Source organism: Crocuta crocuta, unplaced genomic scaffold (genome assembly GCF_008692635.1).
Source record: "Crocuta crocuta isolate KB4526 unplaced genomic scaffold, BGI_CrCroc_1.0 scaffold1428, whole genome shotgun sequence".
NCBI lineage: Eukaryota > Metazoa > Chordata > Mammalia > Carnivora > Hyaenidae > Crocuta > Crocuta crocuta.
In genome coordinates this window covers 103,979-167,302 of record NW_027532253.1, presented here as the reverse complement: position 1 = coordinate 167,302, position 63,324 = coordinate 103,979, and the positions used below count along the sequence as shown (strand labels likewise).

At 41.1% G+C, this 63,324-nt stretch overlaps 1 protein-coding gene and 1 pseudogene across 2 annotated transcripts; both read right to left on the bottom strand.

Annotated features, from left to right (window-relative positions):
* Window positions 1-13,040: 13,040 nt before the first annotated feature.
* NXF3 (nuclear RNA export factor 3) lies at window positions 13,041-23,913 on the bottom strand. Of its 2 annotated transcripts, XM_077778389.1 has the most exons (19): window positions 23,729-23,913; window positions 20,737-20,911; window positions 20,370-20,523; window positions 19,654-19,737; window positions 19,455-19,559; window positions 19,250-19,330; window positions 18,582-18,689; window positions 18,306-18,409; window positions 16,500-16,536; window positions 16,082-16,150; window positions 15,941-15,996; window positions 15,731-15,838; window positions 15,551-15,609; window positions 15,325-15,440; window positions 15,190-15,232; window positions 14,624-14,696; window positions 13,887-14,069; window positions 13,429-13,478; window positions 13,041-13,318 (listed from the first exon to the last, which is right to left on the bottom strand). In XM_077778389.1, exons 1-17 carry the CDS (start codon window positions 23,730-23,732, stop codon window positions 13,916-13,918), a joined length of 1,530 nt encoding a protein of 509 aa, XP_077634515.1. In that variant the 5' UTR covers window positions 23,733-23,913; the 3' UTR covers window positions 13,041-13,318; window positions 13,429-13,478; window positions 13,887-13,915. The 2 variants fall into 2 exon arrangements, with proteins under 2 accessions (XP_077634515.1, XP_077634516.1); XM_077778390.1 differs by lacking the exon at window positions 15,731-15,838.
* Window positions 23,914-37,019: 13,106 nt separating this feature from the next.
* On the bottom strand, window positions 37,020-38,706 carry LOC144243371 (NADH dehydrogenase [ubiquinone] 1 beta subcomplex subunit 5, mitochondrial pseudogene; annotated as a pseudogene).
* Between the last annotated feature and the right edge of the window lie 24,618 nt (window positions 38,707-63,324).

Genomic DNA, 63,324 nt, shown 5'->3' with positions numbered 1-63,324 from the left:
CCCAAACCCCCCCCCCCCCCCGGAAGGCCTGCAGGCACTCCCAACACCCTGAATGCTAAACCGACACCTCTCCTCTTGTTGGGGAGGCTCCCAGTGTCCAATCCCAAGTGCAGTGGTAATAGAGAGCTCCAATAAACAGAATGTTTTGGGAAAGCAGACCAGGATATCTCTGGGCAGGTGAGAAAACACAAACTTGAACTATAGTGCCACCTTACGGAAAACAGAAGAGGTTTCCAGTAACCAGCCTGGTAAGTTTTAAGAACCAGAGAAGAAAGAAAAGCTTAAGAATTCCACAACAGTCAGTAATTTCTCTGACATTGGTTGTAGCTACGTATTTCTAGATATGTCCCCTAAGGCAAGGGAAACAAAAGCAAAAGTAAACTATTGGAACTACATCAAAATAAGAAGCTTCTGCACAGCAAAGGAAAACAACAACAACAACAACAAAAACTAAAATTCGAACTATCGTTAGAGGGAAAATACCTCAACATAATAAAGGCCATATATGAAAAGCCCACAGTTAATATCATCCTCAATAAGGAAAAAGTGAGAATTTTTCCTCTATGGTCAGCCACAAGACAGGGATGATCGCTGTCACCATTATTATTTAACTTAGTGCTGAAAGTCCTAGCCACAACAATCAAACAACAACAACAGGCATCCAAAACAAGAAGGAAGAAGCCAAACTTTCTCCATTTGCAGATAACATGATACTGTTTATAGAAAACCCTACAGACTCCACCAAAAACATATTAATTAATAATACTAATAAATGAATTAAGTAAATTCACAGGATACAAAAATCAATGTACAGAAAGCTGTTGAAANCCCCCCGCCCCCATCAGCTCTCAGTTTGTTCTCGGCATTCAAGAGACTCTCATGGTTTGTCAGCTATTTTTTAATTTTTCTTTTCTTTTTATTTATTTACATTGAAGTTAGTTAGCATATAGTACAATAATGATTTGAGGAGTAGAATCCACTGGCTCATCACCTATATATAACATCTAGTGCTCATTACAACAAGTGCCCTCCTCAATACCCCTTGACCATTTAGCCCATCCCCCCAACCAAAACCTCTCGAGCAACCATGTTTGTTCTCTGAATTTAAGAGTCTCTTATGACTCTTGAATGCTGACAAAAACTGAGGACTGATGGATGTGGGGGGAGGGGGGGATGGGCATGGAGGAGGACACTTGTGGGGATGAGCACTGAGTGTTATGTGGAAACTAATTTGACAATAAACTATTAAAAAAAAAAAAGAGTCTCTTATGTTTTGTCCTTCTCCCTGTTTTTATGTTATTTTTGCTTCCCTTCTCTAAATTCCACATATGAGTGAAGCCATATATTTGTCTTTCTCTGATTGACTAATTTTGCTTAGCATAATACACACTAGTTCCATCTATGTTATGGCAAATGGCAAGATTTCATTCTTTTTGATTGCCAAATAATATTTCATCCATACTTTAGTTATTGTCTATAGCATTGTTATAAACTTGTGCCCCTTCGAAACAGCACTCTTGTATCTTTTGGATGAATACCTAGTAGCGCAATAGGTGGGTTGTAGGGTAGTTCTATTTTTAATTTTTTTGAGGAACCTCCATACTGTTTTCCAGGGTGGCTGCACCAGTTTGCATTCTTACCAGCAGCGCACAAGTGATCCTCTTTCTCCACAGCCTCGCCAACATCTGTCAGTGCCTGAATTGTTAATTTTAGCCATTCTGGCTGGTGTGAGGTGGCATTTCATTGTAGGTTTTGGTTTGTATTTCCCTGATGATGAGTGATATTGAACATTTTTTCATGTGTCTGTTAGCCATCTGTATGTTTTCTTTGGAAAAGAGTCTATTCATGTCTTCTGCCATTTCTTCCCTGGATTATTTGGGTGTTTTGGGTATTGACTTTGATAAGGTCTTTATAGATTTTGGATATTTTCACCCTTTAACGTCATTTGCAAATATCTTCTCCCATTCTGTTGGTTGACTTTTAATTTTGCTGATTATTTCCTTCACCGTGCAGAAGTTATCTTGATGAGGTCCCTGTAGTTCATTTTTGCTTTTGTTTCCCTTGCCTCCAGAGAAATGTTGAGTAAGAAGTTGCTGCGGCCAAGGTCAATGAGGTTTTTGCCTGCTTTCTTCTCTAGAATTTTGACAACTTCCTGTTTTATGTTTAGGTCTTTAATCCATTTCGGATTTATTTTTGTTTACGGTGTAAGAAAGTGGTCCAGGTTCATTCTTCTGCATATTGCTGTCCAGTTTTCCCAACACCATTTGCTGAAGAGACTGTCTTTATTCCATGGGATATTCTTTCCTGCTTTGCCAAATATTAGTTGGCCATACATTTTGGGTCTATTTTTGGGTTCTCTATTCTGTTCCAATGATCTAAGTGTCTGTCTTTATGGCAGTACCACAATTTTCTTGAGGTTTACAGCTTTGCAATACATCTTGAAGTCCTGAATTGTGATGCCTCCAGCTTTGGTTTTCTTTTTCAAGATTGCTTTGGCTATTCAGGATCTCTTCTGGCTTCCATACAAGTTTTAGGATTGTTTGTTCTATCTCTGTGAAGAAGGCTGGTGTTATTTTGACAGGGGTGTAGATTTCTTTGGGTAGTATTGACATTCTAACAATATTTGTTCTTCCAATCCATGAGCATGGAATTTTTTTTTTCAATTATTTTGTGTGTGTCTTCTTCAATTCCTTTCATAAGCTTTCTACAGTTGTCAGTGTATAGATTTTTCACCTCTTTGGTTGGGTTTCTTCCTAGATACTTCATGGGGTTTGGCGCAATTGTAAATGGGATCGACTCCTTGATTTCTCTTTCTGCTGCTTCATTATTGGTGTACAGAAATGCAACCAATTTCTGTGCATTGATCTTGTATCCTGTGACTTTGCGGAATTCATAGATCAGTTTTTGGTGTAGCAGTTTTTGGTGGAATCTCTTGGGTTTTCCATATAGAGTATCATGTTGTTTATGAAGAGTGAAAGTTTGACTTTTTCCTTGCTGATTTGGATGCCTTTTATTCCTTTTTGTTGTCTGATTACTGATGCTAGGACTCCCAACACTATGTTGAAGAACAGTGGTGAGAATGGACATCCCCGTCTTGTTCCTGGCCTTAAGGGGAACCTTAGTTTTTCCCCACTGAGGATGATATTAGCGGTGGGTGTTTCATATATGGCTTTTATGGTCTTGAGATATGATCCTTCTATCCCTACTTTCTTGAGGGTTTTTATCAAGAAAAGATGCTGTATTTTGTCAACTGGTTTCTCTGCATCTATTAAGAAAATCATGTGGTTCCTAATCTTTCTTTTATTGATGTGATGTGTCACATTAATTGATTTGCAGATATTGAAGCAGCCCTGCATCCCAGGTATAAATTCCATTTGATCGTGGTGAATAATTCTTCTATTGTACTGTTGGATATGATTGGCTAGTATCTTGTAGTGAGTGTTTGCATTCATGTTCACCAGAGAAATTGGTCTATAGTTCTCCTTTTTAGTGGGGTCTTTGTCTGACTTTGGAATCAAAGTAATGCTGGCATCATAGAAGTTTGAAAGTTTTCCTTCCATTTCTATTTTTTGGAACAGCTTCAAAAGAATAGGTGTTAACTCTTCTTTAAATGTTTCGTAGAATTCCCCTGGAAAGCCATCTGGCCCCGGATTCTTGCTTTTTGGGAGATTTTTGGTTACTAATTCAATTTCTCTACTTGTTATGGATCTGATCAAATTTTCTGTTTCTTCCTGTTTCAGTTTTGGTAGTTTATATGTTTCTAGGAATTTTTCCATTTCTTCCACATTACCCAATTTATTGACATACAATTGTTCATAATATTCTCTTATTATTGTTTATATTTCTGCAGTGCTGGTTGTGATCTCTCCTCTTTCATTCTTGATTTTATTTATTTGCGTCCTTTCCTTCTTCTCGTTGATCAATATTGCTTGTGACTTATCAATTTTGTCTATTCTTTCAAAGAGCCAGGTCCTGGATTCATTGATCTGTTCTATTGTTTGTTTGTTTGTTTCAATATCATTGATTTACGCCCTAATCTTTATTATTCCCAATCTTCTTCTGGTTTTGGGCTTTATTTGTTGTTCTTTTTCCAGCCCTTTAAGGTGTAAGGTTAGATTATGTATCTGAGACCTTTCTTCCTTCTTTAGGAAAGCCCGAATTGCTAAATACTTTCTTATTATGACTGCCTTTGCTGCATCCTTGAGGTTTTGGGCTGTGGTGTTATAATTTTCATTGGCTTCCATGTATTTTTTAATTTCCTCTTTAATTTCTTGGCTACCCCATTCATTATTTAGTAAGATGTTCTTTAGTCTCCAAGTGTTTGTTACCTTTCCAAATTTTTTCTTGTGGTTGATTTCTAGTTTCATAGTGTTGTGGTCTGAAAATATGCACGACATGATCTCAATCATTTTGTAACTGTTGAGGGATGATTTGTGTCCCCGCATGTGATCTACTCTAGATAATATTCCACGTGCACTCAAAAAGAGTGTATATTCTACTGCTTTAGGATGCAATGTTTTGAATATATCTGTTAAGTCCATCCAGTCCAGTGTGTCATTCAAAGCCACTGTTTCCTTGTTGGTTTTCTGCTTAGATGATCTGTCCATTGGTGTAAGTGGGGTGTTGAAGTCTCCTACTATTATGGTATTATTATCAATGAGTTTCCTTATGTTTGTAATTAATTGACTTATATATTTGGGTTATACCACTTTGGGGGCATAAGTGTTTACAATTGTTAGATCTTGGTGCATAGACCCCTTAATTATGATACAATGCCCTTCTTTATGTTTTACAGTCTTCGTTTTAAAAAATATTTTTTTCTGATATAACAATAGCTTCTCCAGCTTTCTTTTGATAACCATTAGCATGATAAAATTTTCTCCATTCCCTTACTTTTTATCTGCAGGTGTCTTTATGTCTAAAATGGGTCTCTTGGAAACAGCATATAGATGGATCTTGTTTTCTTATCCATTCTGATACCCTATGTCTTTTGGTTCAAACGTTTAGTCTATTTATATTTAGAGTACTGAAAGATATTAATTTATTGCCATTGTGTTGCCTGTAGAGTTGGAGTTTCTGGTGATGTTCTCTGGGCCTTTCTAGTCTTTGTTGCTTTAGGTCTTTTTTGTTTTGTTTCATTTCTTCTCTCCTCAGAGAGTCCCCCTTAAAATTTCTTGCAGGGCTTGTTTAGTGTTCACAAACCCCTTTAGTTTTCATTTATCTGGGAAACTTTTTTTTATCTCTCATTCTATTTTGAATGAGCCTTGCTGGATAAAGAATTCTTGGATGCATATTTTCCCAGTTCAACACATTGAACATGTCCTGCCACTCCTTTCTGGCCTGCCAGATTTCTGTGGATAGGTCTGCTGTGTACCTGATCTATCTTCCCTTATAGGTTAAAGACTATTTTCCCTTGCTGCTTTCATAATTATTTCCTTGTCTGTGTATTTTATGAATTTGACTATGATATGCCTTGTTGATGGTTGGCTTTTGTTGAATCTAATGAGAGTTCTCTGTGCTTCTTGGATTTTGATGTCTGTGTCTTTCCCCGGGTTAGAAAAGTTTTCCACTATGATTCGCTCCACCCCCTTTTCTCTCTCTTTATCTTATAAGACTCCATGATTTGGATGTCATTCCTTTTTAATAAGTCACTGAGTTCTCTAATTCTTGTATCGTGCTTTTTTGACTTAGTTTCTCTCTTTTTTTCTGCTTCATTAGTCTCCATAATTTTGTCTTCTATATCACTGATTCGCTGCTCTGATTTGTCCATACTTGCCATGGTGGCATACTTTCAAGATTGCATTTTTACTTTCATTCTGACTAGATTTTACTTCTTTAATTTCTGCACAAAGGGATTCTACGCTTATTTCAACCCCAGCTATTCGTGGTTGTAAATTCTAGTTCAGATATCTTGCTTATATCTGTATTGATTAAACTCCTGCAGTCCTTTCTTCCTGTCATTCCTTTTGAGTTAATTCCTTCATTTTGAAGGAATAAAAAAGTTAATAAAATAAAAAAGAAAAATTAAAAAATTAAGAACAACACAAAAAATCAAATAAAGGAAGCTAGATCCTAGGTGTGTTTTAGTCTGGTTGTTGAAAGAAGCTTGATAGAACAGAGAAAACAGGGAACTAAAAGGAAAAGAATAAGAAAAAAATTTTAAAGTTAAAAAAAGTATACAATAAAATAGAATAAAATGAAGTGAGGAAAGTGAAATAGAATAAAATAATTTATAAAAAATAAAAAACACAGTAAAAAGAATTTAAAAGTTTTATTAAAAGTGAAAATAAAAATAATTTTTCCTCTTTCTGTATCCATGAAAAATAAAAGACGAAAGAAACAATCAATTTAAACAAAAGCAAAAAAATAAAAACTAACAGATGGACCAGAAAACAGAATGAAACCTGAATAAATTTATATCCAGTTTCCCCTGGAACCCAAACTATGAAGTACTTTATATTCTGTACATTAAGTAGGCTGAGAGACTTGTGGTGGTCCTCTAGGGCACGTGTGTGCTAGAAGGATGCAGTTGGGCGGGGCTTGGTGTAGCGGCTCTGTTCTCCACTAGGTGGCGCTGCTTAGCTTACTAGAATGGATCAGTGTGGCCCATGCGCCTGTGTATGGGCATGCTTGAGAGATGTGAAATTGGCTTTACCCAACTTCATAGTCTCTGGCACAGGAAATCTGTGCTATCACTGACCTGCAATTAAGCACCCTTCCTTTGTTTCAGGCCTCTGTCCATTCCCTGCTTCTATAACATCCAATTCAAGCCATCAGCCTGCCTGGCGGCACCTGTCTCTCGGATTTTATTTCAGATGGGGCTGTGTTTCCAAACACCTCATTTCAGAGAACTCTGATGCTTGGACCCACTCTGACCCCCTGGGGGAGGGTCTCGCTGAACAATGGTCAGGTGCAAGCTTGCCCCAAAGAAAGTTCATGGTATCGCACAGTGCCAGAGTTTCAGAGATTATGGCAAATCACAACACACAGCAGGTGCTAGGTTTCACTGCACTCTGGCATCTTTGTTACAATATCAGCAAACGTGGCTGTTTTCTGGGGTCCTTTGGGACCTTTGCCTATGAGAAAGCCACATGGCCTCTACCAAATACCCTCCAAGCAGGAGAACTTCTTCTCCCCGTGTGGTCCAAGGACCCTTCAGTCCTCGCTGCCTGCTCCTGGGAATTTGCTCTTCCTCCCCATCAGAGCACCACCAGGTATTTAGCTCTGGAATTTACGACTCTGTGCCCCCCTGGTTATAGAGCGCTAATGGTATTGAAACCGTCTCCTTTCTCCCCATAAATGGTTTTAGGGAACATATTTCTTGTTCAGTTCCTTGTGAGTGTTTCCACTCTTTCTCTTCCTCTCTAGCTACTTTCAGGGGGAGTGTTTTACCTGCACTCTCCCCCTCCTTTCTCTGTCCTCTATCCACAAAAACAACTCCCTACTTTCTGCAGCTTCTCTCTCCTACAGTTCACCTCTCCACACTGTGTACCTGGAAAGTTCTGTGACTCAAGTTAGGCAGATTGTTGTGTTACTCCTCAGATCAATTTCCTAGGTGTGTAAAATGTTTTGGTGCGATCTAGCTGTATTTCAGGGATGAGAGAAACCAAGAACTTCCATGATGCCTTGCATTCTTGGCCCTTCCCCAAGTTTTCCAACTAAAATCAGATTTTTATTTATGTAAAAAAAAAGCAGCTTGGATTTTAATAAGGATTATGATGAGTCAGCATATATATTTGAATAGTATTGCTAACTTAACAATATTAAGTACTCCAAGAACATAGATGTCTTTCTTTCCTTTTTCCTTAAATGTCTGTTTTTGAGAGAGAGAGAGAGAGAGAGAGAGAGAGAGAGAGATTGGCAGAGAGAGGGAGACAGAGGATCTGAAGCAGGATTTGCCTTGACAGCACAGGGCTCAAACTCATGAACTGTGAGATCATGACCCAAGCCAAAATCAAGAGTAGGATACTAAACTGATTGAGCCACCCAGGTGCCCCACAGATATCTTTCTATTTAAGCAGGTCTTCATTGATTTCTTTCAATTATGCTTTGTAGTTTTCAGAATATAAGTTTTTCATTTTCCCACTAAAATTTATTCATGAGGATTTTATTCTCCTTGATGCTACTGTAATTGAAATTATCTTCCTAATTTCATTTTCAGATTGTTCTGTGATGATGCATAGGAATTCAATATCTTTTGTATTTTGATAATGTATCTTGCAACACTGATAAATTCACTTGTAAACTCTAATAGATTTTTCCTTTGTGAAATAAAGGCAAACTTCTTCAATTTAATAAAGAATATCAATAGAAAACCTACAGGAAAATTATACTTAATGATGCTAGAGTAAATGGTTCCCTACCTAATAATATCTGGAATAAAGGAAAACTATACACTCTCACCACTTAAATTGAATACGGTGTGGATGCTCTGGCTGGGGCAATAAGACAAAAAAAGAAAGAAAAAGAAAATAAATAAAAGTCATACAGATTTGAAAGGAATAAAAAACTCTCCTATTTGCAGATTACATAATTATCTATGTAGAAAATCCCAGGGGAATACAAACACACACACACACACACACACACACACACACACACACACACACATTCTAAAGCTAGTATGAGTTCAACAAGGTAGCAGGATACAAGAGAAATAGAAAAATCAATTGCAAGTCAATTGTATGTCTCTGAATTAGCAATGAATACATGGATATTCTAATTTGATTGGAACAAAAAGCACAATGTCATTTGCAATTACTCAAAAACTATTTAGGTGTAATTTGAAGAAACTTTTATAAGGACTTGTATGCTGGAAACTACAAAATAGTGGTGGAAATCTAAATAATTGATGAGATATACCATGTTCATTGATCGAAATACTCAACATAGTACAGATATCAAGTGGTGGAAAGAAAACTACTTGAATCAGACCAAAAAAATTCTAACATCAAATGTAGTTGGGTGTGGCTGATAACATATACTGTGAACTGAGGAAGCTGGTAGGTATTTAACATTTGTGGGATGGGCTTGTGTATTCCCCCATGGTTTGGATCAGTTGGGTATAATTTTCTTTTTTTAATCTAGTGTTTCTCTTAGATAAACTCAATAGAACTGGAACAAATTTGCATTTTCAAATCAACTGTATTTTCAAAATAATTGGAGCAAGCACCCTCATTGTTAAAATTACTACAGTAATTTCTTTTTTTAAAAACATTTATTTATTATTGAGAGATAGAGGCAGAACATGAGCTGGGGAGGGGCAGAGAGAGGGGGAGACACAGAATCTGAAGCAAGCTTCAGGCTCTGAGCTGTCAGCACAGAGCCCGACGCGGGGCTCGAACTCACAAACGGCAAGATCATGACCTGAGCTGAAGTCGGACGTTTAACCGACTGAGCCACCCAGGCTCCCCACTACGGTAATTTCTATCTTAGTCATTTTAAAATAAGAATGGTTATTAACTTGGTGATAAGATTAGGTATGGAACTACATATGTTTATAATATTTATGCTGTTAATATATACTGGTCACTGTCATTCAAAAGGAAGATGATTTTATCACTACCCCCATTCATAAATCTTCACTCGGTCCCCATTATATATCAAATTGAGCTCTGGCTTAAAGGATACCCAGTAATGACCTAGGAGGGCAACTAGTGTCTCTTAAACTAAGACCTTTCTGTTGATATAGAGAGAATGGATAACAAAATAGTTTTTTTTTAATTTTTTTAAAAATGTTTTATTTATTTCTAGGAGAGAGAGAGAGAGAGAGACAGCGTGAGCAGGGGAGAGTCAGAGAGAGAGGGAGTCACAGACTGAAACAGGCTTCAGGCTCTGAGCTGGCAGTCAGCACAGAGCCCGACGCGGGGCCCGAACCCATGAACCACGAGATCATGACCTAAGCGAAAGTCGGACGCTTAACCGACTAAGCCACCCAGGCGCCCCAACAAAATAGTTTTAAAACTGGGATCACCAAAGAATATAAAAGAAGAAATAGGATTGTGAGCTTGATCTTTAACCCAAAGCTACATTGGATGCATAGAAGATAAACATCTGAGCATGATCTTCATAAGGCAAAAGCCATCAGAGCTAGTGATGGCAGAAACCAGGCTGGGTCCTATAGTTGCCCTCACCTCTCCTATCCTGGGTAATTTCCTGTGGTCTCAGACCTGTCCGATTTTGAGTAAGTATTGCTCTTGTAATCAGGATGGAGAGTAAGGATTATAATAGATATGGAAGAAATTGTGGAAGCATTCCTAGTTCTCAGCCACAGACAGCAGCAACCTAGGGGCCAACCAGGAGGTGAAGGTCAGAAGAGCTGAGTATTTATCTGCTCATGAAGGCACGCAAGGTCTGCCCCTACATGTAAACTCCCTCTTTCCACTATGCTCCAAGGTCTCAAAGAAGGGTCCTCCTGTGAACACCTTCTAGAACTGACTCTGAGTGGCTCTCCTCATATCAATAATTCTCCATCTCAGCCAGACCCCAATAGGTGCCCTATTTACCAAGGAGAGGAACTCTGACCTAAAGGAAGAGATGCCTGCCTCTGAGAGGTTATGTCTCTTCCAAATATTTTTACCTGATATAATGTATTTTTATAATTAATAGGTTTTAAACATACCCCCTACAGTATATCAATACACAAACACACACACATACACACACAAACACAGACACAATGTATTTTCCCTAAAATAAAAGTCTTTAGATTTCCTTTCTCATTTAGTATCTTATCTCAATGTTTGCAATTGTGTTTTTATATTTGTTATGTTTGAATAGATTTCCGTAGATTCTTTGGGCATTACTATTGCTTTTTAAAATTTTTTCTATTTAATCTATTTTTTAGTATACATCCAAGTTAGTTAGCATATAGTGCAATAGTGATTTCAGGGGTAGATTCCTTAATGCCCCTTACCCATTTAGCCCATCCACCCTCACACAACCCCTCCAGTAACCCTCTGTTTGTTCCCTATATTTAAGAGTCTCTTATGTTTTTGTCCCCCTCCATGTTTTTATATTCTTTTTGCTTCCCTTCCCTTATGTTCATCTGTTTTGTGTCTTAAAATCCTCATATGAGTGAAGTCATATGATATTTGTCTTTCTTTGACTGACTAATTTCCCTTAGCATAATACCCTCTAGCTCCATCCACGGAGTTGCAAGTGGCAAGATTTCATTTTTTTGATTGCCCAGTAATGCTCCATTATATGTATATACCACATCTTCTTTATCCATTTATCCACGAATGGACATTTGTGCTCTTTCCATACTTTGACCATTGTTGATAGTGCTGCTATAAACATTGGGGTGCATGTGTCCCTTCAAAACAGCATACCTGTATCCCTTGGATAAATACCTAGTAGTGAAACTGCTGGGTCGTAGGGTAGTTCTTTTTTTTTTTTTTTTTTTAATTTTTTTGAGGAACCTCCAAACTGTTTTCCAGAGTGACTTCACCAGTTTGCATTCCCACAAGCAGTGCAAAAGAGATCCTCTTTCTCCATATACTTGCCAACATCTGTTGTTGCCTGAGTTGTTAATGTTAGCCATTCTGACAGGTGTGAGGTGGTATCTCATTGTGGTTTTGATTTGTATTTCCCTGATGATGAGTGATGTTGAGCATTTTTTCATGTGTCAGTTGGCCATCTGGATGTCTTCTTTGAGGAAGTGTCTATTCATGTATTTTGCCTCTTTCTTCACTGGATTATTTGTTTTTTGGATGTTGAGTTTGATAAGTTCTTTATAGATTTTTGATACTAACCCCTTAGCTGACATGTCTTTTGCAAATTTCTTCTCCCATTCCATTGGTTGCCTTTTAGTTTTGCTGATGTTTCCTTTGCTGGGAAGAAGCTTTTTATTTTGATGAGGTCCCCAGAGTTGATTTTTGCTTTTGTTTACCATGCCTCTGGAGATGTGTTGAGTAATGAAACAGAATAGAGAGCCCAGAAATGGACCCACAAACATATGGACAACTCATCTTTGACAAAGTAAGAAAGAATATCCGGTGGAATAAAGACAGTCTCTTCAGCTACTGGTGCTGGGAAAACTGGACAGTGACATGAAGAAAAATGAACCTGAACCACTTTCTTACACCATACACAAAAACAAACTCAAAATGAATGAAAGACCTAAATGTAAGACAGTAAGCCATCAAAATCCTTGAGGAGAAGGCAGGCAAAGACCTCTTTGACCTTGGTTGCATCAACTTCTTACTATTGCTTTTAATAAGAATTTTAGGTTGATCTTAGATTCTGATCTCTCTACTGATTTTTTTAATATATCAAAGATATTTATATTCTATCAGTTATACGTGAGGATGATTTTTTATTTTAAGCTTTTCATGTGCTTTTTATGCTATTTTTCTTTAAAAAGGTTGATTTTAAATTTCAATAAATTTATATGCTTAGGAAAGTAATACTATGTTCTGTATAAAAATATATGACTAAAACCCTGGGGACAGAGAATACCAGCGTTTAGGTCAGTTTTATTTTCTCATTTAGTCCCTTATCTGAACATCTTCGGTTGTGTTTTTGTAGGTTATTATGGTTGGATGGATCTCATACATACCTTGAGTATTGCTATTAATTCTAATAACAATTTTTGATTGATATGTTTCATCTCTATTGATTTTGTTATATATCAAAGATATTAATACAATATGAGTCATATATGAAGGCAATTTTTGTTTCCCAGATTCTCTTGGGCTCTATAATGCTGTTTTACTCTAAATGGATTGTTTTTAAATTTGAACAGATTTGTATGGCTAAGAGTGAATACTGTTCTCTGTCTAAAAATATTTAACCAATATCCTAGAGGCACAGAATGCTATCCCCAGGTATAACAGAGTAAGAGAACATCTCCCACCTGAGTAGGCACATAGACCTGGGGCGCACACACAGCCTGGACTTTAGAGAGAGGTCTAAGATTTGAAGTCTCTACCCCACTGTTCTCCAGGAGTCACTGACCTTCCCTGACTCTCCCTTTACTTCTCTGTATGCCAGTGATGAAAATAGCTGCTTCAAATGGATTTTGCAGGGATTCAACATAACATGCTATGTCACTATTTATTAAGAAGAGAATCAGGAATCCTGAGTAGGAAACTACACAGCAATTGGTCTTTGGGTGGATTAGTATCAGTTAAACATTGGCTTCCCAGCCCAAAACAGACCTCCAACTCATTCAGGAGTTAACAACTCAGACTAGATAATAAACAATGATGATGAAGAGGAAGATGACCACACCCAGTGGCTTCTTGTAAGGGCTGTATTTTCAGGATCTTGTGTCGGTCTGTATGAGGACCTCCTCTGCGATCTTGTGCTTGACCTGGAGGAAGTGAAGAGAGGCAGTTGGGATATCAACAGAGCCAAGAACCCTGAGTCTCATCACCAGGCCACCCAGTTTCTGCCCATTTGGCCAGAATTCCTGAACTTTACCTTGGTTCAAGGGAGAACCAGCATAACCCCAATAGTAGTCATGTAGTTACCTAGTGTGGAGAAAGCAAAGGTGATATCCATTAAAACTAAAATGGAGACAATATGAATACACGGTACTATTTTCCAATCTATGCAAAACAAAACAAAACAAACAAACAAACAAAAAACAATGTCCCTACGTTTATCACAACATAGGCAACGGAATGAGCCCTATGGCACAGTACATGCTGGGAATACTGCTGAAACCCAAATGTCTGTTAATAAAGGAACAAAGTCAAATAAATTCAAAAAGTAATGCACCTGGTCAAAACAACTGCCTACCTTCTATGGTAAAACACATAAATCCAAGGTGATAATGAATTAAATAAATAAGCAATACAAATTACCTGCAGGTTCCCATTAGTCTCACCTCAGCTCCTCCCATCACCCTCCCATCTGCACGTACCCCTGGCACTCACTTCTGAGACCACTGGAGGTTCATCCTAGACTAGGTGGTGAAAAACTGCACCATTCCTTGCTGCTTCTGGGAGAAGGTGGTAGAGTAGCTGCAGGAAGGTGTGGGAACTTGGATAGAGCATGTGCTCTGGGTCCCCTTAGGTCTGATGTCTCTCACAAGCAGAGTATCATTCAAGATGCATAGACTGGAGGAAAAATGGGACCTTAGACAACTGGACAGATAGACAGCCCCACATCACAACAATGATCTTACTCCCACTCCCACCCAGCTATATGATTATTTCCATACCCCTGCAGTATCTCCTATTCATGTTTCTTGGATGGTGCCTCTACTTCTTCACCCCTCAAAGAGCCAATATTTGGAGAGATAGTTTAAACAATACGAGAACATTTAAACATTGCTCCCGAAATCATGGACAATTTTACACCCATACTTACCAGGCACACCTGACAAAGAGTGGACAGTCTAATCTCAATATTCAGAGGAAGAAAATGTCTCACAAAAACAAGACCATGTGACTTGGCAAAGGTCACAAAGATAGTGAGTGTTGGGAACAGGGATAGAACCCATAATATGATTCCAGACCTCATTCTCTTCACCACTCGGAGAGACAATTCCTTGGAAGTACCGAATGGCTTTTCACAAAATACAGAATACACCAAAGATAGTAACATGTGATTTCCACACACCTGAACTCATACTGAACTGGGTGATCCATGCACAAAAAAAAGCATTCACCTGTAATTGCTGACAGGGTTAGCGATGAAGGTCCTGGTGAAGGCACGAAGAGAATCCTGAGACATTCCTTCCACTTCAACAACAAACAACAAATAACAACACCCCTTAGCATTCCACATACTTTACACACTCACACAGCATTCTCCAGTCAGGGTCTGAGTTGATATTCATTCACGCTGAAGGGGACAATTGTTCTCTGGGAGTCAGGGCGTTCCGAATGGGGAAGGCAATCTGTTCCCAGTGACAGGGACCCTACTATGTGCTGGGACCAATGAATACCCATCAAAACTTACAGGTTCAGAGCCCAAGGTCACAGAGTACGGATCTAGGGCGAGAGCTGTCAAATTCCACAGACTGTGTCCCTAATGCCCAAGCTGTGTGGGGCAGACAGGCATAGACCTGGTTCAGACCAGGATGGTGTGAAGGCAGAGTGGGGACAGGAGAACACACCAGGAAGAGGGAGAGAAGGGAAGCCATCAGGGAAGCTGGGAGAGTTCTGAGAGGGAGCCCAACCAGCAGGGAATGGGCAGTGGGGCATCTGAGGAAGAGGTTCTGCACACACTCACCTTCCTTGAACACTCCGTTGACAGAGAAGCAGAGCATCATCTCCTAAAAGGGAAGATCCCAGGTGTAAGTCACCTAAACTCCCTACGCACCTGTGACATTCTGGGGGCTGCCCTTGGGGGGAAGCAGGCGCTCACCATCTGGAACCATATGTCCACCACGAAGGAGCTAAGGTCATGCTGAGTTTTGGGCAGCACACAGAGGGAGTGCACGACGTCATGTTTTGTATGCTTCAGCAGCTGAACACGCAGGTCTATGGGGGGCGGAGGAGCAAGTGAAGGTCAGGGGTTGCCACACCCTGGGTCCTATGAATGTCCCCTCACATCTCCTTTCCCTGCCCAATCTTCCCCATCACACACGCACAGGGGTCCTTGATCTTCTTCATATTCCTGTTTTCCTTGAGGTACTCGCACAAGCTGCTTCTGGGGAGAGAAAGAGGAACAGGAAGTGGTGGTCTGGCCAGTGTGCGTGTTTCCAGGAGCTGCCCTGTGTCTGCCAGGGAGCCACACAGCCCAGGGGCAGAGTCTGAGCTGTGCTACTCACGGGGCTGGGTCCTCGGGGTTGAAGGGAATGGTCAGGGAGAAGCAGGCCTCATCGTGGTAAGCACCGAGGAGACCCTGACGGTCTCCAGAGTCATAGANTCTCTGGGGTCTGGACCTCAAATGTGATTTCAAGACCCAGTCAGCAGTCCTGAGCTTGGGTGGCCTCACCCATCCTAGCCCTCCCCTTTCCCAGGCTCTCAGGAGTACTTACTGCTGCAGGAATTGCAGGACCAGACTCTTCAGTGCATCAGATCCAAAGAAGCTTCCCTGAAGTCACAACAGTCCTCAGGACCACGGCTGATATCCCTTCCTCACACACCACCCAAAACCCTGCTTGATCTGCCCTCCTCACCTTGCAGGTTGGTAACCTCTTTTGGGCTGCAATACCAACGCTGGTTGGTGAAGGTGATTCCTGGCCATCCTGGGGAAAGGAAGAGGAAGTGAGTGGTGCAACCAGGAGCTGATGCTGGACAATCCAGGAAAGGATGGGCCCGGGAGAGGGTGAGGGTCAGAGGTCAGATGTGAAAGTGACCTAGAGATTACATCGACAAGACTGCATTTGAGATCACTGTCTTGGGGTCCCTGATGCCTGTGGAGAACATGGTTGAAGGAGATCTGGAGCCCTTTTTGGGTTTCCACTTGGATCTGTACCTCCATGAGGTTTAAGAGTCATGAAAATTGTAACTTTGACAAGACCTAAATGGCCTCTGGGCAAGGTTTGAGTGGCATCGGTGCCAGTAGAGGAGTCAATGATCAAGGAATACACCTACCAGGCATAACAACTTGGGAAACAGTTCCAGGATGGAGCTGTAGAAATCCAGATAGAACAGAAAAGTCAGTAAAAGTTTGCAGGTGTCCTTCATCATGGGAGCAAGCACACTTACAGCTGACACACAGCCCAGTATGTCCCACCTACACTGCAGTGTCCCAGGCCTGCAGGGCCCTTGGCATCTCCCTTGTGGACTGACCTAGAGGAAAAGCACAGACTCTCTCTCCCCTTTTCTCTCATTCCATTCCCCTGCCAGACCCTCGCCTCCCTTGCTTCCCCCCTGGGTGGCTCCCACCTAGATTATCCTGATTCCCACCTCCAGTGCCACCAGAAGCAACATTTGGATCCCAGGGTCCAAGGCTTCCTCCCCCTCCCTGCCTCCTTTCTTCCCTCCTAGTCCCCACTGAAGACTCCAGAGAGAAGAGGGAACGGGGTGGGAGCTCAGAACTCTGCTATCTCACTAGGGGCCCAGCATTCTTCAGGACCATGACACCCCCAGGGATGGAGGTGAGTGAGGCAAGACCCAGGAGACAGGGGGGAGAAGGAGGGGGATGAAGACAAGTGGGAGTGAAGGTAGGTGGGGAGCGGTGAGAGAGACAGGGGAGTAGAGACAAAGAGAAGAGAAAGCAACGCAAAGGGAAAAGAATGAAGCTTTACCATGGTGGTGGGGCTAGGGACGAAGAGAAAAGAAGGGGGAAATGGCTTCTGAGCTGCAGTCCTTTCCTTCATCTGCCCTGGCTGGCCCTGGAACCCGAGGTAGGAATGGAAAACATGCAGGTGTTGGGCTGGGGGCCCATTGGATGCTGGTTGAAGCTTTGTCACCTGTGTGAGCTCAGTCTGAACTGGGCATGGGGAATGGGGCAGCCACAGGGGCAGAAGACCTTCCGCAGAAGGAGTAGGGGATCAAGCCCCAGGTCAACATGGGGCTGAGGGTCTGTGGCCCCCCGCTTATGATCACAGCCTTCCCTCCTGATGTCCCCAGTGCACCTGTGCCTGTCTCAGTCGGTTCCTTGCCTGAGGGATTATACCTGTTGTCAGGCTCCCCGGGGCTCCTCTTAAGGACCAGTTAGGATGATGTGACATATGTTGGGGGGGGGGTGGAGAGGGGTCAGTGCCTCTGAGAGGCTTGCCCTTCTGTCTCCTCAAGCCCTTCTGCCCTCTGCCTTCCATTCCTGCCTCAGGAAGCCCTCTGCTCCCTGGCAGTCTCCCACTTCTGGCCCCCTGACTCAGGGAATCCTGGTTTCTCTCAAGGAGGGCCCAGATCCTGGCATTGGGTCAGAGGAATGGATGTCATGATGGCAGCCTCCCAGGACCTCAGCACTCAACATGGTCAAGAAAGCCACCATTGTTGCCTGGGGTTGGCAGAGGGGGGGTACATTTGGTTCAAGGAAAGGAGGGTCCCTCTCAGAACAAGGGAAGGAATCCCTGTCTCAGCAGGGAGGCAGGAATGTCTGTCTCAGCATGAGGCCCTGGGCTGGATGAAGGACCCTTGCCAGTCCAGGTCACAGCATGTGGCTCAAAGTGGCCACTCTGGTCCTAGTGAGGGAGCGGAGCCCTGATTTGTGGATCACACTTGGGGAGGGCATGATAGAGAAGGCTGGGTGCAGTTAGCCAGCAAACAGGCCTCAGACCAAACAGGTGAGCAGTTCAGAGGAAGGAATGGAGACCTCTAAGCACAGGTGAGGGACACAGACAGAAGAGCATAGGGCGTATGTTCCTCCTAAAAGAAAAGGGGTGCTGCCTCCTCCAAGCAGGCACCGTCAGGCATAGTTCAGAATCCCACAGGGTGATGGAGAGTACAACTGACCTGATGTTGGTTGATTTATCGGGAAAGGTGGTGCACAGGGGGTTTCTGTCTGCACCCATCTCTTCTGGCTGCAGCCTTTTGCCCTTGTCCAACTCCCCTGCAGACTTCAGGGGAGTGATTATGGGAAGGAAACACATGGATCAGAGAAAGATGGCCAGGAGGACCCTGCACCTCCAGCCCTTTCCTTTTCCAACAAATCCACTTCCCTGACTCTCGCCACCACCCCATGAGCACTCTCACCTTCTTTTCAAAGAAGGATCCGGTACCACACCTTACCTCACTGTTGGAGAGGTTCAAGTCCTTGATGCTGGAGGCATTCTGCATAGTGTTGGATAGGCCATCCAGTTGGTAGGGTTTCTTGTCCCTCAGGTTTGAGGGCAAAAGCTATGATGAGGAAAGAGTTAGAGTGAGGACCCCAACAGGGGATATCTGAGACCAATCTGCCTCTTCTACCTAATCTCTCACACATTCGCCATCAATCCAAGCACTGGGCTTGAGTCCTCACCTTGAGCATGTTCTTTTCATGAGCTTGCCGGGAGGCAGCCATGCCGTTTCTAGGATTTGGTATCATTTCAATTTCACTGGTGATCAAGTATCCAAGAAGCCGAGGGGAGGGAATCAGAAGGCTGAGAGAAGCCCAGCTGGTACAGCTCCAGCACCAACCCCTCCCCACATTACCATCCCTAAGTCTCCTTTCCAGACAGCCCCCTCTGCTCTTGCCCGCCCTAGAACTACTGCTGTAGATGTACCAGGGGCAAACAGACTCTCTGCATGTTAAGAGATTGCTGGGAGACTACATATCTTTTGCTCATGGTCAGCTGTAGAGTTAGAGATGGGGTCAGTGGCTCTGAGTCTGAGGTGGAGACGGGGGGTGGCGGCAATAGGTGTAGGAAGAAGATGTAGGTCTGGATACGGATGCACAACTGGTCTTGAGTCTGCATTACCTTTATCTGGTCCACCTTTTCTGGCTTCAGCTCCTTCTGCACAGACTGGGGTGCATCAGAGGGGTGGACAAAGACAGATATCTGTAGGGGATCCAAGAGGAGCTGGCTAATCACCAGGAATTCTGAGCCTTGGGATAAAGCAAGACCTTACCCCTGTCCTGCCATCTTGCCTCTAACTAGCCCTGGCCACGCCCTTGACACACACCATTTCATTATTCTCATCCCAGATCGTGCCGTTGACACTCTTCAGTGCGAAGGCAATGTCGGCATTCTCAACAAAGAACTGGGCCTGCATTTTCTCATAGTGAAACTGTAGGGAGAATGGCAGAAGAAACAGAATATGAGACCCAAGCCACTGCTCATCTGCCCTCTTTCTTCTCATCTGTCGCATTGTCTTCTCTTACTTCAACTGGGGTGAAGGAGATACTGCATTGCTTCTGAATCAGATTCAGCAACCACTTCTCATCATATCTGATGCCAAATGGAATCTAAGAGCCAGAAATGGGAGAAGAGATTGACACAATGGAATCCAAGGTTAAGATAAAACTCAAGCATGTCTTCCTTTCACACCTTTTGCGGTGGTGGGGGGGAGTGGTGTCATTGAATTAATTTCTTATGGTAGGACAATATCCATTATTGTGAACTTTTGTACCAGACGTGGATTTCCTAAATAACCTTTCTTTCCATCCAAACACTTTCTTCAAATAATCAACTTAAGATGTTTAACATGTACTTCCTTTTGTAAAATTCCAAGTGACCCTAGCTCAAGGCAGGATGTCTTAGCCTGTCTCTCCAACAGAAACCTCAGAGACTCAACCCCCTCCCACATTCAGCTTGAGCTAAACTGAGACTTCCAGGGTGGAGTTGCTCCTTCTCCTTGGCTGTAGTTTCCTCTGCTCTTAGGCAACCTACCCATTTCTCCCTTTAGTCAGTCTGTTCCCTTTACATTGCTTCTCTGTGTCTGCCCTTACTTGATCTAGGATGCTAATTCCTAGTAATAAAAAGACCGATTACCCACTCCTCTCCGCAGAGAAGTACCTAGCATTTCTATATGAGTCCAACACAATTCCCTCTGTTCACCTCCTCCTGCACTTTGGGTCCATTTTGCCAGGGCACTCACTATGATCTTGAACCAGCTCCTGGAGGTCTCATCCTGCCCCTTCCCCTCCATTCTTCTCTCTGGAGGCTTTTGCTCTCCCTTCATGTTAGCTTGGGCTTGGTCTTGTATCTGAAAATTGCCCCTCTGATGCCGGGATGGAATGGCATAGGGAGTGCTGTGGGGAAGCAGAGAGAAGAAAGTGATCCACAGACGCTCAGAAAGTCTTCTGTTACGCATTTACCCTACTGTACAATAAAGTTTGCCCAACCCTTAACCTGATTCTATCATTCCTCACTCCTCCGGGTTGGAGAAGAGAATGGCATATTCAACTACAGGGCTATGTATTCCACTGGCTTGTACATTTCAGCTATGCTGACCGGTCACTTACTATCTTCCTCGGGTGCTCATGTGAGTGTCATTTGTTGCTGGATCTCCATCTTGCTGTTGGTGGGATGAAGGATCAGTGCCAGAACGGACATGCCCAGGCCAATTGTTATGCCTCCTTCGGTAAATACCCCAGCATCTTGCACTTCTTTGTAAGGAACTACATGCGTTATTACGCCCTGAAATTGAGAACAACGCATCAATGGTTCCAATATCACAAAAGGTTCTGGGGAAACATCATGGCTAATGAAGAAATATCACTGATTTTATAATCTAAAATGAAATGCAGCACAGTGCTAAAAAGGTTGAAAGGCTTCACTGGGGTTCCACTTCCCAAAAGATGAGAGGTGGGGACCATTCACAGCCAACTAGAAAAGCACAGAGGAAAAGGGTTTGGACCTAGGGTTTAACTTGTGATGTTAGCCCTTGCTCTGCCTTTTTCTGGCTAGGTGACCTGGGACAAGTTGCCTATCATCTCTAACTCACAACTCCCTTCTCTGCCCTAGGGGGATAACAAAATCCACCCTGAAAGTTTGGTGTTATGGTTCGCAAGTCAAAGGTGAGTTCCCACCTGAAGAAAGAACTAGAGAAATGAAAGTTACATCTGATGAAAATATCCCGAAAAACTTAGAGAGCCATAACGTGGAGAATACCAAAAGTGGTGGTGGTGGTGGGGGGGGGAGAATTAAAGGAGATGTAGTGAGTACATCTAACACGTGTTTCATGGGAGCTCCGGAATGAAGGAGAGGGAAATGTGGAGAAGTGGCATTTGATGAGATCTTGCTTGAGAAGGTTCCCAAGCAAGGTTAATCAAGTCTGTACAACAATACTAATAGGAGACAAAGTATGCTTTAAGACAAAAAAAAATCCCCAGAGAAAAGATGTACATTTGACAATGATGTTAATGTAGCACAAATTGGGAAAATTTGTGACCAGGGGACTCAAACTAAAAGAAATATTAAAGGTTCTCCTTTAGGCAGAAGAAATACGATCCCAGATGGAGGCCCATAGATGCAGGAAAGAAAGACTAATGGCTTTCGTGAATATGTAGGCAAGTCTAAATGAGTATTGACTATATAGCATATATAGTCAATATATAGTATATTTAAACCCCTATAATTTCTTCTAGGGGGTTAAATATACGTAGAATTAAAATTCATGGCACTACATTGGGAGGGTGTGAGAGGAATCAAAGTGTCCCAAAGTTCCTTCATTGTCTGAAGAGCTTTAAAGAAGTAATTTACATCAGACTGTGAAAAGGCAAAAACAAAACAAAACAAAACAAAAAAACATTATAGTCTCAAGGGTAAACACTATAAGAAAGGCTAAGAGATGTTTAATTGTCTGGCCAAATGAGGTAACAATCTAATACTAAAACAAACAAACAAAAACAAAAACAAAACAAAACAACAACCAAAAAAACCACCCACAGTATTAAATCATTTCAAGGAAAGGAGAGGAAAAGGGCCTTACAACAAGCAAAAATACATGTGCAGTCAATATGGTATACAGAAACCAAGTTATATCTATATTTACATTATAAGTTTCAGACTGGATAGTCCAAACAGAAAGATAGATATTATGAGACTGGAAGGAAAACACGCCATCAAATTCTCCTTAAAAGAAACACTTGCAAAATTTAATGATCTAGAAAATTTGAAAAAAAATACTTGGCAAAATATATACCATTTACACAATGNGTTGGTTTCCACATAACACCCAGTGCTCATCCCCACAAGTGCTCTCCTCCATTCCCATCACTCCCCTTCCCCTCCCCCCCTCACGCCCAGCAGCTCTCAGTTTGTTCTCGGCATTCAAGAGTCTCTCATGGTTTCCCTCCCTCCCTCCCTCTCCCCCACTATTTTTCCCCTTCTTTTCCCCCATGGTCCTCCGCTAAGTTCCTCCTAATCGTTCAATTAAAAAAAATTACTAGAGAAAAGAGGGAGATTTCATTATAATAAAAGGTTCAATACAATAAGAATCCATTAATACAAAATTCTAAATTTGTGTGCACGTCTTAACACAGAGCCAAAACGTGCAGAGGAGACAGCGACAATAAAAGAAGAAATGGATAAATTCACGATTACAACAGGAAATATTAACACACCTCCTTGAGTGACACATAAAATGGCAGACATAAATTCTACTAGGTGGAGGAGATTTTAAAATGAGAATAAAGTAAATTAACAAATGTACTTAATTGACATAGAACAGTGCGCATAACCACTACACGTGGAATATTCCAGAATAAGTCTTATGCTGAGGTATAAAGCAAGCCTCAAGAAACTTCTATGAGAGTAATACAATCTACCCTGAATAGTTGCTATAAGAGTTAAGGGTAATGGTGGGTTCTCTGCCACTCCTTCACCTCTAGTAGGCATCCAAAGAATATTAATTTACACGAACCCTCCCACTCCCTTGCCTCCCATGCGGACACCCTAGGAGACCCTCCCCACTCTCCAAACTGTGGACCTGTGAGGACCACATAAAGTCAGATCTATCCCCACAACCAGTGAAAAAAATCCACCTCGCCATGACCACTTCCATAGGAGGGGAGTATTTCCATGTGGAACCGGGATGGGAATGTCAGGGTCCACCTGGCACATTTCCTCAAGAGAGTAGAGAACAGTCAGCCTGGGCCCTCACCACCCCTTCTCTAATAGGAGATTGGCAGGGCTCCTGGGTGGCTCAGTCAGTTAAGCATCTGACTTCGGCTCAGGTCATGATCTCACGGTTCATGGGTTCGAGCCCCGCATCCCGTTCTGTGCTGAAAGCTAGCTCAAAGCCTGGAGCCTGCTTCTTGATTCTGTGTCTCCCTCTCTCTCTGACCCTCCCCTACGCACGCTGCCCCCCCTCAGAAATAAACAAAACATTAAAAAAAATAAAAATAAAAGGGGATTGGCTGGGTACCCTATGGGGTGGAGTGGGGGAAGGGACCCAGCAACTCTTGTAACCTCCAGGGATCTGAGACCAAGGCCTCATGCTAGCCAACTCACCCATGGTGTGGCCTGAAGGCAGTGACCTGTCACCAATGTCCTCACAGTCGGCTTGTGAAGAGACCCTGTGGGGTCTGGGGCTGGAGGTTTGGAGATCAAAGAAAGCTGATGAGGACGATGAAAGCAGGCCCGAAATGACTTTGTCAGCGCCACACAAACAAGATGAATTCCTTACAGGAAGTCCCTTCCTCAAAGGCATGGAGAAGAGAGCCCCGGGCACCAGAGGAGACTTTATTTCCTGTGATTACTGCCCCCTGGCTTTGCTACCAGCCTATCAGGGAACTGTTTCCAGCTGAACCAGCCCTGCAGAAAAGGCCACATAGAGTCAGGAGGCGTGGGACCCAGGTACTTGCAGCTACAAACACAGGGAACTCTGTATGCCAGGCTCTGTATCCACTTACAATACATCCTGTTCCCTCATTCTGCAAACCCAGAGAACTCTGAGTGCCAGCTCTACGCCAGGCTCTGGACTTGCTACATTGCATCTTCTCTCTCATGTATTCCTCACAAGTGGACCTTGAGATCACAGTCACCAGCTTTGCAAGGTTGCTGAGACTTAATGAGATGTTGAAGCTTGCCTGGAGTCATTCAGATGCTACCTGGAGAAACAGAGACTACAACTGAGCTCCATGGAATGGGGGTGACATGTAAATGCATAGGTAGCCTAATTAAATTATTGCTGCAATATGTGGGATTTGCTTTAGTTGGAACAAGATAACACAATGTTCTGAAACTAATATGAAACTAATCATATGGCTGGCATTATCTCCAGCGCATCCCAGCATCCCAGAGAGATAATAACAAACCAACCAACCACCAACCCCCCATTTCTCCAAAACAAAAACAAAAAACAGCACGCTCGCGCACGCACACACACGCGCGCGCACGCACACACACACACACACACACACACACACACACACACACACACACACCAGACCTGGAAACTACAAAGGGAAAAAAAAGGAGTTTTCGTGGGTCACTGTAATGAGAGTAGAATTAAAGAAATCATGCCTTTTCCTTTACAAAAAAAATATAGTCAGTGTAGGTAGATGCCCCCTTAGTGGTCAGAGTCAGAATCATAGCTCTGGAAGTCCCAGGCCAGAGGGCTTTGCAAGGGGGAAGGAAGGAGGGAGGCACCTGGGTTCCAGTGCATCAGCTAGAACTTTCTGGTATTTTCTACTTCTCTCTGGAATTTTCTACTCTCTGCCCATAATCCCTTCCTGGATCTCCATGCCCTGAGAGAGAAAATTCAGTCCCTGAGAGAGGTGAGGAAAAAATCTGCACATGAGAGTGTGGACATTTGGGTTTAGGGAAGCGTAAGAGAGAAACACACACACACATACACAGATAAACTGGTAAGTCAAAAGATGAAGTTTGTATTTGCTTATTAAACAGTAACATGTGAACATTTTCATAACATGGTAAATATATATATGAACTTTTCTTGTGAATAGGTTATTAGATGTTTTCAAGTGTTTCTCTCAACAAATTTGCCTAATCACAAAATGTTAAACATTAAAATTGTATACTTAGAAAATGGAAATCATTCTGCACCTTCCATCTATATGATCCCCTGACCCCAAATCACAGATATCCAACATAGCCAATGTAAATAGATTGGTGCACATTATTCAGATGTGTTTCTCTGTAGGCAATGTGTATACCTTCCTTAAAATATTTGTGTAGTTATGTGGTTTTAGATACACACTTTTAAAAATTTGCCAACACATAAATAATATTCCACAAATTGATTTTTTTCGCTTACTTGTTACGACATCTTCATATTGCCATTTCTTCAGTTAATGTGGTGTGGCATCTTTCCAGATGTTTACTGGAGAAGCATTTTGCTTTTTCTGTAAATTATTTGTTATCATTTGTCCCTTTTTCCAGTGATAAACAAGTCTTTATTTTCTTGCCCAGTAGCACAAATTCTGCAATATTGTTTGCAAATATTTACCCCATCTTTTCAAACTGTTCTTTCTTTTGATAGTACAGAAATTGCTTTAATTTTCATGGGTTTTCTTCATTTAAAAATAATTCAGCTATGACAGAAAACAAAACAAGAACTACTTAAGGTTGCATCAAATAATAGTCCAGTGGGGATTCTTGATCCAAAGCATTGAAGGCTTCAGGACACAATGGAAAAAAGCTTCAGCCTAATTCTACATCTGTAAATATTGGGAAAAATAACTGAGTACTTGTTAGGTTGTAGGAGATACCATATGAAGTGCCTCTGCCTTAAAATAATTCTCTAAATGATCATTTCCTTCCTTCGATGGAGGTTACTTTTCCTCTGCTTCTGATTGGGCCACACACAATACTCCCAGGACAGTGCTATCCATGTGGCCCCCCTATCTAGGACTCCAGGCCTGAGGAATAGGATTTCATGGGATTTCATCTCCACCATTATCTTCAGGAAAAAGACAATAGGGAGAGGTTTGTTTGAGTGCCCTGTTGGGTACCATGACAAACACCTGGGAAATTTGAAACCAGCTATGTGACCTAAGAAAAGCTTTTCTATTTTTTTTTCAGTTTCCTTTTGTTCTTTTATTTTGTTACATTTTCTTCTTCTTCTTTTCTTTTTTTTTCTTTACAAATAGTTTATTTTCAAGTTGGTTTCCATATAACACCCAGTGCTCATCCCCACAAGTGCCCTCCTCCATGCCCATCTCCCCCCTTTCCCTCCCCCCGCCACATCCATCAGTCCTCAGTTTGTTCTCAGCATTCTAGAGTCTCTCCTGGTTTGCTTCTCTTCCTCTCCCCCACTATTTCCCTGCTTCTTCTCCCCCATGGTCCTCCGTTAAGTTCCTCCTAATCATCCTATACGTGCAAACATAGGGTATTTATCCTTCTCTGCATGACTTATTTCGCTCAGCATAACACCCTCAAGGTCCATCCATGTTGCTACACATGACCAGATTTCATTCTTTCTCATTGCCATGTAATATTCCATCGTATAGACAAACCACATCTTCTTGACCCATTCGTCTGTTGATGGACACTTAGGTTCTTTCCATGTTTTGGCTATTGTGGAGAGTGCTGCTATGAACATTGGGATACATGTGCTCCTATGCATCAGCACTCCTACATCCCCTGGGTAAATTCCCAGCAGTGTNCATCGAACGTTTTTCCATTTCCTTGTCTCTTCTTCAATTTCCTTCATAAGTTTTCTATCGCTTTCATCCTACAGATCTCTTATATCCTTGGTTAGGTTTATTCCTTTATCCTTGGTTAGGTACTTTATGGTTTTTTGTGCAATTGTGAATGGGATCAGTTCCTTGATTTCTCTTTCTGTTGCTTCATTGTTGGTGTATAAGAATGCAACCAATTTTTGTACGTTGATTTTGTACCCTACAACTTTGCTTAATTCTTGGATCAGTTCTAGTCGGCTTCTGGTGGAGTCTGTCGGGTTTCCTATGTAGAGTATCATGTCATCTGCGAAAAGTGAAAGTTTGACTTCGTCGTTGCCAATTCTGATGCCTTTGGTTTCCTTTTGTTGTCCCATGGCTGATGCTAGGACTTCCAGCACTATGTTAAACAACAGTGGTGAGAGTGGACATCCCTGTCGTGTTCCTGATTTCAGGGGGAAAGCTCAGGTTTTCCCCGTTGAGGATGATGTTATCTGAGGGCTTCTCATAGATGGCTTTTATGATGTTTAAGTAAGTTCCTTCTATCCTGACTTTCTTGAGACCCCTTATTAAGAAGGGATGCTGTATTTTGTCAAATGCTTTTTCTGCATCTATCGACAGGATCATATGGTTTTTATCTCTTCTTTTCTTGACGTGATGTATCACATTGATTGATTTGCGAATGTTGAGCCAGCCCTGTAACCCAGGAATGAATCCCACTTGATCCTGGTGGATAATTCTTTTTATGTGCTGTTGGATTCGATTTGCAAGTATCTTGTTGAGGATTTTTGCATGCGTTTTCATCAAGGATATTGGCCTGGAGTTCTCTTTTTTTGCTGGGTCTCTGTTTGCCTTGGGAATCAGAGTGATTCATAAAATCAGTCTGGAAGTTTTCCTTCGACTTCTATTTTTTGTAATAGTTTGAGAAGAATTGGTATTAATTCTGTTTTAAATGTCTGGTAGATATCCTCAGGGAAGCCATCAGGTCTAGGGCTCATACTTGTTGGGAGATTTTTGATAACGGATTTGATTTCTTCACTAGTTACGGGTCTGCACGGCAAAGGAAACAATCCACAAAACTAATAAGCAACCGACGGAATGGGAAAAGATAGTTGAAAATGACATATCAGATAAAGGGTTAATATCCAAAATCTGCAAGGAACTCACCAAATTCCACACCTGAAAAACAAATAATCCAGTGAAGAAATGGGCAGAAGACATGAAGAGACACTTCTCCAAAGAGGACATCCAGATGGCCAACAGACCCATGAAACGATGCTCAGCATCCCTCATCATCAGGGAAATACAAATCAAAACCACACTGAGATACCACCTCACGCCAGCCAGAGTGACTACAATGAGCAAACCATAGGACTCTAGATGCTGACGAGGATGTGGAGAAACGGGCACCCTCCTACACTGTTGGAGGGAATGGAAACTGGTACAGCCCCTCTGGAAAACAGTGTGGAGGTTCCTCAAAAAATTAACACTAGAACTCCCCTATGACCCAGCAATAGCACTGCTAGGAATTTACCCAAGGGATATAGGAGTGCTGATGCATAGGAGGACATGCATCCCAATGTTTATAGCCGCACTCTCCACAATAGCCAAAACATGGAGAGAACCTAAGTGTCCATCAAAGGACGAATGGATCAGTAAGATGTGGTTTATCTATACGATGGAATATTACATGGCAATGAGAAAGAATGAAATCTGGTCATGTGTAGCAACATGGATGGACCTTGAGGGTGTTATGCTGAGCGAAATAAGTCATGCAGAGAAGGATAAATACCCTATGTTTGCACGTATAGGATGATTAGGAGGAACTTAACGGAGGACCATGGGGGAGAAGAAGGGGGGAAATAGTGGGGGAGAGGAAGAGAAGCAAACCAGGAGAGACTCTTGAATGCTGAGAACAAACTGAGGACTGATGGGACTGATGGGTGTTGGGGGGAAGGAAAGGGGGGAATGGGCATGGAGAAGGGCACTTGTGGGGATGAGCACTGGGTGTTATATGGAAACCAACTTGACAATAAACTATTTGTAAAAAAAATAAAAAAACTAAAAGGCTTGAACCTTAAAAACGTATTGAGTTCAATTGCTGTCGTTTGCAATTTGGAGGGAAATTATCTTACTGTATTGAGGAACGGGCTTTTTTGACATCTTGTCTTCTTTCCTGTCCCTAAAGGACATTCCCACTAAAGGCTTTCCTGTGTGTGTGTGTGTGTGTGTGTGTGTGTGTGTGTGTGTAGGTGGGGTGATGGCTAAGAATAGACTTGCTCCCTGTCATTTGATTTCTTTTTAATTTGTAGTTTCAAAAGCAATAGGTATTTATTTTAGGTGAAATAGATAATATAGAAGACAGGGGAAAAAGCATTACTCCAAAACCTACAACCGGAAGACTGCCCCTGAATGTTTTATCTGCATTATATTCTTTAAGAATGCATTATATTCCTGCTTATGCAGGTATTTATATGTTTGTGCACGTATGCATATGGTTGCATATTTATATAGAATAGGTAAGATCTCGTGTTCGTTTCTTAAACTGCATATCACAGTAGTGGATTAATTTATGTCCCGAGAACGATATGTCCAAACCTCAACCTCTGAACTCGTGATGGAACCTTATTTGGAAACAAGGTCTGTGCACATATAGTTAAGGATCTTGAGACCTAGGGTAGTCCCGAAATCCAATGGCTGTTGTCCTTATAAGAGAAACAAAGGGAGACTTCACACACAGGGAAGAAGGCCATGCAAAGATGGGGCAGAGTTTGGAATTATGCTGCCACAAACCACGGAAAACCAGGAACAACCAGACACTGGAAGAGTCAAGAATGAATATTGCCCGGGGCGCCCGGGTGGCTTAGTCGGTTAAGCGTCCGACTTTCCCTCAGGTCATGATCTCGCGGCGTCGGGCTCTGTGCTGACTGCCAGCTCGGAGCCTGAAGCCTGTTTCAGAGTCTGTGACTCCCTCTCTCACTGACCCTCCCCTGCTCACGCTCTCTCTCTCTCTCTCTCTCTCTTTCTTAGAAGTAAATAAAACATTAAAAAAATTTAAAAAAAAAAGAATGAATATTGCTCTAGATCCTTCAGAGGAAGCATAACCCTGCCTGACACCTTGATTTTGGGCTTCTGGCCTTCAGAACTATAAAGGAATACATTTTTAATATTTCAAACGACAGAATTTGTGGAGATTTGTTATGGTGTCCTAGGCAATTAATGCACTCACTACAACCTACCCCATATATCATTGTGAATAATCCTCACACAATATCTGGACCTAGTGAGAATAAATTGGCTTGTGACCTTGGTGAGAACACATTGCAATCATGGGGACAGAAGCAGTGAGATAAAGATGTGGTAGGAAGTGAAGAATGTTACCAGGGAATGTAAAAATCTCTTTCTGGAACTTTGATTTTGAAGGGGAAGAGGGATGGGGGACAGAAAGAGAGACAGAATGAGAGGCTTATGCCTGCATGGGAATTAGTGGTCACAGGAGGAATTTTTTTTTTTTTTTAATATTTGATGCCCTGAAGTTTGAACAAGTTTAAAAGTTAATGCTAAAGAGTTATTTCGCCTCAAATTTAACCGTTGAATTTTCCAGTGTATTCTATTTCCTCCTTACCCTCTTATTTACACCACAAAATTAGTGAAACACTTTCAATGGCCAGTATGTGTTTTAAGCCAATATATGTTTAGTTATTAGTGAGTGGAAGAACAGACAATTGTATGTCAAAGAAATGCTAGTAAATCTTGGTTTTCTGCCTCTCAGGGAGGCAGCAGTCTGCTGAAAGTCTGGAGTGACATGGTTGAATAACGCATGGTCTGAAGGCTCCTGCAATGGTGACACCAGGACTGGTGCAGAATATTCCTGTAAATGTATTAACCTATGGAGCAGTGAAAGAGCAACACTTAGGCAAGTACCACACCTTGCTGCCATGATGTGCTCTATCACTGAGGTCACTGAGGTGACTTAAAAGCAGGCCTGTCCTTTCACTCATATATGGAATTTAAGAAACATAACAGGCGAACATAGGGAAAGGGGAAAAAAAGAGAGAGAGAAGCAAACCATAAGAGACACTTAACTGTAGATAACAAACTGAGGGTTTTTGGAGAGGAGGTAGGCCAGGGATGGACTAAATGGGTGATGGGTATTGAGGAGGTCCCTTGCTGTGTTGAGCACTGGATGTTATATGTAAGTGTGAATCATTAAATTCTACTACTGAAACCAATATTATGCTTTATGTTAACTAACTAGAATTTAAATAAAATTTGGAAAAAGAAAAAAAAACAGGCCTATCTTCTTGCATCATTAATTGTAATAGACAAGATATGGAAGCAACCCAAGTTTCTATCAATAGATAAGCGGATGAAGAAGATGTGATACACGTGCACGCGCGCGGTCACAGATACACACACACACACACACACACACACACACACTCACCACAGTGGAATATTACTCAGCCATAAAAAAGGATGAAATTTTGCCATTCACAATAGCATGGATGCGCTTAGAGGGCATTATGCTAAGTAAAACAAGTCAGACAAACAGGCAAATACCATATGACTTCACTTATATTTGGAATCTGATAAACAAAACAAATGAACAAACAAAATGTAACAGAAACAGGCTCATAAGTACAGAGAAGAAACTGTTGGTTGCCAGAAGGTAGGGGATGGTGGGGGTGGGATGGGTGAAATAGACGGAGGGGATTAAGAGATCCAAAATTGCAGTTACAAGGTAAGTCATGGGGACGAAAAGTACACCACAGAGAATATAGCCAATAACATTATAATAACTTTGTATGGTGACAGACGGTGTTTACACTAATAGTAGTGAGCATTTTGTAATGTATATAATTGTTGAAACACTGCTTTGTACACCTGAAACCAATATGATATTGTATGTCACCTGCCCTTCAGTTAAAAAAGAGCAAACAAAATATAAACAAATAAGTAGCCTTGTCTTCTCAGGGTGGGGAACTGGATTAGGGTCTGCTCAGAAGCATGATGTCGAGCATTGCTTATAAGCTTCTGATTCACCCAAGAAACTAGGGATCCTTCTGTCTTTAAAACTTTAAACTCAAGGTGTATGAGAGAAATATATGCTTCCTTCATAAAGATACCTATATTTTCATTAGGAGAAACAGTGAGAGATACCTTTTCACCATGCCTGCCTTAGCCCTGAAGCTCAGCCATCCCCTACTGCTGTGTCTCACCTTTTAAAGGACCCTTGAAGTCCCACTACATGCCATAGACCCTGAGCAGGTTTTCTCATTTTTCCCTTGGGACAGTTGTGTGACAAAGGTATCCTGAGTCCAATTTCACAGATGGCAAACTCATGCTCACAGAACCAAAATCACCTCTCCAGATAAATGGCAGGATGGGAATGAGGTTCCATCCTTCACCCTCTCTGGAGGACACAGAGCAGGTCTCTGCTTTTAGAAGATGGGTTTCTAAGCCTTGAGAAATGAGAATTTCACACCCCCCTGATATTGTGGCACCATGAGTATTCACCCAAAAGTCTCTTTTAATAATGAAGGTAATAGTGCACATGTATGTTCTTGTACATGTACATTCTTCACTTCATAAGCACTCATTATATTCAATTTTATAGTAGAACCAAGTAGATTTCAAAATTGAATTGACTCTGTGTGGTGGTGGTGGTGGTGGTGATGGTGGTGGTGGTGGTGGTGTGTGTGTGTGTGTTTCCTCTGGCTCAGTCACTCCATCTCAAGTGTAGCTCTATATTCAGATCATACAAGGGTGGATTCTGATCTCAGATTCAGATATCTCAGAAAATGATGGACACCGAGGAATTACTGCCATGGAGTGAAATATTCCCGAAAACTCTGGCTGAAACCATTCAACCAGGAACACGAACTCCATCTTTCCTTCTTCCTTGCTGAGCCTCCTAGTCTGTGCTTCAGACCTGCAATCCTGGCTCTGGCTATCAAGTGTCATCCATCTCCATTTTTCTTTTTCAAATACACCAAGCAAAGACTAAGAAAAGCCTTGGAATCATTTGTTTTCTAAGCTACAGATTCTGTTTGGAAAATTCATATGTATATTAAAGCAGTTCCATTTGCTGTTGGCTCCAAACCTATATCGCATTTAGTGATTTATTTCTTCCCTCTTCAGTGCAGGTTGGTCATGTCCACACTGTAACAAGTCCCTCCCAGAGACAACATTTTCGCCCTCCACCACCCCACCCCCATACAGGCTGCCCAGACTCCACTCCAGCGCCCCAGGCACTCTCAGGCACCTCCAACCTGTCCTGTTCTGCCCTGCCCTAAGCCCACCTGCCTCCTACTGCCACGGTGCACTACTATCACCTGTGTTTCATTTTAAGAATGTCCTGGTGTGTGTGTGGGGTGTGTGTGTCCCATCAGTTCTATCAGACAGAATTTAAATTATTCTATGCAATTGGTTCACAAACTAGCTCTTAAGGGGAGGTGTTCTGGTGTTCTATTTTTTTTTGCTCCTTGAATAAACAAACCTCTTTGTAGAGAAATTGACGGTGGAAGTACGTTCGTGACAGGAGCCTGAACTGCAGCTTGAGCATGGATGAACAGGAAAGTGGGAAGGTGGAGGGGCTGTGGTGAAAACCCACCAGACAGCTTTCAGGACATCTGAGTAGAAAGGGGGCATTTTCAAGGGTACAGAGACACTCCCAAGGGTGCCTGTCTGAGGTGTCCAGACAGAAAATTAAGCATCTTTCCATGCTGAATAAAAGCTCCAGGTGACTGGAACAATAAGATCACTTTAATTTTTATGCTTTGAGACCTCTGGATAAATAGGTATATGCCTATATAAGCAAAAAATGGATCTGTGTCTTTTATGATCATGATAACCTGTTTTAGCACATTTTGTTGCCATCTTTCTATGTAAACACATTTCTATGATAATACGTTCAATTACTTTACAATAAAATTTCATTTATTTTTTTAAATAAAGACCAGTTGTGGCATCACATGAATGGCCCAACATTTATTTCTCCAGTACTAGTGAAGTAAATATAAATATAGTTCTTTTACAACATTTTATATTACAAACAATAGTATGCTAATATTCTCTCTATTCTTAAAGTTTATTTATTTTTAAAGGGAGAGAGAGGGAGAGAGAGAGAGAGAGAGAGAGAGAGAGAGAGAGAGAGAGAACGAGCAGGGGAAGTGGCAGAAAGGGAGGGGGACAGAAGATCCAAAGTGGGCTCTGTGCTGACAGCAGAGAGCCCAATGTGGGGCGGAACTCACGAACTGCAAGATCATGACCTGAGCTGAAGTCAGATCCTTAACCAACTGAGCCACCCAGGAGGTCCTCTCTTTTCTTAATTTTAAATCCAGTACAGTTAACATGCAGTGTTCTATTACTTTCAGGTGTACAATATACTGACTCAACAATTCTATATATTACTTAGCGCCTATCATAATCATAAGTGTTCTCTTAATCCCCTTCACCTTCTTCACCCACTTCCCCTCTGGTAACTATCAGTTTGTTCTCTATAGTTAAAGACTCTGTTTCATAGTATTTCGTGGTCTCTCTCTCTCTCTCTCTGCTCATTTGTTTTGTTTCTCAAATTCCACATAAGAATGAAATCGTATGGTATCTGTCTTTATGACTGACTTATTTCGCTTGGCGTTATACTCTCTAGCTCCATCCATGTTGCTACAAATGGCAAGATTTCATTCTCTCTTTGTGGCTGAGTGATATTCCATTGTGTGTGTGTGTGTGTGTGTGTGTGTGTGTGTGTGTGTGTGTATCCATGAATCGATCGATAGACACTTGGGCTGCCTCCATAATTTGGTTATGGTAAATAATACTGCTTTAAACAAAGGGGTGCATGTACCTTCTCGAATTATTGTTTTTGTATTCTTTGGGTAAATACCCAGCACTGGAATTACTGGATCATAGGGTAGTTCCATTTTTAACGTTTTGAGGAAACTCCATACTGTTTGCCAGAGTGGCTGAGCCAGCTTGCATTCCCATCAACAGTGCAAGAGGGTTCCCTTTTCTGCACATCCTCAGCAACACTTGTTTCTTGTGTTTCTGGTTGTAGTCATTTTGACAGGTGTGAGGTGATATCTCATTGTGGTTTTGATTTGCATTTCCCTGATGATGAGTGATGTTGAGCGTCTTTTCATGTGTTTTTTGGCCATCTGGACGTCTTCTTGGGAGAAATGTCTGTTCATGTCTTCTGCCCATTTTTAATTGAATTATTTGTCTTTTGGGTGCTGATTTGTATACATTCTTTATAAATTTTGGATGCTAAGTCTTTATCGTATATATCATTTGGAAATATCTTCTCTCATTGAGTAGCTTGTCATTTAGATTTGATTGTTTATTTTGCTGTGTAGAAACTTGTTATTTTGATGTAGTCCCAATAGTTTATTTTTGCTTNAAAATGTTTCTATGGCTGGTGTCAGAGAAATTACTGCCTGCGCTCTCTTCTAAGATGTTTTATATTTTTAAGTCCCACATTTAGTTCTTTAATCCAGTTTGAGTTCAGTTTTGTGTGTGGTGTAAGATTGTGGTCCAGTTTCATGCCTTTGCATGTGGCTGTCCAGCTTTCCCAACTCCATTTGTTCAAGAGACTGTCTTTTTCCCCTTGGATATTCTTGCCTCCTTTGTCAAAGATCATTTGACCAAATAGTCGTGGGCTTATTTCTGGGCTCTCTATACTGTGCCATTGATCTGTGTGTCCATTTTTGTACCAATGCTGTACTGTTTTGAGTATACAGCTTCGTGATATAAGTTGAAGTCTGGAATTATGGTACCTCCAGCTTTGTTTTCCTTTTCAAGATTGCTTTGGCTGTTCGGGGTCTTTTGTGATTCCATACAAATTTTAGGATTGTTTGTTCGAGTTCTGTGAAAAATGCTGTTGATATATTTTGATAGCAATTCCATTAAATCTGTAGATTACTTAGGATAGTATGGACATTTTAACAGTGTTTGTTCTTCCTATCCATGAGCATGGGATGTCTTTCCATTTATGCCATCTTCAATTTCTCTGATCAATGTTTTATAGTTTTCAGAGTACAGGTCTTTCATATCCTTCGTTAAATTTATTCCTAGGCATTTTATTATTTTTGATGCAATTGTAAATGGGATTGTTTTCTTAATTTCTCTTTTTTTATTAGTGTATAGACATGCAACAGATTTCTGTACATTGATTTTGTATTATGAGACCTTACTGAATTCATTTATCATTACTAGTAGTTTTTATGGTAGAGTCTTTTGGGTTTTCTATATACAGTGTCATGTTATCTGCAAATAGTGAACGGTTTATTTCTTTCTTACCGATTTGGATGCCTTGTGTTCCTTTTTCTTGTCTGATGGCTGCGCCTGGGACTTCCAGTACTCTGTTGAATAAAAGTGGTGAGAGCGGACATCCTTGTCTTGCTGCTGACCCGAGGGAGAAAGCTCTCAGTTTTTCCATATTGAGTATGATATTCACTGTGGGTTTTCCGTATATGTCTTTTATTATGTTGAGGTATGTTACCTCTAAATCAATTTTTTGAAGGTTTTTTACCATGAATGGATCTTATACTTCGTCAAATGCTTTCTCTGCATCTTTCTAAATGATAACATGGTTCTTTCTCTTTTTTTTTTCCACTGAAAAATTGTTTATTCAGGTGTTAATGGCTTATATAGTTAGTTCAATATTTATGTAATTTGAAATTCTGAATTACCTGTGAATAATCTAGATATCTAGAATACATTTATATAAGCTACTATATTTCCTGATATTTAAAGTAATTGGACTTCTCTAACTTCCAATTATCAGACAAATAAAACATTAAACTTTCAAAGTTACACCTTTAGGAGTTCACAAATTCCTATTTACCAAGTTTCTATATTTACATATATACCTTCTTAAAGGAGGAAGCCAAAACCCACAAATCAAAAGTCTTAATCTGCCCTTCACAATGTGTATCAAATCATCACAGTGTACACTTTAAATATCTTACAATATTGTCAACTACGCCTCAGTAAAGCTGAAAAAAATGAAATCCCACACAAAAGTCTTAATCTGAACCAATATTGAGAAATAGAGCAATTGAAGGTCTTTTATTCATCACATGAGCAAAAGTATACAACATATTTTTAATTAATTTTCCCCTAAAGAGAATATACTTTGTATTTAGACAAATATGAGATTAGATGTTGGGAGTTGCTTTTGGAGAATGATCCATCAGCGCCTTATCAATGGTTGGATACTGATACAAGGGACTATCGCCTCTGGGATGCATTAACTAACCTTTGGACTTCCAGTTCCTTTAACCATAAATCAGACTTTTCAGCTTCAATTTGAAGGATAGCCATTGTCTTTTCATAATTCTTTTCGTGGCCATCGAAGAAAGTTCTGGAAATCCATCTTTATATCGGATGCTTGAAACATCCCCAGTGTTCCAGGTTATGACCTCCTGGAATTTCTGCTAACTCAAGCTTCACCAATGAATATATTCACCAGACTTAAGCCAATTGCTACTGGAATCACATTCAACAAAATGTAGAATTTCATTAAACTCAAAAAACACCTGCCATAGAATCCAGGAGGTTTGATGATAAACAGTCTTTTCTCATTGTTTCCACTGCGTCACACAGGAGCTGCAGTCGTCAGGAAGCCATGGGTGAGGAAGCCCCTGAATCCAAGCTGAATGCTGAGACAGTGGCCAGAAAGTGCGGCCACTGCAGTGACAGAAGCCTACTGCAAAGAACTCATGGCCACCAGGGCTACTGCAAGCAATTCTGATCACGTGGTCCTTATCCTTTCTTTCATTAATGTGGTAAATTACATTGATTGACTTGCAAATATTGAACCACTCTTGTATTCCATGAATAAATCTCCCTTGATTGTGGTGAATTATTTTTTAAGTGTATTGCTGGATTCTGTTTGATCATAATTTCTTGAGGATTTTTGCACCTATGTTCATCATAGAGATTGGCCTGTACATCCCCCTCTCTCTCCCTCCCTCCCTCCTGGAGTGCTTTTATTTTCCCCTTCTATTTTTTTTTCTGGAAGAGTTTGAGAAGATTAGGTATTAACTCTTCTTTAAATGTCTGGTAGAATTCACCTGTGAAGCCATGTGGTCCTGGACTTTTGTTTCTTGGGATGTTTTGTTTTGTTTCATTACCAATTCTGTTTCATTGCTGTTAGTTGTTCTGTTCAAATTTTCTATTTCTTCCTGATTTAGTTTTGGGAGGTTACATGTTTCTAGGTATTTATCCATCTCTTCCAGGCTGTCCAATTTGTTGGGATATGATTTTTCATACTATTCTCTTATAACCCTTTGCATCTCTGTGATGTCGGTTGTTATTTCTCTTCTTTCATTTGTGATTTTGTTTATTTGATTCCTCTCTCTTTTTATGATGAGTCTGGTTAAAGACTGATCACTTTTGTTGATCTTTCCAAAGAACCAACTCCCAAGTTCCTTGATCTGTTCTATTGTTTGGTTTGTTATTGTTGTTGTTGTTTATTGTTATTCGTTTCTGTTTCATTTATTCCTGCTCAACTCTTTATTATTTCCTTCCTTCTACTGCTTTTGGATTTTGCTTGTTCTTTTTTTTTTTTTTTTCTAGTTCCTGGAGGTGTAAGGTTAAATTGCTTATTTTTAGATTTTTCTTGCTTCTTGAGGTAGGACTGTATTGCTGTAAACTTCTACTGAGAACAGCTTTTGCTGCATCCCAAAGATTTTGGATTCTTGTATTTTCTTCTTCTTTTATCTCCACGTATATTTTTAAAATTTCCGCTGTTATTTATTGTTTAACCCAGCCATTTTTTAGTAGCATGTTATTTAACCTCCATGTATTTGTACTAGCTCCAGATTTTCTCTTGTGGTTCATTTCCGGTTTCATAGCATTGTGGTCAGAAAAGACGCATGGTGGTATGACTTCGATCCTTTTGAATTTGTTGAGACTTTTTATAGTAAATCTATTTTATTTATTTATTTTTTTTACAAATAGTTTATTGTCAAGTTGGTTTCCATATAACACCCAGTGTTCATCCTCACAAGTGCCCTCCCCCATGCCCATCACCCCCCTTCCTTTCCCTCCCCACCCCCATCAGCCCTTGGTTTGTTCTAGGCATTCAAGAGTCTCTCATGGTTTGCCTCCCTCCCTCTGTTTTGTGGCCTAATATGTGATACATTCTGGAGAATGTTGCATGTGCACTTGGACATAAATGTGTATTCTGCTGATTTTGGATGGAATGTTTTGAATATATCTGTTACATCCGTCTGGTCCAATGTGTCGTTGAAAGACGTTGTTTCCTTGTTGATTTTCCGTTTGGGAGATCCGTCCATTGATGTCAGTGGGAGGTTAAAGCCCCCTACTATTATTGTATTATTATGAATCGCCTTCTTTTTGTTTGTTTTTAATGGCTTTATACATTTGGGTTTTGTGTCCATGCCAAGTGCATATTTACAATGATTATTATCTTCTTGTTGCATTGTTCCCTTTATGATTATACAGTGTCCTTCTTTGTCCCCTCTTACAGTCCTTGTTTAAAATCTATTTTGTCCAATATAAGTATTGCTACCTTGGCTTTCTTTTCATATCCACTTACATGGATAAATATTTCTTCATCACTTCACCTTCAATCTGCATGTATCTTTAGGTCTGTAGGAGTCTCTTGCAAGCAACACATAAATGGGTCTTACTTTTTCACATTTCTGTCACCCTATGGTTTGATTGGAGTGGTTAGTCCATTTACATTAAAATTAGAGATAGGCAGGTAATTTCTGCCATTCTGTTACCCGTTTTATGGTTGTTTCTGTGGTTCTTCTCTGTTCATCACTTTTATTGCTCTCTTCCTTCACAGCTAGTTGGCTTTTTTATTGGTATGCTTGGGTTCCTTTCTCTTTATTTTTTGCTTATCTGTTATTGTTTTTTCTTTCCTGGTTACCGTTCAGTATGTATATACCACCTTGTGCAAATAGTTGATGGTTGCTTAAGTTTGAACTCATTCTTTACACCTCTCCCCCCATCCCCTCACCCCACATTTTAGGTATATGCTACCATACTTTACATCCGTTTGTTTGCAGAGACCCTTTGACTGTTTGTTTGTTTGTTTGTTTTTTATAGATGTACTTATTTTTACTGCCTTGATCCTTCCTGGATTTCTTACTTCTGCTTATGGTATTTCTTCTCCACTCAAAGAATCCCCTTTAACATTTCTCGGAGGGCCTGCTTAGTGATCATGGTTTCCTTTAGCTTTTGTTTGTCTGGAAAACTCTTTGTCTGTCCTTCTATTCTGAATGACAGCCTTCCTGGTTAGAATAGTCTTGGCTGCATTTTTTTGTTTGTTTGTTTTTGTTTTTGTTTTTTTTTTACATTCACCACTTTGAATATACCATGCCACTCTCTTCTGACCCCCAAAGCTTCTGTGGAAAAATCCACTGATAGCTTTCTGGGGTTTCCCTTGTATGGGATTGTTTTCTTTCCTCTTGCTGCTTTTAAACTTATCTCATTATCACTGCTTTTCGCCATTTTAAGTATTATGTGTTGGTGTAGACCTCTTTACGTTGATTTTGTTGGGGACCATCTGTGCCTCCTGGATCTGGAGTTCTCTTTCCTTCCTCAGATTTGGGGTGCTTTCTTCAGCCATTATTTTTTCCCATTAATCGTCTGCCCCCTTTTCTCTCTCTTTTCCTTATGGGATCCCTATAATGTGAATGTTCTTATGCTTGATGGTGTCACTGAAGTCCCAAAGCCTGTTTTAAGTTTGTGTTTTGTTTTCTCCCAACTGTCCAGCTAGGTTGCTTTCCATTATTGTGTCCCCCAGTTTGCTGATGTGGTCTTCTGCTTCATCTAGTCTACTACTCATTGTATCTGGCGTATTTTTAATTTCACCTATTGAGTTCTTCATCTCTGATGGTTTCTTTTTTATGATTTCTCTTTGTTCAGGGTCTCACTGAGGTCCTCCACTCTTTGCTGATATCCTATGAGTATCTTTATGACTATTACTTTAAATTCTCTGTCAGAAATATTACTCAGTCCCCGTTTCACTTAGGTCCCTTGCTGTGATTTTGTCTTGTTCCTTCATTTTGGACATATTTCTCTGTCTCCTCATTTTGTTCTAACTCTGCGCCTGTTTCTATGTGTTAGGAAAGTCAACTACGTCTCCTGCTCTTAAAAATTGTGGCCTTAATAAGAAGTGGTCCTGTAGTGCCTGCGGTGCAGTGTCCCCTATTTACCAGAATCTGGCACTTCAGGGGTTTCTCCTGTTTGTTGTGTGCACCCTGCTCTTATGGCTGAGCTGCTTTTTCCTTCAGTTCAGCCATCCAGAATGGCTCTCTTTGCCTGCTGTGGGCAGGTTCTGGTCCCTGTGTTGCTGGTAGGCCAGTCTGGGGCCACCTTGGGTGTGATTTGAGTCAGACCAGACATGTTCCAGGGGTACAGTAGCACTGAACTACAGGGTACTGTCCCTGTTTTGTCCCCTGAGAAGCTTTCCTTGATGGGCAAGGCCTGCAGTCAGACCCGCTGTCTGCCCCCAGCCCACTGCTGGGACCACAGTCTGGTTGTTGTGTGTGGTTATCTTTCTCTCTTCCCAGGGCAGAGGTCACTTTGGAGTCGCACTGGCCCCTCTTGGGGATGCTTGCAAACTTCCAGGCTTGTGGCACTGCTCTGCATCCAAGAGGGGATTGGAGGGGGTAGATCCATGGAAGCGTGGGGGGCTGGGAAGGGGAATGGACTTGCGGTGTTAGCAAAGTTTTCATGGGTCTGCTGTGAGAGAAGACCTGGAGCCAAGGCTCAATTGGAAAGGCCATCTCCACAGTGAAACACAAGGGCTGCGTTCCCTGTTAGCAAGTTAAATAGGTAATGTCAGCACCTCGCTGAGTCCTTGTTGGTTCCCACAGGTGGCTGTGTGTTCATGCTGGGGTTGGGGGAAGGGAACGGGCACCCACCAGCTCCTTTCTTCCTGGGAAAGTCCCCCATAGATCCTTGCCCTTTCAACACATGCTCTGAGATCAGTAAATACATCTCCCTCCCGTATCCCCACGTGATTTTCAAATTGCCCCTTCTATGCTGTATCTCCACAGGGGCGTTTGCTGTGCTGTCTCTTTAAGGGTGGGGACTCAGTATCCCCTCACCCTGCTGGCTGTCCCAGAATGAAGCCACTGATTTTGAACGTTCTAGGTTTAAAGTCCCACTGGTGGTGCAAACTCGTGAAATTCGGCCCTTCTGGTTTTTGCAGCCAAATGTTATGGGGATTTGTCTTCCTTGTGTGGGCTACATAGTGTGAGAGTCTATTTCTCTCCCCTCTCCACATTTGGGCAGACCTCTCTCCTGAGGGTATTCTCATGGGTGCATTTAGTACCCCACTGCATCTTCACCCTTCCTACTTTCCTTCATCAGCTTCTTCTCTATATTTAGTTGTGGAGAGTTTCCTCTGCCAGTCTTTGGGTTGTCTTCTGGGTTATTTACACTATGTGAATGTTATCTGGTAGTATCAATGGGCCAAGGTGAACTTCGAGTTTTCCGAATCCACCGTCTTCCCTGAAAGTCTCTTAACATTTTTCTTCATAGGCAAGCAGATGTTTCAGTGAGCATTTATCTTAATAAGTTCCTGAAAGTCTTGTTTCAAAATCATGAAAACTGTGTTTTATATGAACACAACTTTGAAAAAACACCTGTTACTATTTTATATTTCTGACCACGCTGTATGAAAATGCCTGTTTCCCCACACATTACAATGTGAATCATTGCTAATCTGATAGGCAACAACTCATCCCTCCCGGTTATTTTCATTATAACTCATTTTTGCTCCCAGCATAGAATTGTACCCCATCAATGGGACATAATCAATTGTCACAACCCCATGTTATTTGGAATGCAGACTGTTTCTCATATTCCCAGTTATCAACACAGGGAGTGGGGGATGGCATCTGATTGTGCTGAAGAGCACAGCTCATGTGGCTCTGATCACACTGGTGAGCTAAATGTATTCTTTTTGAGCACAGCACACTGTCTTGGGGGAGGTCAAGTTCATGGGAAAAAAAAAACACTAGTAGGGAATTATCAAGATGGAAATCCTTATAACCAAATCCTACTTCTAGCCTTAACTATGCCATTAAGGTAAGCTTCTATCAGGGAAATTGTTGGTGTGGAAGGCGTGTACCTATGTAGACTTTTGAGAAGTCCCACCATACTGACATCCAGAAAGATAGTCCCTGTTTAGTCCTCCAAAGGAGGAGTCACATGAGAAAGGCCACAGAACAGTGAAGAAAGTAGTAATGCTAAGGTCATGTCACACAGGCCAGGCCCTGGACTCTAGCCTGGGAGTCCTCATGCTCTTTTGGAATCTCCTCACCCACCCTCCTCTATCCTCCAGCTGCCTCCCCTGGGACCTCTCCCTATTCCCAGGCAACTACTGAACTTCCATCACCATTAATTTCTATTAAAAAAAACTTTATGTCAATAAAACTGTACAGAATGCACTTTTGTTTTCTGGCTTCTTTCATTCAGCCTAATTATGTGTAGATCCATCCATTTGTTGCATGGTTGTATAGATCTTTTTATTGCTGAATAATATTCCATTATATTTATATATGACAATTCGTTTTAGCCATTCACCTGGTGAAGGACATGTGGATTGTTTTCAGCTTGAAGCTCTTTTCAGTAAAACTGGTATGAACATTTCTGTACAAATCTTTACATGGACAAGATTTCTTCTGTAGGCTAAATACTTAGGATCTCAATGGCTGGATCATAAAGTAGATGTAAGATGCACAATGTAAGAAATTACCAAACTAGGGGCGCCTGGGTGGCTCAGTCGGCTAAGCATCCAGCTTCGGCTCAGGTCATGATCTCACAGTTCGTGGATTCGAGCCCCGCGTCGGACTCTGTGCTGACAGCTAGCTCAGAGCCTGGAGCCTATTTCAGATTCTGTATCTCCCTCTCTCTCTGAGCCTCCCCTGCTCATGCTGTCTCTCTCTCCCTCAGACACAAATTAAAAAAAAAAAAAAGAAAGAAACTACAAAACTAGTTCCAAAGTAGTTGAATCATCTTTCATCCCCACCAGCAGTGTATGAAGGTTCCCCCACAATGCTTAGTATGGTCAGTATTTTTAATGTTGGCCATTTTCACAGGGGTGTCGTGATATTTCACTGTAGTCCTAATTTACATTCCCTTATTAACTAACAATGTTGATCATCTTTTCATGACCCCAATTTCCATTTGCATAATTTCTTAGATGAAGTGTTTGTTCAAATCCTTTGCCCATTTATTTACTGGCGTGTCTATTACTGACTTAACATGGCAGGGATTTTCTATATTTTGGATACAGGTTCTTTTTATTTAATTGTTATTTATTTATTATTATTATTAATTTTTTTTACAANCTCCCCCCACACCCATCAGTCCTCAGTTTGTTCTCAGCATTCAACAATCTCTCATGGTTTGCCTCTTTCCCTCTTGCCCACTATTTTTCCCCCTTCTTCTCACCCATGGTCTTCCATTAAGTTCCTCCTAATCCTCCTATACGTGCAAATATATGGTATTTGTCCTTCTCTGCATGACTTATTTCGCTCAGCATAACACCCTCAGGGTCCGTCCATGTTGCTACACATGGCCAGATTTCATTGTTTCTCATTGCCATGTAGTATTCCATGGTATAGATAAACCACATCTTCTTGATCCATTCGTCCGTGGATGGACGCTTAGACTCTTTCCATGTTTGGGCTATTGTGGAGAGTGCTGCTATGAACATTGGGGTCCATGTGCTTCAGTGTATGAGCACTCCTATTTCCCTTGAGTAAATTCCTAGCAGTGCTATTGCTGGGTCATAGGGGAGTTCTAGTGTTAATTTTTTGAGGAACCTCCACACTGTTTTCCAGAGAGGCTGCACCAGTTTACATTCCCACCAACAGTGTAGGAGGGTGCCCGTTTCTCCACATCCTCGCCAGCATCTAGAGTTCTCTGATTTGCTCATTTTAGCCACTCTGACCGGCATGAGGTGGTATCTCAGTATGGTTTTGATTTGTATTTCCCTGATGAGGAGGGATGCTGAGCATCGTTTCATGTGTCTGTTGGCCATCTGGATGTCCTCTTTGGAGAAGTGTCTGTTCATATCGTCTGCCCATTTCTTCACTGGGTTGTATGTTTTCCGGGTGTGGAGTTTGGTGAGTTCCTTATAGATTTTGGATATTAACCCTTTATTTGATATGTCATTTGTAACTACCTTTTCCCATTCCATCAGTTGCCTTTTAGTTTTATGGATTGTTTCCTTTTCCGTGCAGAAACTTAAAATCTTGATGAGGTCCCAATAGTTTATTTTTGCTCTTGATTCTTTTGATTTTGGGGACGTGTCAAGTAAGAAATTGCAGCAGTGGAGTTCAGGGAGGTTATTTCCTGCTTTCTCCTCTAGGGTTTTGATGGTTTCCTGTGTCACGTTCAGGTCCTTTATCCATTTTTAGTTGATTTTTGTGTGTGGTGTGAGAAAATGATCTAGTTTCATTCTTCTGCATGTTGCTGTTCAATTCTCACAGCACGATCTGTTAAAGAGGCTGTCTTTTTTCCATTAGATACTCTTTCCTGCTTTGTCAAAGATTAGTTGCCTATAAACTTTTGGGTCCAGCTCTGAGTTCTCAATTCTATTCCATTGGTCTATGTGTCTGTTTTTGTGCCAATACCATACTGTCTTGATGATGACAGCTTTGTAGTAGAGGCTAAAGGCTGGGATGGTGATGCTTCTCGTTTTGGTGTTTTCTTCAATATTACTATGGCTATTTGGGGCCTTTTCTGGTTCCAGAAGATTTTAGGATAGTTTGTTCCAGTTTTCAGAAGTATGCTGGTGCAATTTTGATTGGGATTGCGTTGAATGTGTAGATTGTTTTTGCGTACTAATGACATTTTAACTATATTTATTCTTCCAATCCATGAGCATGGAATATTTTTCCATTTCTTTATGTCTTCTTCAATTTCCTTCATAAGTTTTCTATAATTTTCATCATAGAGATCTCTTATATCCTTGGTTAGGTTTATTCCTAAGTATTTTATGGTGTTTTGTGCAATCGTGAATGGGATCAGTTTCTTGATTTCTGTTTCTGTTGCTTCATTGTTGGTGTATAAAAATGCAACCGATTTCTGTACGCTGATTTTTTACCCTACAACTTTGCTGAATTCTTGGATCAGCTCTAATAGGCTTCTGGTGGAGTCTCGGGTTTTCTATGTAGAGTATCATGTCGTCTGCGAAAAGTGAAAGTTTGACTTCCTCTTTGCCAATTCTGATGCCTTTGATTTCCTTTTGTTCTCTGATGGCTGATGCTAGGACTTCCAGCACTATGCTAAACAACAGTGTTGAGAGTGCACATCCCTGTCGTGTTCCTGATCTCAGGGGAAAGTTCTCATTTTTTCTCCGTTGAGGATAATGTTAGCTGAGGGCTTCTCATAGGTGGCTTTTATGATGTTTAAGTAGGTTCCTTCTATCCCGACTTTCTCGAGACCCTTTATTAAGAAGGGATGCTGTAATATGTCAAATGCTTTTTCTGCAACTATCGACAGGATCATATGGCTTTTAGCTTTTCTTTTCTTGATGTGATGTATCACATTGATTGATTTGCGAATGTTGAGCCAGCCCTTTAACCCAGGAATGAATTCCAGTTGATCTTGGTGGATCATTCTTTTTATGTGCTGTTGGATTCGATTTGCAACTATCTTGTTGAGGATTTTTGCATACATATTCATCAAGGATATTGGCCTGTAGTTGCCTTTTTTGCTCGGTCTCTGTCTGGCTTGGGAATGAAAATGATTCTGGCTTCATAAAATGAGTCCGGGAGTTTTCCTTCGATTTCTATTTTGTGGAATAGCTTGAGAAGAATTTGTATTAATTCTGTTTTAAATGTCTGGGAGAATCCCCCAGGGAAGCCATCAGGTCCAGGGCTCCTATTTGTTGGGAGGCTTTTGATAACTGATTCAATTTCTTCACTAGTTGTGGGTCTGTTTAGATTTTCTATCTCTTCCCATGTGAATTTTGGTAGTGAGTGTGTGTTTAGGAATTTGTCCATTTCTTCTAAGTTGTCCAATTTGTTGGCATATAATTTTTCATAGTATTCCCTGATAATTGCTTGTGTTTCTGAGGGGTTGGTTGTAATAAGTCCATTTTCATTCATGTTTTTGTCTGTTTGGATGCTCTCTCTCTCTCTTTTTTTTTTTGAGAAGCCTGGCTAGAGGTTTGTCAATTTTGTTTATTTTTTCCAAAAACCAACTCTTGGTTTCATAGATATGTGCAGTTGTTTCTTTGGTCTCTATGTTGTTTATTTCTGCTCTGATTTTTACTATTTCCCTTCTTCTGCTGGGTTTGGGGTGCTCTTGTTGCTCTGCCTCTAGTTCCTTTAGGTGAGCTGTTAGATTTTGCACTTGCGCTTTTTCTTCTTTCTAGAAATAGGCCTGGAGTGCAATGGACTTTCCTCTTAGGACTGTCTTTGCCGCATCCCATAGAGTTTGGATTGTTGTATTTTCATTTTCATTTGTTTCCATATACTCTTTAATTTCTTCTCTAATTGCCTGATTGGCCCATTCATTCTTGAGTAGGGTGTTCTTTAGGCTCCATGTTTTTGGAGGTTTTCCAGACTTCTTCCTGTGATTGATCTCAAGTTTCAAAGCATTATCATCTGACAGTGTGCATGGTAGGATCTCAATTCTTTTATATTTATTGAGGGCTGCTTGATGTCCCAGGATGTGATCTATCTTGGAGAATGTGCCATGCGCACTTGAGAAGAAAGTGAATTCCCTGACCTCAGGATATAGAGTTCTAAATATATCTGTCAGATCCATCTGGCCTAATGTGTCATTCAAGTCCATTGTTTCTTTAGTGATTTTCTGTCTGGTTGATCATTCCATTGCTGTAAGCGGAGTATTAAAGTCCCCTGCTATTAGCACATTCTTATCTATAAGATTGTTTCTGTTCGTTATTAATTGTTTTAAATATTTAGGTGCTCCCCTATTCGGTGCGTAGACATTTATAATTCTTAGTTTTTCCTGATGGATAGACCCTGTAATTATTACATAATGTCCTTCTTCATCCATTGTTATTGTCTTTAATTTAAAGTGCAGTTTGTCTCATATAAGTAGAGCTACTCCAGCTTTCTTTTGACTTCCCATAGCATGATATATATTTCTCCATCCCCTGACTTTTAATCTGAAGCAATCTTCCAGTCTAAAATGCGTTTCTTGTAGACAGCAAATAGATGGATTTTTTTTTTTTATCCATTCTGCTACCCTATGTCTTTTTATTGGAGCATTCATCCCATTTACATTCAGTGTTTTTATTGAAATATGTGGGTTTAGAGTCATTGTGTCCTTTGTGGGATTCATGCTTGTGATGGTGTCTCTGGTATCTTGCATTCCTTGCAACACTTCCCTCAGAGCGTCCCCCTCAGGATTTCTTGTAGGGCTGTCTTAGTGGTGACAAATTCTTTCAATTTTTGTTTCTTTGGGAAGACTTTTATCTCTCCTTCTATTCTGAATGACAGACTTCCTCGATAGAGGATTCTTGGCTGCCTATTTTTTCTGTTCATCACGTTGACAATCTCCTGCCATTGCTTTCTGGCCTGCCAAGTTTCAGTAGATAGGTCTGTCACCACTCTGATAGGTTTCCCTTTGTATGTTAGTGCACTTTTCTCCCTAGCTGCTTTCAGAATTCTCTCTTTGTCCTTGTATTTTGCCAGTTTCACTATGATATGTTGTGCAGAAGTTCGATTCAAGTTATGTCTGAGGGGAGTTCTCTTTGCCTCTTGAATTTCAACTTCTACTTCCCTCCCCAGGTTGGGGAAATTCTCTGCTATAATTTGTTCCAGGACTCCTTCAGCACCTTTCCCTCTCTCTTCCCCTTTGGAATTCCTATGATATGGATATTGTTGCGTTTGACGGTATCGCTGAGCTCTCGAACTCTTCTTTCATGTTCCTGGATCAGTTTATCTCACTTTTTCCCAGTTTCTTTTTTTTTATATAATAATGTCTTCTAAATCACTTATTCTCCTTTCTGCCTCTTCAGTCCGTGCATTGGACGCCTCCAGTTTATTATGTATCTCATTTATCGCATTTTTTAAATTCACCTTAACTATTTTTAACCTCCATATTGTTTGTAGCCATAGTTTCTTTCATGTCTTCCATGCTTTTTTCAAGCCCGGCGATTAATTTTATGATTCGTGTTCTAAATTCTTGTTCAGTTATGTTGCTTATATCTGTTTTGAGCAGTTCTCTAGCTGTCATTTCATCCTGGAATTTCTTTCGAGGAGAGTTCTCCCGTCTCGTCATTTTGGTTAGCTTTCTATCTCTTGTTAATTTTAAAAGCTTGTTGTACACTCGGCCCCTGCGATTTCTGCTGTATTAAAGAGGGCTCTTTGACTGTTCAGGGACTGTCTGTTCAGGACGTGTTCTTTCGATGGTGTCTCTTGGTTTCTCTTGTTGAGCGGTTGGTTAGTTTTCCTACTGGTAGTGGTATTTGGGACTCTCCACCATGTATATTTTGGCTTGTTTCTTGAGGCAGCCCTGGAAAAAGAAAACAGACAACAACAGAGGGAACACAGGTACACAAACGCACAGACAAAACCAAAAAACACGCAAACCCAGGCTCAGGCAAAAACAACACAACAACAACAACAATAACAAAACCGCTCTCTGGAGGGGATGGGCGTGGTTTGGTGTAGGCAGGTCTTGTCTCCACACTGTCTGCTGGCCTCCTTGGTGGCTGTGGGGAGAAGAATGGCGTCGCCCCATTCCCTTCTCAACCAAACGCTGCAAATCCCTTCTTCGGGTCCGATCTCCCTGTGCTGAGGATGTAGCCAAGGTGGACTGAGTTCTATGCCCCACGCTTTGCCTCGTTTCCAGGTCCCAGTCCGAGGGCTTTGTTATACCGTCCTGAACAGTCCCTCAGGTCGCTGCTTTCCTGTTGCCGGGGATGGGTTCGGGGAACCCAAGTCCGTTTGGGGAACGTAGCAACTTCAGGTCCGCAGAGTCTGCATCGCCGCAGTGCACCGCCGCTGCCACCGCAGCTTTACCGGCGCCGGGACCTCTGCCGCAGGTGTTGCTGCAGCTTCACTGGGCCGCCGCCGCCATGGGTGGTGTCTGGCGCGTGGCAGTTCAGTTTTTCCTGGCACCTTCTGAGACCAGGTCACCTAGTGTAAAGTCAGCACCCCAGCCAGAGCTGAAAAACACTCTTTCCAAGCCAAGGTTTTTGTTTGTTGGTTGGTTGGTTGGTTGTTGTTGTTGTTGTTGTTGTTGTTTTATATTCCCTCTTCTCCAGGGACCGTTCTATGAGCAATCTCAGCTTCTCTTTCCTTTCCCCTTGACTCGCGGTAGCTCACCACCACTTGCCGGTTAATCACTCACCGCAGTTGCACGCAAGCCAGGTTCCCTCCCCTCCCTCTGTATCTCTGGGTCCCGTCCCGCTTTTATCTTCCCCAGTTCGCACTCATGAACATATGAGGTTTCCTTCCCAGTGTACTCTGTCTCTTTCTCTTCCCAAACTCCTGTGGCTCACTGTCCTATGACTTCAGGCCTTGTCTGTTTGAGAGATGGGTGCAAGCGAAATGCACGGAGCTCCCTACTTCTCCGCCATCTTGCCCCCCTCCCTAATTCTGGATACAGGTTCTTTATCAGATAAATGATTTGCAAATATTTTTCTCCCAGTCAGTGGCTTGTCTTTTCATTCTCTCAGCAGTGTCTTTGGAAGATTAAAAAAAAAAAAAGCCATTTTTTTTCCTTTTCTTTTTGAGGCGGTCTAATTTATCAATTCATTCATTTGTGGATTGTGGTTTCGGTGTGGCATCTAATAAATCTTCACCTAAGCTGAGGTCAGAAGGATTTTCTCCCATGTTTTCCTCTCCTGTGTTTTCTAATGTTTTTATAACTTTAGGTTTTATATTGAGATCTATGGTCCATTTTCAATAGACCTGTACATGGTGTTATTACATGGATCACAATTTCTATTTGGTTTTAGAATCCAGGTCTTTTTGCTATCCATACATGAAGGTTAGATTCAGCTGTTGATTAGAAAGAAAGAAAGAAAGAAAGAAAGAAAAAAAGAAAGAAAGAAAGAAAGAAAGGCATAGAAAGAAAGACATAGAAGGAAAGAATAATGATGACAAGAGCCACTAGGATTTAGATTCAGATGGTATTGAATCTATAGAAGAGTGTGGGGATTTCTCATGCTAACAATTTTAGTCTTAACAATACTGAGTTTTTCAACCCAAGGATATGGCAATGTCCCAAAGACAATCTTTAGATCATCTACAGAAAAATAAATCACTAAAAGAAAATTGTTACGGTACTTTCCACGTGATAGGTGTGATTAGAATTGAGTTTGTTGAATTGTGGATTTTTTCTTCATTGCTCTTCTGTAAATCCACTTCAGTGAATTCCTGGAAACATGAATCGTAAGAGAGATAAAAGAGAGAGTGGAACAAAGCATGCATGTATTGGGGTCGTTATGCATGTTTGTAAGTATGTATGTTTGCATGTATGTATGCGTGAATCTGTAAAACTGCTAGGAGTATTTATTTTGAGAAATAGGTGGTGTTAACTGCTGCCCATCATGTCTGTGCTATACAGATCCTAGTGCATATTAGGAACGAAAACAGAGTGGTGCTGACTTGTTGTTTTTCCAGAATTCTTAGACGAGCATGGTCGCCATGGTGACTGTGCCTGCTGTGGGATTTGGCACAGACTGAGCTTCCATTCAGGACTCTTGTCTGAATCACTTGTTACTATGATAGTTGGTCAGATGTTGCTTTTCTAATTCTGTCATTCCTTCTAGATTTATCAGTTGGCATTTGACTGTATGGTAGACCTTCCCTTCTCCTCTAAGGCTTATTTAGTTATGTGTTTATTCAGGTATTTATTTATGTCAGTATGACCCATACATTCTTATTTGTCCCAAAGTGTTAGTATTTGTTACGCTATTTAATATTTTGATGCCCGAATTGTCCCCAAATCGGGCGGTGTTAGCTGAAGAGTGTTAGCCCTTCAAGTTGGCCTCTGTGTCCATTCGCCACCTCCCTAGACTTCTTTGAATATGTACTTTGCTCTCTGAGCCTGACTATCTCTCCATGCGTAGAAAGGAAGTGATGATGCCACCTCAGAGGATTATTTTGAGGATTTGAAGTGACAAAGTCTGAAAATAACAACCCACTACGTGTGGCATCTAGAAAGCCCTCAGCAAATATGATTAGTTGCCCACTCGAGCTTTGGCTCCTTCATTCCGTCAATGTGATGCCTCTGACATGAACATCATAGCATGACTTACTAAGATAAAATTCTTCCTAAGATATGGAGCTGCAAGCAAGGATGAGTCCGCATTTCCATGATGTGAGAACTTCAGTGTCACTATTGTGTGCAGGGAGAAGGCGAGGTGGCACAGTGTCACTGCACAGCTTCCAGTGACCTGAGTGGGAATAGGCAAGCACATCCTCACCCCTTTTCCCTGCCTTTCATGTGCTCTCCCTTCCTCACCCTTTCCTCTCTATTCTATGTGCTGTCTGATACCCTGACTCTCCCTTCTAGTAGAACATCAGGGAAAGTGCGTGGACTCTGAGCCCCGGAAACAGGGGGTGATAGAGAAGAATGAGGTGTGATGTCCAGTGTACTAGACAATTTGCTGGAGCAAGAGTGAAGAGATCAGGGTCCCATTATTGGTGCACTTTAGTTAAGTCACTACCCTTCCATCGGCCTCATCTATACGATGGGAGAACAATACCCAATGCTCCAACCACTCAGGAATATTGTAGGCTTTAAGTGTGATCCCATGTGGAAAATAAATCTTTGGTCATAGGTAGGAGGGAAAAATTGGTGCTCTTTTGAGTAATCATATTAACAGACACCCCCCAGATATCACAGAGGTCTGCATGGTAGCCCTCACATTAATGCTACACAAATGTCAGCTGTTTAGGTCGGGATTTTTCCAACTGTGGTTCTCAGAGCACTTCTTTAGTCATCAGGGAGTGCCTGTTAAATTTCCAAATTCCCGGGGCCACTCTAGGTCTCCTGAATCAAAACCAGAGAGGTGGAATGGGAAGTCTTCACATTTTGAGTTATAGCTACAGCTGTTTCTGGCAAACATCCAAGTTTAAAAAGCACTGATGATTAGTTGGGGAGAGGGAGGGAGGCAAGCCATGAGAGACTCTTGAATGCTGAGAATAAACTGAGGGCTGATGGGGGTGGGGAAGAGGGGAAAGAGGTGATGGGCATGGGGGAGGGCACTTTTTGGGATGAGCACTGGGTGTTATATGGAAACCAACTTGACGATAAACTATTTAAGGAAAAAAAAATAAAAAGCACTGCTGATGCTGGGTCATAGGGTAGTTCTATTGTTAAATTTTTGAGGAACCTCCACACCGTTTTCCAGGGCGGCCGCACCAGATTGCATTCCCACCAACAGTGTAAGAGGGTGCCCGTTTCTCCACATCCCCACCAGCATCTATAGCCTCCTGGTTTGCTCATTTTAACCACTCTGACCGGCGTGAAGTGGAATTCAGTGTGGTTTTTATTTATATTTCCCTGATGATGAGTGACGTTGAGCATCGTTTCATGTGTCTGTTGGTCATCTGATGGCTTCTTCGGAGAAGTGTCTATTCATGTCCTCTGCCCATTTCTTCACTGGTTTATTTGTTTTTCGGGTGTGGAGTGCTAGGAATTTACCCAAGGGATTCAGTTGCTGATGCATAAGGGCACATACACCCCAATGTTCATAGCAGCACTTTCAACAATAGCCAAATCATGGAAAGAGCCTAAATGTCCATCAGCTGGCAAATGGATCAAGAAGGTGTGGCTTATATATACAATGGAATACTACATGGCAATCAGAAGGAATGGAATCTGGCCATTTGTAGCAACATGGATGGAACTCGAAGGTGTTATACTAAGTGAAATAAGTCAGGCAGAGAAGGACAGATACCATATGTTTTCACTCATATGTGGATCAGGAGAAACTTAACAGGAGACCATGGGAGAGGGGGAGGGGAAAATAGTTACAGAGAGGGAGGGAGGCAAACTATAAAAGACTCTTAAATACTGAGAACAAACTGAGGGTTGATGGGGGCTGGGAGAGAGGGGGAAATGGGTGACGGGCATTGAGGAGGGCACTTGTCGGGATGAGCACTGGGTGTTGTATAGGAACCAATTTGACAATAAACTGTATTTTTAAAATAAAAAAATAAAAAGCACTGCTGAGGATTTTCAATAAACACGTATTAAAAATTTGAATTCTTCGATATTTAATTTCCTTGTCCACTTCTTCTGCCATCCAGTTCTAAATATTTGTGTCTTCTCCAGTGTGTCCCATAGGTATCAATTCCTTCTTGTAAGTAATATTTATTCAGTGATTCATATGTGAGGCACTGAACTGGAAACGGAGGAGACATCACAGAGAATAAGATAGAAAGGGTCCCAGGAGCTTTCATTCTACTTTGGGAACACTGGCAATAAGCAGAAAAATCAGTAAGTTGGGGAATTCCATATGCAGATTTGTGCTTTAAGAAACATGAACACAGGGGCGCCTGGGTGGCTCAGTTGGTTAAGCGTCCAACTTCAGCTCAGGTCATGATCTCACAGTTCATGGGTTCGAGCCCCATGTCGGGCTCTGTGCTGACAGCTCAGAGCCTGGAGCCTGCTTCGGATTCTGTGTCTCCCTCTCTCTATGCCCCTCTTATGCTCATGATCTGTCTCTCTGTCAAAAATAAATAAACATTTAATTTAAAAGAAAAAGAACATGAACACATGAATCGAGTAGAAATGACTGCTCAGAGATTACTATAAATGAGGTCGTCAGTGAAGCTCTTTCTCAGAAAGTACATTTGAACTGAATCCTGAACAACAAGGAAAAAAAAAAAACAGGCTTGGGCAGGTCTTTTTTTGTGTATACATGAGCAAAGTGTGTGAGTACCAGTTGCTCCAGGAGCAGACACAAAAAGACACATGAAAAACCTCAATGGGCTGGAGCTTGGCAGACGCAATACAGATGAAGGTAGGAGATGATGTCAAACAGGAGACAGGAGCCAATCCAGTGACTGTAAAGAGAAATGAAATATTCACACTCACAGAATTTATAGGTGGCAGAACTAGGGTTTAGGCCTAATCTACCTTCAGAGCCCACATTCCTAACCAGTACACTTAGCAAGACGAAAAAGACATGTACTGAACTATGTCAACCCGCGTTGGTTGATGTTAGGCCGAGGTCTCTTGGCGCTCTAAAAAATAACCAACAAACAAAACCAACTCTCTGGGGTGGCTCACAGAGTCCGATTGAGTGGAAACTATGCTTTGGAAGCATTTTGCCGTGTGCTAGGTGGTAACTATTTAATAAAAACAGAAAGGTAACAATTATTAAAAATCAGGAAAGTTAATAATCATCGCAGTCACTACACATTAGACAACTTGGCTGTTAAGATAACTCCTTGGACTTCCGTTGCAAACGTTTTTCCCATTTTATTCACTCAAAGTGCCAATTTCCTGATGGGGATCACATTTCTCTATGTCTGAGACCTCCCTGGTTGGCAGGCAGAGCTGGTCTGTTTCCCTTTGGCAAGTGAGGTGAGACGGAGTGTCATCTAGCGTTAGTGGGTTAGATCTGCCACTGTAGCCAGGTAGGTCTCCTGTCATGCACCCAGTTGCCTGTCCATGAGACGTAGCATTGATTTTGTCCTGTGTTTAGTAAGTCACTTTTCAAGGGCTCAAAGGATGCATATATTTGGCTGAGATTGCCCGGCAGGTAATATAAGAAGACAAAGTATTAGTCATCATTCTCCAGAGAACTAGAACCCATAGGATGTGTTGTATGTGTGGGAGATAGAGATAGAGAGATAGATATAGGTATAGACAAATTGGCTCACACAATTATGGACGCTGAAGGCCATCTGCTGCTTACTTCACCCTTGCTTGGGGGAGACGAACCTTTTGTTCTATTCAGGCCTTCGACTGATTGGATGAGGTCTACTTGCATTATGATTTATGAAAAGTCACCAATTTAAATGTTATTCCCACTCAAAAACACGGACAGAAACATCCACAATAATGTTTGACCAAATATCTGGGTACTGTGGCCAAGGCAAGATGACAGATAAAATTAACTGTCATAGATGTTCTAAGTACCTTAAAATAAAAGGAAACAAAGTACTGCTTTTCCTCTCTTCCTCCAACCATCTAGAATCAACAGTTTCCAGCTGTATGACCCAGCTGCTAGCAAAACAACCAGGTAAGAAGCTAGGCTACCTCCACCCATGAAGATCCCTCTTTCGGAAAACCTTAGGACCTCACTTTTCCCTGCCAATGTCCTAATTCCTGCTGTTATGCTTTAAAGTAGTCAATAAAGAGTGAACGCACAAATCCCTAGACACCTCAGTCTTAGACCCTAAGAAAGGCAGATCCCAGGTCCATGCTCGCTTGCTCCCCCATTCCTTCCCCACACACACAACAACTTACTGTGTAGCCCTCATGTGTGCCATGTACCCTCCTGGATCTGTGAGTAATCGATCTCGTTCCTCAAAGTTCCCTGATGGTTTTTTGCTGAAGCACACCCTGCAATAATAATGCAATCATAATGAACCACAAGGAAGAACCACAAGGGCCAGTCCAGCCACATTGGTTTCTGTGAGGGAAATGTCTGGGGGGGGTCTTCCTAGGAGCAATATGGATGTAGATGAGTGCCTCTGGCATTCCTAGCTACTATCAATAGGCTGGCCTTGGTGATATTGATAATGACATTATCACTATCAATATGCTGGGACTGACACAACAGTAGAGTATTGCATTGTGTGAGTATTTCACAACCTACGTACTTGTTATGGGGATTTGGGTATTCTCCATATCTTGACTTATTATCATGACGGGGCTCTGAACATTCTTGTACATGTCTTTTGGGTAGGTACTTCTTTCCTTTCTCTTGGGCAGGTATCAAAGAGTCGCATTTCCAAGTCAGAGAGTGTGTTCACATTGAACTCAGAAGATACTACCAAGCAGTTTTTCAAAATGTTTTAATCTGCATTCTCACCAACAGCGTGTGAGAGTTGCACTGCTCCACGTCCTCGCCAAAACTTGGTATTTTCCATCGTTTTCATTTTTGTTGTTTTGGTGGTATCCCATTGTGGTGTTAATTTTAATTTCTGTCTTAATTTCTCTTGAACTTAACTCTCTCTGAAGTGTTTGGTCTCTTTTAGTCTAAAAAAAAAAAATCTATCCTCTTTTTCTTAACCTCCCAATTTATTTACTTAAGAAACTGGATCTTTGTCCTGTGGAGTTTGCATTCTGGATTTTTGCCAATTATATCCTTGTTGTGTTTATTATGTCCCTATGGCTTTCTTCTTTCCTTTAAATCAGCAATCAGATTTAGAGCCTTGCTTAGATTTGGCCTTCTTGGCAAGAGTACCTCAGATGTGGTGGTGGACACCCCATAGCCTTACACCTAGTAGTGTCTGGTTGTCTCTCCTCCTGCGATGATGAGATTGATCGCTGGGTTCAGCTGTTGGCAGCCAGTATAAAAACTTCCGCCTGCTTTTCGCCTCAAGTTTTTCACTGCCTCTGATGATTGCTGCCTATAACTGCATTTCAGTAAGGTTATAAAAGCACACTGTACTACTTATTTGATTTCTTCTGCGTGTTATTAGCTGAAATTCTTTTATAAAAGAAGCTTCCCCTCAGCTGTTAAGTTATGCTTAAGTATAGTAAACACAGGAGGGTAAGGCGAATGCTTAGTTCTTTTGCAATATTTCCGTCACCTAAAATGATGAGTTATATTCCTAGGATCCTCAAAGGTGAGCAATGAGTTGGCTTTTTTGGTGTGTTTTTTTTTTTTTCTTCTTTTTTCTTTCTTTTTTTTTTTTCTTTTTTTTTTTTCAGATTCTCTTCATAAGTTCAGGGATGTTTGATGTGCTTTAGTATCTTTGGCCAGTGAGATCCCCTTCAGATCGGCTTCTTACTCTTTGTGACGTACTTTCTGGCATGAGAGTTCAGTCCAGACTCACCTGGTACAACCCCAACTGGAATCAGCCATTTAGTGGGAAATGTGCTTAAAGGATTCAGTCTGGGGACTAGAGTTGCTCTTTGCTACTGAGTTGCTCATTGTTTCTTGCCTTTTCCAGTGCATGGACCCTGTGAATCTATGTTTTATATTTTAGAGAATATACATCATCAGCTTACATCCTAGGCTGCTCCAGTTCTTTAGAGGCAAGGATTTTTTTTTTCCATCAATTTCTTAACGTTTCAAGTTTTTATTTAAATTCTAGTTATTTAACATATAGTGTAATATTAGTTTCAGGTGTAAAATTCAGTGATTCATCATTTACATATAACACAGAGTGAGGCAAGGATTTTATTTATTTATTTATTTATATTTATATTTTTATTATTTNTTTGGAAAAGTGTCTGTTTATATCTTCTGCCCATTTCTTAACTGGGTTGTTTGTTTTTCGGGTGTGGAATTTGATGAGGTCCTTATAGATTTTGGATATTAACCCTTTATCTGAAATGTCATTTGCAACTATCTTTTCCCATTCCGTCAGTTGCCTATTTGTTTTATGGATTGTTTCCTTTGCCGTGCAGAAGCTTTTAATCTTGATGAGGTCTCAACAGTTTATTTTTGCTCTTGATTCTTTAGTTAAAAGTTGTCATATTCTACACCAGTTTTGTGCAATAGAAATTTCCACAGAGAGAAATGTTCTGTATCTGCACTGTCCAACACAGTGGCAGCTAGCTACCTGAACATTTTATTTGGGAATTAAACATTCAGCACCTAAAATGTGGCAACTGAGACTGGGTAACTGATTTTTAAATTCCATGTACTTTAATTTAATGTAAAGAGCTATTCGTGACTGGTGGCTACCATATTGGACAGTAGCACCTCTACCCATTTTACTGCACCTGGATTTTTTCACTTAAACAATATATCTTAGAGATTACTTCAAAGCACTATAGATAGATTCATTGCTGGGTTTTATGGCTGCATAGTACTCCAGGGTGTATATATATATATATCATGGTTTTTTCGACCAGCCCCTTGTTGGTGGACATATCTTTATTCTTGTCTTCTTTTTTATGAATTGTTCTTCCAGGAATAGTTTTGTGCTTATGTCTTTTGTATTTTTGCATCTTGGGGGGGTGGGGCATAGATGCTTAGAAGACAAATTGCTGGTTCCAAGAGTAAGTATCCTAATAATTTTATAAGATAATATGCAATGCCCCGAATAAGGATTGTACCATGTTACATTACTGCAAGCAATGCATGAGAATGTCTCTTTCTTCACAGACTACGTAAATAATGAAAAGGGGCATTGCAGTTTCTTTCTCTTTGCATCTCCTATCAAGAGTGAGGTTTACAAAGAGGTGAAAGACCTGTACTCTGAAACCTAAAAAACGCTGATGAAAGAAATTGAGGGGGCACCTGGGTGGCCCAGTCATTTAAGCGTCTGACTTTGGCTCAGGTCATGATCTCATGATTTGTGGGTTCGAGCCTCACGTCGGGCTCTGTGGTGACAGCTCGGAGCCTGGAGCCTGATTCAGATTCTGGGTCTCCCTCTCTCTTTGCCCTCCCTCCACCCTTTCTCTCTCTGTCTCTCTCTATCTCTGTCTCTCTCTGTCTCTGTCTCTCTCTGTCTCTGTCTCTCCCTCTCTCTCTATATATATATATATTTTACACATATATATCTTTATATCAAAAATAAATAAATATTACCATTTTTTTTAAATAAAGAAATTGAAGTCAACGCAAAGAAATGGAAAACGAAATAGAAGACAACACAAAGAAACGGAAAAACGTTCCGTGCTCATGGATTGGAAGAAGATATATTGTTAAAATGTCTATACTAGCCAAAGCAATCTACACCTTTGATGTAATCCCTTTCAAAATACCAATAGCATTTTTTTATAGAACAAGTAAAAAGCTATCCTAAAACTTATATGGAACCACAAAAGACCCCGAATAGCCAAAGCAACCTTGAAAAGGAAAACCAAACCTGGGGGCATCAGAATTCTGGACTTCAAGTTATAAAACAAAGCTGTAGTGATCAAAGCAGTATGGTACTGGCACAAAAACAGACACACAGGTCAATGGAACTGAATAGAAAGCCCAGAAATAAACCCACAATTATATGGTCAATTAATCTTCAACAAAGCAGAAAAGAACATGCAATGGGAAAAGACCAATCATTTCAACAAATGGTGTTGGTAAAACTCGTCACTTGCATGCAAAAGAATGAAAGCGGAACCACTTTCTTTCACCATACACAAAAGTAAATTCAAAATAGTTTAAAGACTTAATGTGAGACCTGAAACCATAAAAATCCGGGAAGACAGCAAAGGCAGTAATTTCTCTGACGTCCGTTTAGCAACTTTTTTTTCTAGATAGGTCACCTGAGGCAATGGAAACTAAAGCAAAAATAAACTATTGGGACTACCTCAAATTAAGAAGCTTCTGCACAGCGAAGGAAACAATTCACAGAACTAAAAGGCAACCTACTAAATGGGAGAAGATATTTCCAAATGGCATGTCCAATAAAGGGTTAGTATCCAAAATCTATAAAGAACGCATACAACTCAACACCCAAAAACCAAATAATCCAATTAAAAAATAGGCAGAAGACATGAACAGACCTTTCTCCAAAGACGACATCCAAATAGATGGCCAACAGATACATGAAAAGGTTCTCAACATCACTTACCATCAGAGAAGTGCAAATCAAAACCACAATGAGATATCACTTCACACCTCTCAGAATGGTTGAAATCAAAATCAGAAGAAACGACAAGTGTCGAGGAGAATATGGAGATCAAAGAAGACTCGTGCACTGCTGGTGGGAATGCAAAATGATACAGCCCCTGTGGAAGACAGTGTGGCGTTTCCTCAAAAAGTTAAAAATAGAACTACCCTTCAATCCAGTAATTGCAATACTGGGTATTTACCCAAAGAATATGAGAAAACTAATTCAAAGCGATACATGTGCCCCTATTATTTTGCAGCATTATTTACAATAGCCAAGTTATGGAAGCAGCCCAAGTGCTCATCGATTGACGAATGCATAAAGAAGTGGGATACACACACACACACACACACACACACACACACACACACACACACACACACACACACTGGCATATTATCCAGCCATGAAAAGAAGAATGAAATCTTTCCATTAGTGATGACATGGATGGAGCTAGAGAGTATAATGTTAAGTGAAATAAATCAGTCAGAGAAAGACAAACACCATGATTTCATTCATGTGTGGAATTTAAGAAACAAAACAAACAAGCATAGGGGGAAAAAGACAGAGACACCAAGAAACACACACTTAACTATAGAGAACAAACTGATGGCTACCCGAGGGGAGATGGAGGGGACGAGTGAAATAGATGATGGGGATTAAGCAGTGTACTTGTCCTGACGAGTACTAGGTGATTAAAATAAAAACTTAAAAAACCAATGAGTTAGATTTAGTATTCTTTTATATGTTTGAGGAACATTTTCTTGGTGAAATATCTGTTTGTATCTAGTGCCTTTGCTGCCTCACATGTTGTGTTTTTCCTTTGCTTTTCCATAATCTCTGTTACAAGATATGTAAACCTTCTGATCTAAGCTGTAAGTATTTTCCCCATTTGTAATTTTTCACATTAGTTTGCTCATGGGCTTTCTTTTTGCCATGGAATTTTTTTTAATAGTTTATTGTCAAATTAGTTTCCACATAACACTCAGTGCTCATCCCCACAAGTGTCCTCCTCCATGCCCATCCCCCACTCCCCCCACATCCATCAGTCACCAGTTTTTGTCAGCATTCAAGAGTCTCTCATGGTTTGCTTCTCTCCCTTTCCCCCACCATTTCTGCCCTTCTTCTCCCCCTTGTTCCTCCGTCAAGTTCCTCCTAATCCTCCTATACGTGCAAACATATGAGATTTGTCCTTCTCTGCCTGACTTATTTCGCTCAGCATAACACCCTCAAGGTCCATCCATGTTGCTACACATGCCATGGAATTTTTAATGAACTCAAGTGTGTCACTGTTTTCCCTTATTGCTTCTGGATTAGAAATCATATTTTAAAAAGTTTTCTTCACTGCTAGCTTATAAAGGAATTTCACTGTGTGTGTGCTTTTCTAGACAGAAGGGAGAGGAGATAGAAAAGTGTCACATCACTTGTTGGGATGAGCCCTGGGTGTTATATGGAAACCAACTTGACAACAACTATGAAAGAAAAAAAAAGAAGTATGTGGAAAAGTAAAAATATGACACTTCTAGTAGATGTACTATATACAAAACCAGGATAAATAAAGCCATTAACAGTAGTGTTAAAAACCACCCAAAGAATTTGTGTAACTTTATGCATATATATATGTATACCTAATAAGTAAATGCCCAACTGTTGTTTTAGATATATCATACAAATGTAAGAATTGTGATCTCTCTATATAAATACATATCTTTTCATGTGTATACAATTCCAGAAGTGATTATAATTATATAGAAATAGTTTTTTCCATATATTAGTTGAAATAGATGTTAAACTTCAGTAAGTAATTTCATGTTTTAAAAAAAGTGTCACATGAGTGTCAGGTGTAAGAGGAACTCTGAGGAACCATCATGTGAGAAATCTGTAAAAACCATTTCACTAAATCAGGAGAATTAGATGTTCAGACCAGAGTCTTCGTCTTATGCTTGTCTTTGAGAACGAGGTCTCTATTCTTTTCTGTGTTCTGTGGATATGGATCCAGACACCCCCCACCACCACCACTACTGACAGAGAAGGTCTTACATGAAGCAGAAATTCCATGTCACCTCAGATCGACCTGTCAGATGACTAAATGGGTGGAACCACCTTCCTAGGGATATGACAGATATAAAGCCAATTCCAAAATGTACCACTCACAACAGAGCAAAGGACTAAAGAGGAAGTAAAGCCTCTAACTCATCTTTTACTCTCTATAAGTGACGTTTAATCAGGAGAAAGTAATAGTATGCTAGTCCTATGCAAGAGTACAGAAGTGGGGGGTTGTAAGGTGGCACCTTTTGTCAAGTTACAACCTCTCTCACTCAACCCTATCATTTCCTGTTTCAATGTTGGGTTTCTAGGGGACTCGGGGGTCAAGCTTGTACTAATCTTGCTTGGAATGGAAGTCATACCTTATGGGGTGGGCACTAACATACATGCTCCTTCCTGTGGGCATTTCCAGCTATGCAGGTCTGGAGATGAAGAGAGGGAAGATTGCGATGCAGATATAGAATTAGACTGAGAGTGTCTGGCACACAGTAGACACCCAATAAAGAATTGATTGATTGATTGATTGATTAGATGTAGATGTAGGCATAAACAGGAAGCAAAGCAATGCATGTGTCCTTTCGGTCTTTTTATCCACATATGAAGTTTCCATAAAGAATTTGTATCATACTGTTTCTTGTTCTGTAATGTGCTTTGAAGAAACGTTTTGTTTCTGTTTATAAAAAGTATGCCTTTTCATTGGGGTGCAGGGTGGCAGGGGAGCGGAGCTGTAGAA